Source organism: Scyliorhinus torazame, chromosome 9, assembly GCF_047496885.1.
Source record: "Scyliorhinus torazame isolate Kashiwa2021f chromosome 9, sScyTor2.1, whole genome shotgun sequence".
Lineage (NCBI taxonomy): Eukaryota > Metazoa > Chordata > Chondrichthyes > Carcharhiniformes > Scyliorhinidae > Scyliorhinus > Scyliorhinus torazame.
Window position 1 is genome coordinate 14474471 of NC_092715.1, and position 71878 is coordinate 14546348.

The following is a 71878-nucleotide window of genomic DNA, read 5'->3' on the forward strand; positions in this document are numbered from 1 at the left end:
TCACCACTAACTCGACATGCAGCTCACTCAACACATGCCGAGGTCGACCCTGGGACCCTGTGGGTTTTATGTACTGAACTCTCAGTGTTGACGATTTCTGAAGGCAACAACGGGCCTTTAAAAAAATCATCAAGGAAATCACACGCAAGCAAAAATAAAAGACAGAAATGTTGCTTTGGTGATAAGGGAAGAAAAGGGAGCAGAGAAGAATGGTGTTGACAAGGAGGTACACTTTGACCTTACTTTGCAGGATGTGCATCAATGGATGATAGGAAATGGTACTTGCTGACATTGCAGTCATGTGACCTCTCACAGGAAATGAAGCTGATTGGTCACCTGACTAGATTGGGTCAGAAGAGGATTTAGGGGCAATTTTGGGGGCGTGTAGGAATGTTCAGTTGAAGGAGGGTGTTCTTGGTTCTCTCTGGTAAGGGCGAAGTGTTTTTCATGGTGATCTGGGTGAGATGCAGGTTCTATGTTATTTTTATATTCAGTCTAATGAAAGTCCCCTTTCATGCTTAAGCTCCTACCTGTTGGAGAATAGTTTAAGCAAAATGGGTTAATATGGTGAGTATTTAAGCCTGTCTGAATTTGGTGCATACCTCCACTGGAAAGAGTTCACTATCCATTCTCTTCCAACCAACTAAAAGTTTTTCTGTTAACTTCAGGGCAGTGGTTCAAACTGAATGCTCTCTCTCTTATAGATCTACTTGCTACCTCTCTACTTTGTATCTGGTATTGTTGCTTGTACTTTGTCACTTCTAGAATCTTATCAAACTTGGTAGAGAGATAGAGGAAGCTCTTCAAGTATCTAATTCTAACTTCACTTTGGCCAGCTGAAGAATGGGTAGGTTTGTTAAATGCTCAACTACTTTGGTTTAAGGCTAGAGTTGGAAGTTCCATCTTGAGGCTTTGCTGTGTCTGCTGAGGTAATCTGGAAGCAAAACCTTACTACCCTAGTCAACAAATTGGTTGGATATTCATACAGGTCTTTAAAATTCAAATTGTGACTAACCTTGGTCCTAATTGTTTGCTGTGTCCAATGATGTTTCCTCATTCTTCAAACTGAGACATGAAAGAATGAGGAACAGAGTTAATTGACTGTCCCCGTGTTCTATTGAGTTACTAACTCTGTCTGGACATATCCAGCTTGGTAAGGGGTCTCTGTTTGTTTGAAGCTGTAATGTGTTGTCTGAGGTTTGGCAAAATGAGCCACTCATTGCTTCAGTATTCAATTAAAAAATTCCAGTCACTTTGCTCCTTTTTAATCTTGTTTGTGTTACTTCTAAACCAGCCTTTAATCTCTTTAAAGTGGTGGGGTATTTCTGTCTGATCAATGCTGGCTGTTTGATTAATGGTCTGTCTTGAACAAGCTGGTATTACTTTTAGTATCCCTTCATTTTTCCTCCCTCTCTATAATCCAGTTATCATCTAGTTCAAAATATTTTTCACCTGAGGCAGGTGTTTTTTGTGGGACTCCTATTTGTGTATTTTTAGACTTTGTTTCAATTCTTGCTTCAATACCTGCACTAATTTGTTTTTATTGAATGCAGCATGGGAATTCCTGTTACACTTTAGTAGTGAACTTGGAAAGGATTGAGTTTTTAAATGGGAGTTTTAAGTGTCTCCAAAGGACCTTGGACCAGTCTGTGTACAAAGGACCTTGGACCAGTCTGTATGTTTTATAGGGATCAGTGCTGGTCTTACTACACATCTGAGTTTTCAGCAGATTATTGGTAAATAGCAAGGAGGAAAACATTCACATTTCAGAATCTAGACCGGATGGTCAGGACAGTGAAATGGCATTTCACCCTAGAAATGTGGTGATGCATTTTGGAACAGCTGACGAGGAAATTAAAAATACAGGGTAGCTAAGGCTTATGGGCTACTTCTCCTTTATTAGCAAGGTATTGAGTTGAGAGCAGTTATGCTGGAGCTGTATAAAACACTGGTATTGTGTGCAGTTCTGGTCACCACACTATGTAGGACGAATGTGCTTGCACTGGAGAGAGTACAGGGGCGATTCACCAGGATGCTGCCTGGGCTGGAGCATTCCAGCTATGAAGTTAGGCTGGGATTTTCCAAGCAGGGGGAGGGAAGAACCTGATTGAAGTGAACAAAAATGGAGGGAACTGTAGTGGAGGTGTCACTAACCAGGGGGTGTCGATTTTAAGGTACGGGGCAGGGGGTTTGCCAACCTTTTGCACGGTGGGAATTGAACTCTCAGGCTGATAGAGGCAGGAACTCTCCACATTTGGTTGCGCACTTGACAACACCAGCGCGTACAAGACTACGGCCAAGTGCTGGAAAACTGGATTGGCATAGGTAGGTGCTTGATGGGTCCGCACAGACTCAATGGGCCAAAGGGTCTTTTCATGTCCATGATCACATGTAGTTTGAGCAGTGTTCCGGCTGTGAATCCTACAAGCTCGTGGAAAAATAGCAATCTAATTGGCCCATATGTCCCCCCCCCCCCACATCACCGGCTGACTATTCCCCAGAGTTCATTGTGAAGGGGAGGAAGGACTGGAGGAAGCGAATAGCATTTTAAGCAGTTCTGATGTGAGGGGGCTGTGAAACCAGCATTAACTGGTTGAGCTGTTTCTGTGCCCTGTATTAGGCTTGTGCCGAGCAGCAAGGCCACACACTATGCCATGATGAGCGGCTGATTGGAGGCTAAACATTGGTGAGGAGTCAGCGTTTCACAGGGTTCTGAAATTGGACATCTGCAAGGGGGGGGGGGGGGGCTCTGATTTAATATCTGTCGCTAAGGTCTTTGAGCTGGCCATGGTCTGAGGCTGCAGGGAAACTGGACAGCAGACTGCTGATGTGGAACTGGGGAGACTGATTTGTGATTGATGGCAGTATGGTCCCCCAGACCAGTCTGTATGATGGTTTGACCCCTTCCCTGAAGAGTTAGTGACTCTTTGGCAGCTTATGGCCACTATTTCCCAGTACTAAAATGTGTTCGGCCTTTTACAAATTCAATGATGCAACTTTTCCATGAAAGATTTGCCAGTATTATAAACTAGGCTGTCACTTCCTGGCTGGCTGCTTTCTAAAGCTCCTGAATGGGCAGCTTGTGTTGTGCTGATGCCCTGTAATTGGCAGACGGCACTGGCTGTGACTGTTTCAAAAAGGAGCACGTTCTAACGAGACATGCTCAGCTTATTTATACGTCAATTGTAATTTGCCACTTCAGAATCGCTCACGCAATATTTGAGGAATGTAGCATGAAATGTAAATTATTGAGGCTGAACTTTGACCACTTGATCAAGTGGATTGTGAATGGAGATGAAAAATAAAAACCTGAGTTAATAATTTGTGAATTTTGGTGCCCTCTTCCCCTCACAAATGAGGGATTGTGTCCAACTAGTGGAGGGGGGGGGGGGGGGGGGGAGAAAGAGAGAAGAGGTGGAGAGAGAGGGGTGGTGGTGTTGGTGGGGAACTTTTCTTGTAAACATCCTTTTTAAATTCCAGTACAGCTGACAGGAACTACCCATGGTGAATACTGCTGGATAATCACGGAGGCCAACTGCAGACTTTTCCTGTTTGTAAAATTAACTGTTAAAACTCTTGCAACTGAGGCCTATATATTGAACAGTGGGTTAGTGACCTTGGATTTGCTCCAGCTGTTATCTTCCAAGTTACTGGTGTCCTGTACACTTGTGTCAAGTTGTGTAGTTTTAAACAATTTTGGTGTAAATTCCCCTCCTTTGCCATTCAGCCCATCTTGTGCTAGCTCAATCCAATTGCTCCACTCCCTCTGGCCCTGGCTAACTTCAGTTTGTGCTTCTCTATCAGCATTTGCACAAATTATAGGTTGTGCTGATCAGACTGGCCTGTAGACAGTAACCTGTTAATTTAAATGGTTAAGGCAGCTGGGCTAAAATTTTGGGAATGCTCTGTCATTTCCTGGCCATTGGCCAGTTTTCCAGTGACAACTTAGCTGCTGCCTCTTTGTAGACTGAACCATTTATGTGTTGTGTGGGAGTCGGCATTACTGCCCAGTTTTATGGTTAGAAGACCTGTTCTTAAATGGGTCATTTCTAGCTGATTGGAGCATCCCATCCGTGGTCATCACCATCAGTCTCCAGATGGAATAAACAAGTGGCTTCAATTAGAAGTTGCAGACCAGCGGAAAGAGGATTGCTGCCTCTTCACCTCCATTTGGTAAGAGTTGGCCATGCCTAATTACCGACTTCAGCAACATCCTAGTACTCAAAAGGGTTAACATGGACCCAGAGCTTGTCACTTCATTCCAGGGAAGTCTGTAATTCGTAGTCAGGAATTTGGGGGGGTGGGGCTGTTTCCAATGCCATTCTCCCTTCCCCTCCTCGCTGGAGGTTTTAATATGTATCTAGGGCCAGACTTAAATTCCATCTAACTGGATAATGAGTTCCAGATGAGAAGTTTGGAGTTTTCATTGTCAGATATGTTACTGACTTGTTCAGATTGATGATGCAGTGTTGGTCACTGCGCGCACATCATGGCGTGCACTACAAGGCTCTCACTGTTTGCCTGTGGCTGCACTCCAGTTTCCTGTACCTATTCTGCAGGAACAGGATACAAAACCTCCTTTGTGAGGCAGCTGTTTCTGTAACTTGTCTGGGTTGCTGAAGCTGCCTATTTATGCCACAGTTTTTGTTCTGGGGGGAATCTAGGTGGCGGTTGAGGCAATCGGTTGAGGAGGTAAGTCATCTTGTGTTTATCCTGGCATTGGATTGAGGCAAGGCAACGAGTGCAGGTTAACAATCTTGACAGGCTTGCTCTGGAAGGGCAGAGTTCCTTGGGCTAGTGTGACACTTGCTTTGTGTATGTGGGAGGGAGACTTTTTTTCACCTGAAGAAGCAGGACAGAAATTGAGGGATAGACTTGTGACACAATGGAACACTTGGGGCCCATAAGAGGGATGATCCTGTATTGCTTGCCCAGTTGTGATTCTTTTCAACTCCTGTCTCCATCTTTGTGCTGCTGATTTTCCCCAGAGGATTTTGGACTTCATTACATGTACAGATTCCACTGGAATAATATTTGTGGAGATGGCTCGGTATGTTGACTGAGTACAGAATAAGGATTTGGTAGAACAAATAAAGTGAGTAGCAGCATTCTGGTGACAAGTGGCCCTTTCTAGCATTTCCTCCTGCCCCAGAGTGATCACGCAGTAATGTATCCAGAGTCTTGAACAATTGTTTAGCAAAATGAAGAGTTTGTGCCAAAACACTCCAGAAGCCTTAAACATGGCCATACATTGTTTTTCCTTGATGTATTGTCACTCGGCTGGAGTTAAATAAGTTTACATCTGTTCAACAAATTTACATGGGGAAGTAAATGGTTAATTGGCAAACTGGTTTCCATGGTGATGGCCCTACTTGCCCAACTCCTCTCGTAGGTAGTTGGCAATTTGCATTCTGCAATTGTCAATGATGCTGTGTTCAGGAGAGCAGCCCTCGTCACACAACACAATTCGGATGTTGGCTTTTGAGCTGTGGTTTTCAGAGTATCCATGGCAACTGCTGGGGGGGGGGGTCTGAAAGGAATCCCTGGGCATTCGGGTAACCTTTTTTAAAAATCTCCTCCCAAATTGGACAAGTAACAGACTCTAGATGTCCCCTTGAGTGGACATTTGTCATCTGTCCTCCACTCTTATTAAGAATTTAAAAATTGAAGTAACTTGGTATTGCAGCTGGATGTGTCAAGATGTCCCAATGGGATGTTTGAGGCACATTTGGCTTGTCTGTGCTGGCAGCATCTTGCTGTCCTGTATGGACAGGAGGTTAGCTCGTGGCTAGGACTGTAGCCCTGGTGACCTGTACCCTAGTGCTTGAGTCTTTGCCTCCATCTTGGATCTAGCTGACCTGCAAGAAAAACCTGCCGCCCCTCCTGAGGTGCACTAATCTCCAGTAATTGGTCACTTCACTCCAATGAAGGAAAGTGAGCAAGTTTTGTTTTGTACCTACCCTGCGCAACACAGCTGGTTTCTGCACCCTTCTGCCTTCTCAAAGCTGCAGTGATGGCCTTGGCCCATGAGTCTTGACCCAGCTGTGCTGAAGATTGACTATCTTCAGGTTCCAAGCTTTGGCTGCCATTTGGGAAGGGGCTTGCCATGCCCAGCTTTGGTGGTCTGGTTCCTTGGCCAGATCTGTACTACAAGCTGCTTTGCCCAAAGGACTTTTGAAACCCTTTCTGATCATGCATTTGTTATTGCAACCTGGCCTTGGGGGAAATCTGTAATTGCTACTCCTGCTCACTATCCTGCTCCGAAACGCTGATATTGGATTATGTCGAGTTTGTTGTGACTACAAGTGAACAAACTGTTCAGTCTTTATCATTGTCTCCTCCACAAACCCTACTGCACCCTATGGCATTGCCTCTTAATATCTGGGAGCAGACGACACCCCCCCCCCCCCCCCCCCCCAAGAAAAACCTTCCCTTGGCCAATTTTAAGATAAAACATTGGACAAGGAGGCTGAGTTGTAGCAAACTGCAACATGTGGAAGTGTTTCTAACGAAGTGGCTAATCAACTGGACACTGCCATTGCTACCATTTCCCAGCCATGTTAGTTGTGACCCCCCCCCCCTGTAAGTAGTTGCAGCTACCTCCTGAAAGATATGCATCACCCAAATAATTGGGATCCTTCTTCATCCACTCTGCCCTTCGTTTCCATCTTGAAGGTATTGCAAAACTCTTGCCTGATCTCTGCAAATGGTTCATCCCTGATGAGTGGAATCTTGTATATTTAACTACCCATCTATTCATGATGTGGCTGGGGGAAGAGTCTCATTCCAAAGATTTTCTGAACAGGGGTGCAACTTTGAGGGACCTAATGCTATGAATACATTGCAACAAGTGCCATAACGTTGTTATAGCTTTTTAACAGGAAATGGGTTTTTCTGGCTAGGCCAGAACCAAGGTGATGAGCTACCTTCCTAAGGCTGTGGCCCACATGGTGTAGGTATATCCACAGTGCTTGTGGCAGTTCTGGAATTGTTGACCCAGCGTGCAGTGAAGAAATGGCTTGGGTTGGTGAGTCACTTGCAGATGTTCCCCATGTGTCTGCCCTTGTCCTCGATGGTAGAGGTTATGGGTTTGTCAGTGGGAGAGGTGAATGTTGAGATGGTGAATGGGGTCGCAATGGGCTACAGACAGCAAGTGGGTGAATACTCCTGACTTTTGAAGGAGATTTCCTTCACCCATATTCTAGTTTCTTTCTGGAACTCTTATGATCCCATACTAATCCTGGCTAGATACTTCTCCATCCCAGGAGAAGTTCATTAGAATCCCTACAGTGCAAGAGGCCAGTCGGCCCATCCTGTTTGGTCACATAATGAGCACCCTTGGCTGGGACCTGGCATGTCAGGGGTGGGACATCTCTGACTGCTGGAAGGCCACCTGTGTTCAGTTCAATTCTGCCTATCTTTTTATTGTCTTGCTGAAATCCATGAACATTAATTCTGCATTACCTTCAGCTGTTCCTTCAAGAATTAGAAAAGGATTCCGCTGACTTTATTTGTGTAGCAGAAATGACCACCTGATGGTCGATATTGGTCTGTTGCAGTGTCGTGAGATGCTCTGATAAGGATCACATGGGACAAGGAGGATAGAGTTTGTGGCAGAGGTGACACCCTGGGGCCCATGTGATGTATGGGCCTAGATCCACCAATTGCACGTTCTGATCATAAATGAAGGGAGCTAAGACATTGATTTAAGGAATGGTTCAATATTTAACACCCATTGGTCCTTTGTGGGCTCCACACTGTTTAAATAACTTGCATCATTGCTCAGTGTGATTCCTATCCTTCTCTCCAGCAGGATCTTCCAGTTCCACAAAGGTCACCGGAAAATAGCACCGATCATTAACTTTGTAAACACAGGAATAATCCAGTAGGTTTTCTAATTGCATTGACTTGGAGAAAAACTACATTCAAAGATACGGGCTTTTAAGACTGTTGTGTGGCACTCATAGTCTGATGATCCAACTCCAAAGCCACATGGTGGAAGGGAAAACTAGTTCACTTCAATTAACTGCAGCAGTAGATGTGTCGAGGGGCAAGATGTGGCTTTCCTTATTGTGACTTAGTTGGTCTTTTTTACAAAACAGATCCTCCCTGTTTCTATATTCATGGGTAGACTCTATATTCATAGGTAGATGAGTGCGCAGGCTGCGAATTTCTGAATTGACCTAAGAATTGGTCCACTATCCCCTCCCCTGAGAATGTGATCTGACCCCCCCATGTTGTATGGGACCGAGCTGAGACCAATTCTCAAAGGGAGGTGCAACCTCCTGTCCTTGATGAAATGGAGACACTGGTTAATTGCGAAGTACACAAAGGGTTAATCCTGCAATGACAGCATGTTGAATGGGGGAGGCTGTTCCTGTTTCACATTGCAGCACATTCCACTGAAGCTTCCAGCTTGCCAGGATCTGATTGGAAACATCTCCGAGGCCACAGCAGTTCCCCCACCCCGGGGGTCAAACTGCAGCTAAACGTTGCACCAGCCTCCTGCGTTCGGGGTCTGCCTCAGTCCTGCCAGTTGTGGGGAAATGTGGACTAAACCAGGTGGTCCAGTCAAGCTGGTAAGTTTTCTGAACACTTGCCATATCTGGATATATCCCAGTTTTGGCTGTGATTTAATTGTTGGGAGGGATAGATCTCATTTGTGTGCACTGCCTGTCTGTCTGCTGTCACACCCCTGCAAACTCCTTCATACAGCTCCTGAAGTTGGTTGTGTGGATTGGGAGTGTTTACTGTAGTTAAGTGCATGTGAATGGAATGATTTCACTGACTTCTAATGTCGGGCAAGTCTGTTCTGGTGTGGGCTAAGTGGGCTAAACTGAGTGTCTAGCTGCAGCATCTGTAGTTTTGTTATTACGGAGTGGGATTCCACTTCCCATTGCCATCCAGTGTGTGGGGGGGGGGGGTCCTGTCTGCATGCATGGTGTGGCTTGTTGTGGTGGGGAGACTTATTCTGTGCTGGGTGGGGGCAGGGTCTAAACTTCCTAGCAGTTGCAGACTGATTAAGGGATTGATGCACTCTTCCTATGGAGAGTGAAACTGGCACTGCTGAGGAATGTTGATTGCTGGCTGTGTTATCACCTGGGTTAAGCATCCTGGTCTAGTGGCAGCAACTATCCTCTTTGAAAGAATTAGTCAATTGTACACCCCTGCCCTCTCTGTAATCCTCACTTCCTCCCTTCCAATCTTCAGCATTTATTAAATGTACCAAGGAAGATGGAGTTTGTGTTGTAGATCTGGTTTTCTGGCATTTTAATTAAAATTGATATCCAACTCTGACCATGAAACATTATTACCGGCAAATTGTTAAACTGCTGCCCTAGAACTTGTGTGCTTAATCTTCCCAGGTACTGCCACTTTCTAGTATCTGGTATTTTCCTCCGTGGAACTGCCTTGTGCTAAGCCGAGGGGAATTGGAAACATTGGTCTTGGTGTCATGTTTAGTGTGGAAGTATGGCTGGTGGACCCCCAGCACTGAACTGTAGCCGTCTCCTCCAATGGGAACAGAGCATCTGCCAGTGATGGAATATATCATGCCTTAATTCTCCTTGTGACAAAGGTTGCAGTATAATCTAACCTTCCCTATTCCAGGAGAGATGGTGTTGGGAACTCATTCTCAGTATTGCTTGAGGCCGGGCAATCCTGTGGTCATGGAGAAAGGACAATCCTTGAAGCATAAGCTGTCCTCAACTGGCCAGATCCCCAGGTGCTGGGATGGTGAATGCTTTTAATAAACACTTTTTTTATCGAGGTATTTTTGGGGGGCATTGTAACAGCAGCAATGTAGACAATGTACATGTGGTGAACCACTGTAATAGGAGATGTAAGGTAGGACCTGCACTACAGGCTCGCCGGTAGCTCCTGCTGGCTGGCTCCGCCCACGGAGAACTGTATAAATATGCATGACCTCCAGTGCCCTGCCATTTCGCCAGCTGCAGCAGGAGGCCACGCCTCTGACTGTAATAAAGCCACAGTTGTACCCAACTTTAGTCTTTGTACAATTGATCATGCATCAGTAAATAAATATAAACATGAACATAGTGCAAATAACAATTCCCGTACCAGCCTCCCCGAACAGGCACTGGAATGTGGTGACTAGGGGCTTTTCACAGTGACTTCATTTGAAGCCTACTTGTGACTAAGCGATTTTCATTTCCAATAGCATCTCCCTCCTCAGGTCCCACCATTAATTAACCCCCTAATTTATGCTAACCTAACCCCCTTGTGCTGCTGATTAAGTCTCTGCGAAGAAGTCGATGAATGGTTGCCACCTCTGGGCGAACCCACCTCTGGGCAAAACCCTAACAGTGGCCCCCTCGTGGCGAACTTAATTTTCTCCAGGCCAAGAAAGCCAGCCATGTCCGATAGCCAGATCTCCGACTTTGGGGAGCCTTGAGTCACTCCATGCTAGTAATATCTGCCTCCGGGATGGTGAATGCTTTGATGCAACAGTTACTGGCTTCACATTGTTGCATTTGAAGGGCATTAACGTTGTATTCTTAACAATAATTCCAGATTTAAATTCCAATTCGCCACGCTGGGATTTGAACCCTTACACTCCAGCCTCTATTTTGAAGCTGTGCAATAGAGGTGTTGACGTTCAAGGCACTTGTGTGGGTGGGCTGCCTGTTCCCAAAATGTACTAAGTATATCAAACCCCTTATTTTGTTTTCCTTCCTCCATGAGTTAGTCATGGACCAAAATAAAAGGGTTGTCATTTTAGATCTATTTTAAGGTAAGTCATTAGAACAAACTTTGTCCTGCCGCCTTGGCAGTTCTTCCTCGCCCCTGAACTTTTATTCACCCCCCCCCCCCCCCCCACTGCATAGATCTGTATCTGCACATGCAATGCTATTATACCCATTGCCCTGTGTAACTATATATGGTGAGCAGATTTTCGTCAATTCTTTCACATCAAGATGATGGTTTCACCAGTGTCATACCTCAAGTCCCCCTCCCACAAGCTCTAGATCTCAATCATCCTGGCCACTTCCCCCTCCTCCTTGCTGCTACAATTATGCCTGTAATTTCCTTTGAGCTATGCTGTCACCTATCCTATACCGTAGCATTGTGGATAGCACAATTGCTTCACAGCTCCAGGGTCCCAGGTTCGATTCCCGGCTTGGGTCACTGTCTGTGCGGAGTCTGCACATCCTCCCCGTGTGTGCGTGGGTTTCCTCCGGGTGCTCTGGTTTCCTCCTGCAGTCCAAAGATGTGCAGGTTAGGTGGATTGGCCATGATAAATTGCCCTTAGTGTCCAAAATTGCCCTTCGTGTTGTTTGGGGTTATTGGGATAGGGTGGGGGTGTTGGTCTTGGGTGGGGTGCTCTATCCAGGAGCTGGTGCAGACTTGATGGGCTGAGTGGCCTCCTTCTGCACTGTAAATTCTATGATACGATTCTAAGGTGCACTACATTGGTGATGTGAATGTGCTGGCAACCATTCCAGAAATGCAGATGAGCATGAATTGGCTCTTTCAATCCTACTCACTTTCCTGTACTACTGCCCCTGCCATCCAATCTCTCAATTACCCAAGTCTAGAATCTCAATCCATGGTCCAACTAGCCACTGTCCTTCCATGCTGCACTTCATAATAGTAGGCTTCAATGAAGTTACTGTGGAAAGCCCCTAGTGGCCACATTCCGGTGCCTGTTCAGGGAGGCTGGTACAGGAATTGAATCCATGCTGCTGGCCTTGTTCTGTGTCACAAGCCAGCTGTTTAGCCCACTGCTTAACCAGCCCCTTAACCGCTCGAGAGTGGTAGAAACAAGAACCCTCACAACAAATAAGCATTAGATGAGCACTTGAAACTAAATATCAGAAAATGGGGTTAAAATACTAAGAACAAAGAAAATTACAGCACAGGAACAGACCCTTCGGTCCTCCCCAGCCTATCCCGATCCTTTATCTAAACCTCTTCTCCAAGGATCTACTTCCCTCTGGTTCCCTGCCTGTTCATATCTGTCTTAGCTGTATCTTGAATGATATCATGCCCACCTCTACCACTGGCAAGGTGTTCCAGGCACCCACCACCCTGTGTAATTATATATTTTTTAAAAAACACTTTCCACGCACATCTCCCTTAAACTTTCCCCCTCTCCTTGAAATCATGACCCCTTGTAATTGACACCCCCACTCTTGGAAAAAGCTTGTTGCTATCCACCCTGTCCATACCTCATAATTTTGTAGACCTCGATCAGGTCCCCCCTCAACCTCCGCTTTTCCAACGAAAACAATCCTAATCTACTCAACCTTTCTTCATAGCTAGCACCCTCCATACCAGGCAACATCCTGGTGAACCTCCTCTGCACCCCCTCAAGCATCCACATCCTTCTGGTAATGTGACAACCAGGACTGCACGCGGTATTCCAAATGTGGCCTAACAAGTCCTATACAACTAACATGACCTGCCGACTCTTGTACTCCATACCCTGTCCGATGAAGGCAAGCATGCAGTATGGTCTTCTTGACCACTCTTATCGACCTGCGTTGCCACCTTCAGGGTACAATGGACCTGAACTCCCAGATTCCTCTGCACATCATTTTTCCCCAGGACTCTTCCATTGACCGTATAGTCCGCTCTTGAATTAGATCTTTCAAAATGCATCACCTTGCATTTGCCTGGATTGAACTCCATCTGCCATTTCTCTGCCCAACTCTCCAATCTATCTATATTTTTCTGTATTCTCTGACAGTCCTCCTCGCTATCTGCAACTCCACCAATCTTAGTATCATCTTCAAACTTGCTAATCAGACCACCTATACCTTCGTCCAGATCATTTATGTATATCACAAACAACAGTGGTCCGAGCACAGATCCCTGTGGAACACCACTCGTCACCTTTCTCCATTTTGAGACATCCCTTCCACCACTACTCTCTGTCTCCTGTTGTCCTGCCAGTTCTTTATCCATCTAGCTAGTACACCCTGAACCCCATACAACTTCACTTTTTCCATCAACCTGCCATGGGAAACTTTTATCAAATGCCTTTCTGAAGTCCATGTATGACATCTACAGCCCTTCCCTCATTGTCACTTCCTCAAAGAATTCTATTAGCTTTGTAAGGCATGACCTTCTCTGCACGAAACCATGCTGCCTATCACTGCGTCTATTTTCTTCCAAATATGAATAGATGCTATCCCTCCGTATGTTCCACAACAGTTTGCCTACCACTGACATCCAGCTCGCAGGTCTATAATTCGCTGGATTATCCCTGCTACCCTTCTTAAACCGAGGGACAACATTAGCAATTCTCCAGTCCTCCGGGACCTCGCGTGTGCTCAAGGATGCTGCAAAGATCTGTTAAGGCTCCAGTTATTTTGTCCCTTGCTTCCCTCAGTAACCTGAGATAGATCCCATCTGGGACTTGTCCACCTTATGCCTTTTAGAATACCCAAAACTTCCCCCTTCCTTATGCCAACTTGACCTAGAGTATTTAAACATCCATCCCTAGCCTCAATATCCGTCATGTCCCTCTCCCTCTCCTTGGTGAATACTGATGCAAAGTACTCATTAAGAATCTCACCCATTTCCTCTAACTCCACGCAATTCCCTCTTTTGTCTTTGAATGGGCCAATCTGTCTCTAGTTACCCTCTTGCTCCTTTTGTATATGAATAAAAGGCTTTGGGATTTTCGTTAACCCTGTTCGCCAAAGATATTTCATGACCCTTTTAGCCCTCTTTATTGTGCATTTGTGATTTGTCCTACTTTCCTGATATTCCTCCCAAGCTTCATCAGATTTAAGTCGCCTAGATCTTGTGTATGCTTTTTTTCATCTCAGCTAGTCTTACAATTCCACCTGTCATCCATCGTTCCCTAATTGCCATTTCTATCCCTCATTTTCACAGGGACATGTTTGTATCAACCTTTCCTTAAAAGACACTCTCATTTCAAATGTGGATTTACCCTTAAATAGCTGCTCCCTAACTCCTGCCAAATTGTTATACTTGGCCTTTCCCCAATTTAGCACTGCCTTTAGGACCACTCTCACCTTTGTCCATGAGGTATTCTAAAACTTACGGAATTGTGACTGCTATTCCCAAAGTAATCCCCGACTGAAACTTCAACCACCTGGCTGGGATCGTACCCCAATACCAGGTCCAGTATGGCCCCTTCCCAAGTTGGACTATTTACAGACTGCTCTAAAAAAGACTCTCCTGGATGCTCCTTCAAAATTCTGCTCCATCTACGCCTCCAACACTACGAGTCCCATTCAATGTTGGGGAAGTTAAAATCTCCCATCACGACCACCCTATTGCTCCTACATTTTTCTATAATCTGTCTACATATTTGTACCTCTACTTCACGCTCGCTTTTGGGAGGCCTGTAGTAAAGTCCCAACAATGTTACTGCACCCTTCCTATTTCTTAGCTCTACCCATATTTACTCAGTGCTCAAATCCTCCATCGTGCCCTCCTTAATCACAGCTGTGACATCATCTCTGACCAGTAATCCAACTCCTCCACCCCTTTTACCTCCCTCGCTAACCCTCCTGAAGCATCTGTATCCTGGGATATTTAGTTGCCAGTCTTGCCCTTCCCTCAACCAAGTCTCAGTAATACCAATAACATCATATTCCCAGGTACTAATCCAAGCCCCAAGTAGCCTTACCTGCTACACTTCTCGCATTGAAACAAATGCACCTCAGACCACCTGTCCCTTTGCGTTCATCATCTCTTCCCTGTCTACTCTTCCCCTTAGTCACATTGAGTTTATTATGTAGTACCTTACTGGCTTTAGTTGCTGCCTCTTTACTGACCTCTTTACTTCCTAATCTGGTTCCCATCCCCCTGCCACATCGTTTAAGACTGCCCCAACAGTGTTAGCCAAAGCACCCCCCCTAGGACATTGGTTCCAGTCCTGCCCAGGTGTAGACCATCTGATTTGTAAAGGTCCCACTGCCCTCTGAACCGGTTCCAATGTTCCCTCCCTCCTGCACCAACTCAAGCCACATTCATTCCTGTACCAGCCTCCCTGAACAGGTGTGGAATGTGGCAACTAGGGGCTTTTCACAGTAACTTCATTGAAGCCTACTTGTGACAATAAGCAATTTTCATTTCATTCTGATTCTTGAATTTCTACTGACTCTTGTGGCACTGGTAGCAATCCTGAGATTACTACTGAGGTTCTACTTTTAACTTCTACTTAACTTATCTGCTAACTCCCTAAATTCTGATTGTAGGACCTCATCCCATTTTTTGCCTATATGCACCATGACAACTGGCTGTTCACCCCCTCCCTTCAGTATGTCCTGCAGCTGATCTGAGACACCCCTGACCCATGTACCTGGGAGGCAACATGCCATTTGGGTGTTTTGAGGCCAGCACAGACATGGGCTGAAGGGTCTCTTCTCTGCTGTAAAACTGACCCAGATGGAGGGAATATTTCTACATCCACCACTTGATCATTCTCCCAGGATTATTGTTATGGGCAAGGCCTTTCAGAGCCCCAGTATCATGGCGTTCAACCAACCTCTCCCTTTAATGGATTTGTTGCTTTTCCGAGCACACGGCGTTTTCCCTAGGTGTGGGATTACAATTATGGACATGTGGGTTTTTAAAGAAAACAGTTTATTCCATAACTCCACTTCTTAAATAAACATTGGATCTCTTAACACCCCTTACTTCCAAGATAACTCAGAAAATATTGCAACAGTAATTAACTCTTTAAAATGTTCGTTCAAACTTCCAAGACACTTAAACACCTTTAAACAGTATCACATCAGGTTAAAGGATATATATTCTGTAGAATGGCAGAGATATATTAGCTTGGGTGACTTCAGCTCCAGCACCTTGCTTTCTTCATGCAGCTCTCTGGACACCGACACACCCAAGCTGCTTTCTCCCTTCAAGCAGCTCACAGCAAACCAGAACTTCTCAAGCTGCTGTCTCAAACTGGCTTTCTACTTTTAAACTGCTCACAGCAAAACAGCCAGGCCCTTTTTTTTTTTCCAAACTGCAAAATGGCTTGACTGAGCTGAGCTCCACCCACTCATGACATCGCTGTTTTCTTAAAGGTACATTGCTTAAACATCCAGTTCTTGAAGGCACTCATGACATTATCAATCTCTGTATTCCAGGAATCCGATTTGTGAAATATTGCAACTCATTCTGGGGCACATGTCCTCAAATGTTACACTTGTGGGCCTGGATGTGACCAGGGTACTTGTACAACGGTCACCTCAAGGCCCACTTGTACAACTTCTCTGGTTTGAGGAAAACTGAAATCATAATGCATCATCTTGGGATCTGATTTCCCAAATCTTGTAAAGTATATTTTGAAATTACTATGAAGCATCTACCATGGTGCACATACATCATCTCCATTCAAACCTTAGTGACTGAGCTTGCAATCAATCCTATCACTGCTGAGCTGTACATCACCTTGTCTATATATTGACTAATTTGCATTGAGTTAACCAAAGTTTCTCTTTGGGATAAGGGGGTGAGAAATGTTCTGAATTTCTGACATCGTTGACTCGAGTAGTCCCATTAAATCTGGACCCTCCAGCTCTGGTCATGCAAGACTAAGTTTGTGTAACATCAAATGACCTTCACACTTCAATCCAGTCACATACAACTGATGAGTCAGGATTATAGCTCCACTTGGCATTAGGTGTAGTTAATGCCTCACTCCGGTGGGTGCCCTGTGGAAAGATAAACACCCAAGAGAACACTTGACTTGTAGTATAATCAACACTGTAGGTCTAGCTGAGATTTTTGCTCTTGGTGCCAATTCCATGATGGTGATTAAATACTCCACTCTGTGAATTTAGGCCAAGATTACTGTTGTTGCATCCCAACCTGGCCCTGGAAATTAGTCCAGGAACTGCCCCTTATTGGTTTTAGCTCCAATCACTTAGCTTCAAAGTGGAAATTGTGAGTGGGACTTCTGTATTTTATTAGCACAATAATCCAACTAACTGTGCAGCTGTTTCTTTGGACTTTCTGTGGCTGATTGCTGTGACTGTGCTTCTTTCTGGAACTAAAACTTCAGAATCTGATCCTTTCAACGTGTATCCATCTGCCTGGAGATGAAGGTTTGGCTTGGGGGTTTACTCCACATCCTTCCCATCAGCTGATATTGTTCTTGGGACAGAATAAAGCACTCAACACTTTGGAAATAGCTGAGTGCATCTTGGTATGGTGTTTTTTCTTTCTAATCCGTGAATCTGCTGAGAATGTTGTGGCTCTGCCTCAAGAGCTGCTTTAATGGATATCCAATCGTGGAATGGACCAGAGGCTTGCAGGTTAATAAGGGATCTGGGGTTATGGGGAGAAGGCCGGAGAATGGGGATGAGAAAAATATCAGCCATGATTGAATGGCGGAGCAGACTCGATGGGCCGAGTGGCCTAATTCTGCTTCTGTCTTTTGGATTCACCTCCTGCAAAAAGCTGGATGGACCATCTAAGGGTGAGGAAAGGTTCTGTTTACACAGTGCATTCTCGCTGGTGTCAATGGCTAAGGCAGCATTTATTGTCCATCCCTAATTTTAAAGATAAAGGAGTAGGCCTTCTGCCCTGAGCATTCAACAGTTGGTTTATCCTTCATAACTATGCAATATGCTCCCACAAATTCTTAAATGCCTTGTGATTTGGCTTCCACTGCCTTCTGATCCACCGCTTCATCACCCTGAATGAAAATCTCCATCTGTCCTAAATGGCCTAGCTCTTGTTCGAGACACTCCCCAGCTGCAGGAAACCACTCCCCAGCTGCAGGAAACCACATCCTTGCATTGTTTCAATTAGACCCCCTCCATTCCAGTCAACATATAATGCTAGCTGGCACCATCTCTCCTTGTACAACCGTCCTGCCATCCCAGATCAACTGGTGAACCAACTCCCTCAATGGCAACTAAATCCTTTCTTGGGTAAGATCAAACCTACACATTAGCACACTGGTGACCTCATCAAGGCCCTGTACAGCTGCTGTAATAAATCCTTGCTCCTGTATTAGTGGTCTGCGTTATCCTGGATGTTGTTCAATCTCACCTGATTGCTAACTTGGGAAGAAGGTGAGTTACTCAGTCCTAGTGAGCCTCCTTCTCCAAGGAATTCTTGCAGTGATGGCAGGAGCTGTTGACCTTTAACCCCACCCTCCACACTGGCACACTGCCACCAGTGTTTGAAGCAAGTGTGTAGGTGCTGTGAGGGGAAAAAGAAATGGAGTTGCAGTGAAGATGGTAGGAGGTGGGGTAGAAACACGAGCGGGGACTAGTTGAGCCAAATGGCCCTCTTTTTTTAGCTTCTCTCTTTAGATTGCTTAAAGATTGACAGTGGCAGTGAAGGGATGGTGATAGTGCCCAAGTCATGGGAAGTGACTCTGAACACTTGCCTTCCTGTGTTGAGCGAGCCCTGGCAAGCTGCTGTAGGTGGTACAGGGTGATATCTTGTAATTGTAACTTGCTGGCTCTTGCATGAGAAATGCTTTGTTTTGTCTCCGTTACATGGTTACTCTTGGCTGCACTCCTTTTTTCCTTTCAGTGTCTGTCTCGATTTGGGGGGGGGGGGGGGGGAAGGGGGAAGGAAGGAAGAGAGAATAAGGTTGGCTGTTCTTGGGCAAGTTGATGAAATTGGGCCCTTCAAATACTAGCATTCTTTGCTCAAACTAATTTATACATCAACTAGCCTAGGGTTGTGTGTGGGGTGGCGGAGGGGGGGGGGGGTTATTGCAAAACTGACTGTGCCAGTTGTTTAAAATGACATTTCCTTGTAGTCTTCCTGCCTGGTCTCACCTGAATAATTGTGACCCGTGTGCCTGTCAACATGTTTGAATGAGCAAGCTTTTGTCTGAATAAAAGTATTGAACTGATGCGCTCACCACATTTTTCAGCTTGTGCTGTTGCCGGAGTCATTGTTCTTGTTTGCGTCAACACTGAACATCCAAGGCCCAGTGACCTCTGTCTTGGCATTGACCCCCCCCCCCCCCCCCCCCCCCCCCCCCACCAAATCAACATTCACGGATTATCTTTGTTGCATTCTTGAGAAATGTTTGACTCTCGGAGCTGATGGATCCATACCAGTCCATTCTTTCTTAAATCTGATTTTAAAAACTAAGCATTTGATTTGCTGTGTTTCACTTGGTTAGGACCCTTTCCTGCTCATGTCCACCACATCCTGGGACAATCTATCCAGGAGCTGGACACTGAAGTTGCCATAATCCCAGATGATCGTAGGTTGCTTTCCCTGACGGGGGGAGAGCAAGCCTCTAGGCAAGGTAAAGAAGGTGGGGCTTCATGAATAACCTCGGCCAGTACAGGACTTGAGCATGTGCTGCTGGTTCTGTATCATGAACCAGCTGTCCAAAAACTGACCCCCCCCCTCCATCTTTAACCAGGATTGCACCAAACCTCTTATGAAGAGCACAATGTCCTGTATCCAGAGCACAATGTCCTGTATCCAGCAATGTACTGATGCCCTGAGGCAGAATCTAAGACTAAGTGTTTATCTCATTGTATTACAGGAGGATAGGATCTTCAATGATCAATCTCCCAAAGATGAACAGTTTAATGTGCTCCTTCAGGTTTTCAGCAGCAATTTCAGGTGATTAGTGCAAAAGGGAGCCCCATTCAGTCCATTGTCTGCACCAGCTCACCAAACAACTGCTGCTTTTGCAATTCACTAGTAAATCCGTGCCCTCTTGTATAAGGAACAAGTGGGAACAGCTAGTCTACTCTGCAGCCTCCTTTTTGACCATCTGTCTGTCTCATGGTCTCCAAGGAGTCCCAACCTCTCCAATCTAACCTTGTATAACTGGAACCATTCTGGTAAACATTTTTACCTGTGTTCACACCATCCTTCTACATCTACAGTGTGGTGTCCAGAACTAATGAAATGAAAATCGCTTATTGTCACGAGTAGGCTTCAAATGAAGTTACTGTGACAAGCCCCTAGTCGCCACATTCCGGTGCCTGTTTGGGGAGGCTGGTATGGGAATTGAACCGCGCTGCTGGCCTACCTTGGTCTGCTTTCAAAGCCAACTGTTTAGCCCTGTGCTAAACAGCCCCTATGTACCATATTCCAGCAGGTTCAGCATAACTTCCACCCTCTCCACCTGCCCTGTTGCCTTCAACCTCTGCACAATTCTAAGCCACATTTATATTGTTTCCACCAAAATGCATGTTCTTTCTTGGCATATGAACCCTATCGACTAGTCTGCGCTGCCCTCAACTGTGCATCCAGCTTGCATACTTCCCAAATCCACACCTGGTGAACACAGTTCAAACCTTCCTCCTGCCCCCAAAAATATCCATTGGCTTCTAGTTTTTGTAACCACATGCTGTTGTCCCTTTGAACTTCAGTCCATTGTGGCATTGAATGCCTGCTGACCACATTAACATCACCCTTTAGCAACCCTCCCTGTTGCCTCAGTTAGCTGAACACTTGCCTTTGAAATCCATGGATTTGCCCAGCAGAGGTGCACACTGCCCATAACGTGGACTGAGCCGTATTCCCGTGTCCCCAAGTGTAGAGTTTATAATGTATAGATATGATTAAATGTATTTAACCTTTATTTATGGGTTATCACTGAATTAAGCCCCTTCCCAGGTGTAGTTTCCATGGTAATCAGCATTCTTTTCCTGATGCTTGAGATTCTGTAATACAAAATTTTCCCCACCCCAAGGTTTTCTCCCTCCCAGCTGGGCAGCAGACGCTGTGGGGAACCTCACAATTTCCCTCACAGACCTTTCACTTGGTGCCTCACTGTGACCTCTTCACTTGTGACCTGCCTAGATTCTGTTTTGATTTAATACTAGCTGACTCTAGAACGGTACAGTGTGCAGTCCAATGCTTTGCAAATCTAGAGGAGGAACTTTGGATGTTGGGATTGGCTTGACCATGTGGCTTCTCACCACGGGCTGCCAGGAGTTCCAGCATTTTGTATTTGACTCCAGATGCTGAGCAGCTTTGATAAACTTGTATTGAATGTTATGGACACCCAACTGGTCTGAGTAATTTGGTTTTGAGTGGGCCCGGGGCTCTTGCCTGAGATTTTATATTTGAGCCTACTCTGTTCAATGATTAGATCTCATCTTGTACATGCCCTCGTGGGATTGGAGAAGGTGGGCAGATTTCCACTTGCCAATGTAGAGGGTTCCATCTCTGCTACTCCACTACTGGGCCGATATCTGGGGTTTGAGTATCTGTGTCTCTCTCCAGCTGGCACTGAAACTTCAGAGGCCAGGGGATGCCGCACTGGGACACCTCCACGGAAGAGATCACTGAATCAAGCCTGCCGTTTATCCCTAACCGGAAGCCTGAGGCTTATATCACACAGATATCCAGACCCCCACCAATGCCCAGGTGATTCTCTCTCTTGCCGGTGGTGCAACACCCACCCGGTTCCTACTTCGCTGGAGTAGCTTTCCCAAGAGAGAGAATAGGACACTGCTGTTTATTACCTAACCAGCAGCCTGTCCTGAGTGAATCGTTCAAGATGACCCTAGATTCTCGAACCCGGAATTAAGGTGAGGAATATCTTAACAATGACTTGGTCAGAGATCGCTGGTGAGAGATTGAAGAATTTAAACGACTCCAATTATCAGCAAATCAAGGTTTATTGCAAAACCCAGGTCAAAATCATCAAACAGAAGAAATTATAATAAAATCTTAAACTCTAACACAAACTAAGTCTATTCAGAAAGTACTATAACGGACACAACGTAAAATCTTATTGTTACACAGTTTTAGCAATGACACAGAACACAAATCAAGTCCCCTTCCCCAAAGCCTCAACCACTATCAAGGTCAAGGGAGTTTCGCAAGCTGCTGCAGGGTACTTACGGTCACAGGCTGCAGGAGGTCAAGTCGAAGGTGGAGAGGTCAAGCCAAGAGGCCCTCAATCGAAACACAGCCCCTTTTTATATCCGTTTTACCTGGCTTTTTCCTGTGTTCAGCCAGCCCCTTTTGCATTTAATCCATAAGGTTTAAAGTTCCCGCTGGTCCTGCCCCCTTTGAGCCGGTCAGACCTGTCAAGATAGGAGTACCTCCCCTAGGTCCGCCTCCAGTCTGCTTTTTGAGATAACGAGGTTGAGCTCCCTTGTGAAGATTTTCAAAGTCTTCCATCTGCTCTGGAGATCGCTGCTATGTTGATGGGGTGTTGATTGGATTCTGCTCTGGTGGAGGCAAAGTCATTTACATCTGCATGGGGCTATGACCATCCCATTGTCCTGCTTGCAGACAGGCCCCTTACAGCATTACCATTCCCCTTTGTCTCTGTTTTTAATCTTATCTAGTTGTCTGGCTCCTTCTTCCTTGTAGCTCCTGGGGGGGGGGGTTTGTAAATACCTATGCCCCTACTCAGCTCAGCGGAGCAAGCCTGCTGGGAAATTTGGTTACGTTCCTTTGGCTGAAAAGTGTCCAGTTTAGTCTCTGGGTTTTATTCTTGGGCAGTCCAAAAAGGGCCGAATTGCCCGAAAACCTTACACCAAGGAGATTTGAACATTATTTGAAGGGAGTGGATGTGGGAGGAATATGCTTGTCCTGGTTTATTTTAAATGAGTGAGAAAAAGGGATGGGTTTGAAGCTGGGGAGGCTCCTGAAACAAGCGAGCTAAGATTCCAGTACAGCCTTTTAATATCACCATGACTGGATTGTCATCAGGTCTGGCACCAAAAGAGCTATTTAAAATGGACTTTAATTGTTCTAAACTGTCCAATAAGATTGTGGGCTTGATGCAAGTATGCAGACTATCCTCTGGACATCATTCTCTAGGAATAGTTTCCAAAAATTACTGATGCTATTTAAGATTTTAAGCAACTGGGCTCTTGGTGTCAATTACCTAGATCCATTAGTGCAGACTGCAGTGTCTGCCAATTGATGTAATGGGGACATCAAAGGACCACTTGAAATGAAATGAAAATCACATTGTCACAAGTAGGCTTCAAATGAAGTTACTGTGAAAAGCCCCTAGTCGCCACATTCTGGCACCTGTTTGGGTAGGCTGGTACGGGAATCGAACCATGCTGCTTGCCTGCCCTGGTTTGCTTTAAAAGCCAGCGATTTAGCCCAGTGTGCTAAACCAGCCCTTAACTGGGCACCCTGTATAATGATGCTACTCTGGATGCCATGTCTTGGATGAAGAGAATGTGGGTGTCACTGAGCCCAACATTTATTGCCCTTGGTGGTGAGCTGCTATAGTCCTGATGATCTGGGCAGACTGCATGGAGGCATAATGGTTAGCACTGCTGCCCAGTTTCAATCCCAGCTCCAAGTCACTGTCCATGTGGAGTTTCTACTTTCTCCACTTTCTCCATGTCTGTGTGGGTTTAACCCCCACAACCCAAGATGTGCAGGGTAGGTTAGGCCATGCTAAATTGCCCCTTAATTGGAAATGTGATATTTGGACTTGGCAGGGGAATGTCCTAACTCTGGTACATGGGACTTGTGTCCATCTCTAGTTTACTTGGTCCACACAAATAGGGACTGGGTGTGTAGATGTATGTATTTGTATTCTCAGGAGCTGCTGAGGTCTCAAACCAGGGAAGTTGACAAACTCTTACACCCAATTTATTAATCTCTCCCTGCTGGCGACGTAGTGGTATTGTCACTGAATGTGACCTCGCGTAATGGTCTGGGCATCCAGGTTCAAATCCTGCCACTGCAGATGGTAATTTGAATTCAATAAGATCCTTCAGGGAACAACTGTCACCCTTACTTGTCCGGCCTATATGAGTCCAGACCCACAGCAATGTGACTCATTGCCCCCTCCAGGGCAATGGCAGCCTGTGACGCCCATGGCCTGGATGGGTCTCCGGGCAAGTCCAATCCCTGGAGCTGAGAATCAGGATTGCAACTGCTCCTGCTGCACACTGACCACAGTAACTGCATTCCACATCTATTCAATCCACTCTCCTAATTGGTAGCCATATGACACCAAGCTGCTAACGAGTAAATTGCCCATTGCCATTTGATGGGTGCCCACCTGGATACAGTTCCTGTAAATAAAATATTAATCCAGGAGTTAAATCAAATTGCCTAAACACACTTAACAATCCTTCAGTGACCTTGACTTGGAACTAGAGTTACTGCATTTTGTGGCCCAGTACAGCCACCATGACTCTTACAATAGAATCCCTACAGGTCACTGAAAGGGGCAACATGGGTGGAGAAGGTAGTCAAGAAGGCATACAGCGTGCTTGCCTTTGGCCAGGGCATTGAGTATAAGAATTGGCAAGTCATGTTGCAGCTGTATAGAATAGTTAGGCCACACTTGGAGTACGGTATTCAATTCTGGTTGCCCCACAATGAAATGAAATCGCTTATTGTCACAAGTAGGCTTCAATGAAGTTACTGTGAAAAGCCCCTAGTCGCCACATTCCACTACCTGTTCGGGGAGGCTGGTACAGGAATTTAACCGTGCTGTTGGCCTGCTTTAAAAGCCAGCTATTTAGCCCAGCGAGCTAAACCATCTCGCTCTGTCTGGTAGCTAAACCAGCTACCAGAAGGATGTGGAGGCTTTAGAGGGTGCAGAAGAGATTTACCAGAATGTTGCCTGGTATGGAGGGCATTAGCTATGAGGAGCGGTTGCATAAACTCGGTTTGTTCTCACTGGAACGAAGGAGGTTGAGGGAGACCTTGTAGAGGTATACAAAATTGAGGGGCATAGACAGTGGATAGTCAGAGGCTTTTCCCCAGGGTAGAGGGGTTAATTACTAGGGGGCATAGGTTTAAGGGGTAAGGTTTAGAGGAGATGTGCGAGGCAATTTTTTTTTTTAATATACACCAGGTAGTGGGTGCCTGGAACTCTCTACCGGAGAAGGTGGTGGAAGCAGGGACGATAGTGACATTTAAGGGGCATCTTGACAAATACATGAATAGGATGGGAAGAGAGGGATACGGACCCAGGAAGTGTAGAAGATTGTAGTTTAGTCGGGCAGCATGGTCTGCACGGGCTTGGAGGGCCGAAGGGCCTGTTCCTGTGCTGTACATTTCTTCTTTGTAATACAGGAGGGAAGCTATTCAGCCCATAGTCTGCACAAACTCTCCAGATCCCTCACCCCCTCACAATCTTTGGATACAGGGGGTAATTTAGCATGGCCAATCCACTCCTCCCAGATGGACTGCTGCAGTTCAAGGTGGCTTACCACCTGCAGAGTAATTATAGAATGGGCAATTGGCCTAATCAGATGTTTACATTCTTGGTGGCTGTGTCTCTGCCAGGGACCCCAGTCACATTGGGCAGCAGTGCTGTCTCTGTGCCAGGGACCCCAGTCACATTGGGCAGGGCAGTGCTGTCTGTGCCAGGGACCCCAGTCACATTGGGCAGTGCTGTCTGTGCCAGGGACCCCAGTCACATTGGGCAGTGCTGTCTGTGCCAGGGACCCCAGTCACATTGGGCAGTGCTGTCTGTGCCAGGGACCCCAGTCACATTGGGCAGTGCTGTCTGTGCCAGGGACCCCAGTCACATTGGGCAGTGCTGTCTGTGCCAGGGACCCCAGTCACATTGGGCAGTGCTGTCTGTGCCAGGGACCCCAGTCACATTGGGCAGGGCAGTGCTGTCTGTGCCAGGGACCCCAGTCACATTGGGCAGCAGTGCTGTCTCTGTGCCAGGGACCCCAGTCACATTGGGCAGGGCAGTGCTGTCTCTGTGTCAGGGACCCCAGTCACATTGGGCAGCAATGCTGTCTCTGTGCCAGGAACCCCAGTCTCTTTGGGCAGGGCAGTGCTGTCTGTGCCAGGGACCCCCGTCACATTGGGCAGCAGTGCTGTCTCTGTGCCAGGGACCCCAGTCACATTGGGCAGCAGTGCTGTCTCTGTGCCAGGGACCACAGTCACATTGGGCAGCAGTGCTGTCTCTGTGCCAGGGACCCCAGTCACATTGGGCAGGGCAGTGCTGTCTGTGCCAGGGACCCCAGTCACATTGGGCAGCAGTGCTGTCTCTGTGCCAGGAACCCCAGTCACTTTGGGCAGGGCAGTGCTGTCTGTGCCAGGGACCCCAGTCGGATTGGGCAGCAGTACTGTCTCTGTGCCAGGGACCCAAGTTCAATTCCAGTCTTTGGTAGCTGGCTACGTGGGTGTTTGCACTTCGTGTCTGCATGGGGGTTCCACCAGGTGCTCTGGTTTCCTCCCATGTCCAAAGATGTGGTGATTGGGTGGATTGGCCATGATCAATTGCCCCTTGGTTTCCAACAGTTGGGTAGGGATGTGAGGGGGTGGACCTAGGGTTGGTGCAGTAATAACTTGTCCTTCCACTCGGGTGGTGAGCAAATGCTGCCTTCTGGAGGGGAGTTGGGAGGCTCTGCACCATCTGAGGGGGAGAAGTGGATGGTGTGTAACTTCTAGCTTCTGGCTCTTGTCCTGAACGTCTTAAGCGTTATGTTGCAAACCAACAGTTGGTCTAGTCTTATTATCACTGCCCTGCAGTAACATCTGTGTTGATCAGAAAGATGCAATAAATCAATGGCTTGGATGCAATGAAGGTAACCGGTTGGTTGGGCTGCACTGGCCCATTTAGCACCATGTGAGTGACACCTCGAACAGAACAATAGGACCACCTCCAGCTGCATCGGGTCGAGGTCTTCCTAATGTTTCTCAAAGGAGACCATTCAGCACCTTGGCTCAGCCATTCGAATGATAATTGTGGCTGATCCAATGGTGAACGTGCTCCATATCCCATTATCCATGGGTTGACTTCCAGTCTATCTTGTAGTAATGAACAACTAGCAGAAATGTTGTGGGTTTTTACCCTATGCCAGGAAGCCATTCTTCCATATTGGATGCACCACCAAGGACAGTCTGGTTTTTAATTCATTCATGGAATGTGGGGGTTCTTGTCTGTCCCATTATTACCCTTGAGTGGCAGTGAACCACTGCAGTCCCTGACTCTGTCGGTCCACCCCCACTGCTGTTGGGGAGTTCTAGGATTTTGACGCAGTGACAGTGAAGGAATGGCAATTCCAGTTGTCATCAGGATGGTTAGTGACTTGAGGGAATGTTCAGGTGTTGCATGTTTCTGCTGTCCCCAACCCTTCTCCTCTGTGCTTTACCTTTTTTGTTTTATTGGCAGCCCTTTCTGATCAGCTGATTTGAATGCTGTCATATTCTTCACTATAGACACTACTTCAACACCTGTCAGTGCAATTCCCTGGTGTCTCTTCTCCCCCACCCCCAGTGCAGTATAGTGATTTGCTAATCTTAAAGCACACACAATAATACTGGACTTTTGGTTGTAGAGTGCACGCTATTCTGAATTTGGGGGAGGGACTAACTGCAAATACTTGGGCTCCATGCTGTATTTATCCAGTCTGCCTGGAACAAGGTGGATTTTTCGTTCACAGTTAATATATAACCAATGTTACTGGGGTAACTGAGTTGCTGTGGACTTGACCCTCTGGTCTGGTGCTTTTTAGGATCAGTCTGTTCAAACCTGTCCAACCAGAGGTTTCTAAATAAAGAACCAGTGTCACTGTTAGAAATAGAATTGTTCTTTGGTGTCAGCATCCCTAGAAATGCCCAACTTCTCCCACAATTCGCTGGATGTTGCCTGGTATGGAGGGTGCTAGCTATGAAGAAAGGTTGAGTAGATTAGGATTGTTTTTGTTGGAAAGGCGGAGGTTGAGGGGGGGACCTGATTGAGGTCTACAAAATTGAGGTATGAACAGGGTGGTTAGCAACAAGCTCGTTCCAAGAGTGGGGGTGTCAATTACAACGTCACAATTTCAAGGTGAGAGGGGGACAGTTTTTAAGGGAGATGTGCGTAGAAAGGTTTTTGTGCAGAGGGTGGTTGGGTGCCTGGAATGATTTGCCAGCAGAGGTGGGCACGATAGCAGCATTTAAGATGCATCTAGGCAGATATATGAATGGGTGGGGAACAGGGGGAAGTAGATCCTTGGAAAATAGAAGACCAGTTTAGATAAAGGATCTGGATCGGTGCAGGCTGGGAGGGCCGAAGGGCCTGTTCCTGTGCTGTAATGTTCTTTGTTCTAACCCCTGATCAATCTACTTTGCTCAATAGCTTAAATGGACCGGCCCTAACTATCTTTTCCAATCCTCGGCCTCATCAATGACCTTCCTTCAGGTCAGAAGTGTCCAAATGCAGCAAGTCTAGGACCATATCCAGGCTTGGGCTGATGTGACACAACAAATGACTCCCTAAGAGAATTTAACCTTGCCCCAATGATATTAAAATTACTGCCACATACATGCCTGGGTCCAGGTCAAAGCAGCCTTCTTGATAGCTATTCCTTCCACAGAACATTCTCCTCCACCACTGCACAGTAACAGCCATGTGTACTTGGGGGTTCCTTGAGCAGCACTCTAAACCTGTGACTACCATCTAAAGGATGCACAGCATTGACATGGAAATATATTGCTGGGCCAATCCCTCCCTAACTCCAAAGTGGGTATACCTACAGTGGTTCAAGAAGGCAACTCTGAAATGGGCAATAAATGCTGACCTAACCAGAAATGCCTGCACCCATAAGTCCTGGTGGTTTAACATGCAGCCAACTTCTGCAGTTCACAAGATGGGCTAGTATCCTGGGTCATGCTTCCCAGTTTCCAGTCCAGGGGCTGGTTTAGCACACTGGGCTAAAGAGCTGGCTTTTAAAGCAGGCCAGCAGCACGGTTCAATTCCTGTATCGGCCTCCCCGAACAGGCGGTGGAATGTGGCGACTAGGGGCTTTTCACAGTGACTTCATTGAAGCCCACTTGTGACAATAAGCGATTTTCATTTCAGTTTAGGGCCACTGGTGCCTAGCAACACTTGATGCTGTCTGTGCACTTTTTTTTTTTTTCTGCATCTAGTAACCTGTACATGTACATAACTAATGGATATCCTGAGTAATGTTTTTTTTACTTGGGAGCTAATCTTGGTTTAACCTTTGAACACAGACCAATCTCTCTCTGCCTGTTGCCCTGGTCTGTAACAGATTCTGGACAGCAGACGCAGGAGCACTACCAGTGTGAAGGGCTCCACTTTTTTTGAAGTGAATTCAGGTGAGGTTTGGTTTTCTTTTTTTGCTACCAGCCCTCCTGCCTGAGGCCCCAGTGACCAGGTTGTCTGCTGTGGAGAGTAGCTCGATTCTGTAGCAGGGCTGCCAGCCATGACCTCTAGTGCATTCCCTAGATCAATATCCTGGGCAGACTTGCAACAGTTAAGCAGCCCCAATATGTACAGTTGTGTTGGGTTTAAATAACTTCAATCTGGCAAATGTAAACTAGGCTGGACTAGAAACATTTTGGTTCAGACAATTGCTCAACTTGTGAAATTGTTTTTCATTCTCTGAGCATTATTTCCAAGGTCCGAATTTGCTGCTCCAGCCACCTAGTGGTGTACACGCCACCCTGCCAGAATTTTGACCCAGTTGACCACACAGCCTGGTTGAAATATCCAAGACTCTGAACTGCCCTTGAAGGGACTCTAGCTGCGGGTAGCGCAAGCGGATAGCACTGTGGCTTCACAGCACCAGGGTCCCAGGTTCGATTCTTTGCTGGGTCACTGTCTGTGCAGAGTCTGCGTGGGTTTCCTCCGGGTGCTCCGGTTTTCTTCCACAGTCCAAAGATGTGCAGGTTGGGTGGATTGGCTGTGATAAATTGCCCGTGTCCAAAAAAGGTTAGGACAGGTCATTGGGTTATGGAGATAGGGTGGAAGTGAGTGCTTGAGTGGGTTGGTGCAGACTTGATGGGCCGAATGGCTTCCTCCTGGTTCTATGTGCTTGATTTTTTTAATAATTCCGCTAGATGTCAGCGCTCGCTTTCTGGACCAATATGGATCTTTGTCACCTTACTAAACTGCAGCACTCCTGTTCCGAAATTCATCATGGCTATGGATTGAGGGGCAGCAGAATGATGACTTTGATGGGTTCAGGGGCTGGTTTAGCACAGTGGGCTAAAAAGCTTGCTTGTCATGCAGAACGATGCCAGCAGCACGGGTTCATTTTCCGTACCGACCTCCCTGAACAGGTGCTGGAATGTGGCGACTAGGGGCTTTTCACAAACTTCATTGAAGCCTACTTGTGACAATAAGCAGTTATTATTATTCAGTGGCTGGCCAGTTGACAAAGGGAGCTAGCCATGGAAGATGGGCACTGCCTGGAACGAAACGCTGCTGATTGAGGCTAGTTCATGGATCCAAATTGGGTTTCTTAACATAGATACCTTGATCTCTGACCCCAATGGCAACAGGTTTAACATGTGACCTTCAGGTGGAGTGTGGGAACATTCCTGTAAATGTGGTGACCCATGTATCTAGTGGTGGATAATGGTCAGGGCTCCATCTCTAGTGGGGTCCACATTCTATTTGAGACTTGTCCTGCACTTGTGCCTTACAAACCATTAGCTGCAACTTGGATTGGATTTGCTTATTGTCACGTGTACCGAGGTACAATGAAAAGTATTTTTCTGCGAGCAGCTCAACAGATCATTAAGTACATGGGAAGAAAAGGGAAGAAAAGAAAATACATAATAGGGCAACACAACAATGTAACTACATAAGCACTGGCATCGGATGAAGTATACCGGGTGTAGTGTTAATGAGGTCAGTCCACAAGAGGGTCATTTAGGCGTCTGGTAACCGTGGGGAAGAAGCTGTTTTTGAGTCTGTTCGTGCGTGTTCTCAGACTTCTGTATCTCCTGCCCGATGGAAGAAGTTGGAAGAGAGAGTAAGCCGGGTGGGAGGGGTCCTTGATTATACTGCCCGCTTTCCCCAGGCAGCGGGAGGTGTAGATGGAGTCAATGGATGGGAGGCAGGTTGGTGTGATGGACTGGGCGGTGTTCACGACTCTCTGAAGTTTCTTGCGGTCCTGGGCCGAGCAGTTGCCATACCAGGCTGTGATGCAGCCTGATAGGATGCTTTCTATGGTGCATCTGTGAAAGTTGGTAATAGTCAATGTGGACATGGTGAATTTCCTTACTTTCCTGAGACAGTATAGGCGCTGTTGTGCTTTCTTGGTGGTAGCGTCGACGTGGGTGGACCAGGGACAGATTTTTGGAGATGTGCACCCCTAGGAATTTGAAGCTGCTAACCATCTCCACCTCGGCCCCGTTGATGCTGACAGGGGTGTGTACAGTACTTTGCTTCCTGAAGTCAATTACCAGCTCTTTAGTTTTGCTGGGATTGAAGGAGAAATTGTTGTCACTACACCACTCCACTAGGTTCTCTATCTCCCGCCTGTATTCTGACTCATTGTTATTCGAGATCCAGCCCACTATGGTCGTATCGTCAGCAAACTTGTAGATGGAGTTGGAACCAACTTTAACACTCTACCCCTGCAACTTTAACACTCTACCCCCTGGGTATTAGAGGTACAGGTCAGCCATTATTTAACTAAATGGCTTAACTGGTTCGCAAAGTTTCCGAAATCCTTCTTTCTGGTGTCTTGTGGCTTTCACTACACTGGGGAAAAATCCACTAAACTAGCTTGAGACCAGGTCTGTTAACTCTGCTGGTGCTACACGACTGCAGACTCAAACTCCAGCACGAGTTGGACTATGACCTCCCTCATAGCTTATGTCTGTAAACAAAAGTCTGAACGCAATGCCCTTTTTTAAAATGCTGTTATTGCTAGGCACTTGACATGGAACAGAAGGACCTCTGCCAGGTGCAGTCATGCACCTAACTAGGAATCTTGGGGCACAAAGCCAATTAACATATTAGAAACTTTCACTTCCTTTCTCCTGTCTTGTCCTTGAACACTCCAGTATTTGTCAGTGAGTGTAGGGGATAAAGGGAAATGGAATTTTCATTCTTATCCATGTTTTTTGCCTCCAGCTGCAATCTCCGTTGCGCAAGCCTTGGGCATCATCACTCTGGCCTCTTGGTGCATTCCCAGTCATTTGGTAGCTGTTCTTCCAACCCTGGAATGAGCTCTATACCTCTTGGCACCTGACAATACCTCAGGTGCTTGGCTAATTCCTGGAACAAGGTGGCATGGAAGCAGTGGTTAGCACTGTTGCTTCACGGCTCCAGGGCCCCTGGTTTGGGTCGTCTGTGGGTTTCCTCTGGTGTGCTGGTTTCCTCCCACAAGTCCTGCAAGACGGGCTGTTGGGTGAATTGGACAGTCCGAATTCTCCTTCAGTGAACCTGAACAGGTGCTGGATTGTGGAGACTAGGAGATTTTCAGGGTTAATGTAAGCCTACTTGTGACAAAATTGAGGGCACTATGGCAGAGTATGCTTGGGCTGAATGGCCTAACTTAGTTGTTAGGCTGCTATAGAGCACCTTGATCTATTACATCCAACATTATATAGATGGATCAATTTGATCTCTAATTTCAAACTTGGATGGACAAGGCCCTGTTGATGCCAGTGAAAATGGCATGTCTAACATTGTAGTACTCCTTCAGTAGTGCTGGCTTGTTTGCTGAATGAAATGAATCGTTTAAGTCGGCTTCAAATGAAGTTGCTGTGACAAGCCCCTAGTCGCCACATTAGGGCACCTGTTCAGGGAGGCTGGTATGGGAATTGAACCATGCTACTGGCCTGCTTTCAAAGTCAGCGATTTAGCCCTGTGCTAAACCAGCCCCTGTTTGAGCTGTTTGAAACCATATCTCCTGACTTGGGGCTAACTTTATCATCTTTCCACAGGTCAGATTGACATGTCTTGATTGACTCTGTGCACACCGTATTTGAGGGTGAAGGAACTTGTGATTGAGTACCGATGGCAACCATGTCTGAACCACCTGTTGAGGTCAACAGTCCCAGTCCCAGCCAATCGGAGACTTCACCTACAAAGTCATCCAAGAAGGACAAAAAGCGAGGTAAGAAATGGAAGGGTGGTGTCGCTAGCACAGAGCATTTGGCCTCCAGCTCCATGTTGGTCCTTTTTTTTACCCTCTGCTCCAGTATGCAATCTTTTAAATTGTTCATTGCCATTATTATTGTCTCCCCCTTGCAGCAGGTCACCATTTGCTGTGTGGTTATTGATTTTCCTGCATCTGTCCCTAAATCATTGGAGGGATTTCCTGGTCTGGCTTGCACAAGCCCATTCATACATGAGTAAGGAAACTGGAGAGAATTAATTTCCACTTGGAAAGGCATAGGTCAGCATGGCTTTGTCAGAGGGAGGTCGTGCCTAACCGAATTGTTTTGATAGTTTGTGCAGTTTATATGAATTTAGCCAAGCCTTTGACAAGGTCCCACATGGGAGACGGGTTGAAGTGTATGGAATTCCCAAACTTGGAGGTTATCCACCTGGGACTAGAGAGGCTGGAATTCTAGGGCAAAAATGGCTGAGGGGGAAAATGATTGAATTGAGGGGCTTGGACCGGGTAAAAAGTGTTATGTAATTTGGAATAACACAAGCTGCCACTTGATGCAGTTTTGAGTAAAAGATGCTCCAGACTTTGAAGTGAGTTCAATGTGTTTTATTGAACTATTAGCACAGTTCTCAATGAGTTCGACTCGCTGCTAATCTAAATGTAGTAACTCAGTCTGACTGAACCAGCCTTGCTCTAAGCCACGTGCTGGGGTGTGATGCTGAGGATACACCCTGCCTCACTCTGTAGATGTTGGTCTGTGGAAAGAGGTGGGGTGAGTGCCTCATCCCTTTTTATAGTGAGATACCACCCCTGAGTGTCCTGACTGCTCATTGGTTGTGTCCTATTGTGTTCATTAGCTGCATGTTTGCATATCTTGACATTTCTCTTTTTTATATTTTGTTGGTGTATGTGACTGTATTTACATGTGGACGACAGCTGGGACAGACCACCCACCATCTGGTATCTGGATCCTGACTGTCTGCTGGGGGTAGCACAGCCAGATCGGTGGCATGGGCATCGTAGCCCTGCTTTTGATGGTCTCTGAGCTGCTGCATCTTCTGCAGCACCGGGAGGTGATCCAGGTTGGGCAGGTGTATGGCTGGAAGTGTCATCCGCAGGTCCCTGTTCTATGAGTTGAGCTGGCAACATGCCAGTGGACAATGGAGTCACCCTGTACACTAGCAGTATGTCGGAAGTGGAGTCTGCGGCCTTGCAGATGAACTGTTTCACAATGTGCACCCCTTTCTCGACTTCTGCTGGACTGTGGACTGGAGGTGACATGCTGGACTGCAGGTAGTGCGGACTGGAGGTGACCATTGTATGACCTGGCAAACATGGACCATTCTCAACTGCTAAAGCTCAGGCTGTTGTCACTCTGACTGATTGGGGCGCACGCCTTGAACGTCTCCTCCTTGCAGGCTTTGGTGACGGCCCATCGGGTGAGGTCCCAGAGCTTCAGCAAAGCTGGATAATTCGAGAAATAGTCTATCAATAAGTCATCCTGCGACCTCATCCTGCGACCATTCGCATGAGGTTGGTGCCAACCTTGGACCACGGAGAGGTCACTATGACATGCTGTTGGAGCGTCCCCTTGCTCTACACTGGCTGGTACCGCTGACGGGTAACACAGTTCAGGACCATGTTCGTGATGCCCTGGCTGATGCTGGGCCAGTAGGCAGCTTGCCAGGGTCTGTCTGCACTTGACGCCCAGGTGTCCCTCTATGAATCTGACACAGCATCAAGCTCTGGAGACTTGAGTGGACAGAATTGTCATTCCAGCTTGAGGAGGATACAATCAATCACCATCGGATCATCCTTCACATTGTACAATTGTGGGCACTGCCCTTTCTGCCAGCCATTGTGAGGTTGTGGATGACTTACTGCAAGAGGGGATCTTTGGCTGTCTCATCATGGATGAGAACTACCTTCTCATCTGTTGCCAGGAGAGTGCTAGCACAGCTGGATGTTCTCCAGTGGCTCACGGTGAGGTGACAGAGCAGGACAATGAGCTCCTTGCCAGGTGTGTGCACCAAGTTGAAGTCATACCTCCAGTTTAAGCAGGATTCTCTGCAACAGAGGCGCCGTGTCATTCAGGTCCTTGTATGATGTGGACCGAGGCCTATGATCCCCCTCGACAGTGAATGTTGGCAGGCTGTAGACATCATGAAATTTGAGGATGCCAGTGAGAAAACCCAAGCACTCCTTCTCAAACTGCATATCTGGTTTCAGTGGGTGTCATTGCCCTCTATGCGTAGGCTACTGGTGCCCAGGATGATGTGTCATCTCATTGAAGCAACACCGCACCGATGCCATCCTGACTCTCAATCTGGGTCGAAGAATGCCAGGACTGGTGCAGTGGTGAGCTTGGCTTTCAGCTCCAGCCACTCTGGTGTGCTGCCTTCCACTCGAAGGCAGGTGACTGCCTTTTTGTCCTCTGGGACCTTCATTGCCTCGATGGCCTTGGCCTTGACTTTGTTGGTGTCCAGGCACGCCATGCTGTGAGACCTGGTTGTCTTAGAACTTTAGCGTCGATGTGCCAAAAACAACATTTGGACCTGTTTAACTTTAGGCTGTTGGCACGAACATGACAGAATACCTTCTGGAGATGGGACAGGTGTTCTTCAGGGGTCGTGGACCCCTTCAATGCCTTCCATCTGCTCCATGATGCAATGGAATAGCTCCCATGCTGAGATGATGCCAAATGGCATGCGATTGTAGCAATATCTGCCAAAAGGCGTCTTGAAGGTGCAGAGCCTTCTGCTGAACTCTTTCCAGCTCGATTTGCCAAAATTCCTGTGCATTGGTGAAGAAGCACGCACGTGCCGTCTCACTCATGCATTCCTCCTGCTTCGGGATGGGGTAGTATTCCAGCATGATTTTCTTGTGATCCTTGGGATCCATGCAGATGCGCAGGTACCCCCGAAGGCTCCTTTATGCACACCGGAGTTGACCCATCAGTCGATTCAGTGACCTTGGATATGATGCCTTTTTACTGAAGATCCTTGAGCTGTGCGCTCAGTGTAGCAGGGACTCGTCATGGTGCGTGGACCACTGGCTTGACATCCGGTCGTAGCAGAATCTTGTATCGAATAAGGCCGCATGGCCATCCCATTGAACACCTCTGGATACTGGGCAAGGATGTCATCTATGCCAGCCTGAAGAACCACATGGAAGGGTGTTGTGGTGTAAACCCTTTGGCAGGGATGCCCTGGCCAGCTTCACAATTTCAAAGTGTAACCGTGCTTGTGTTTTGGTTGGATACATGCAGATGGCAGGATTCCAGTGCCGTGGTGGCATTCCTGTTGTAAACTAGGAGCTTGCAGGCAGCTGGAAGGACTGGGGGGGCTTCTTAATGTGTCTGAAGTCTGCCTGAGGTTGGCAGAGGCACCTGTGTCCAACTTGAATTGGGTGGGGCAGTGGTTGTCCTTCATCACTGCTTGCCATTCGTCCTCTGAATTGTTACAGGCGAGGCGTTTTCAGAACCCCAAAATGGATCATGGAGTTCAACCAACCTCCCTTTAATGTCCTATTGTGTTCATTAGCTGCATGTTTGCATATCACTAAGAAGCAGTTCTTGCCTCCCTCCTGAAGGGTTAATCACAAGGGGGGCATAGTTTTGTGAGGGGCAGGGGGTGAGAATTTTTCACCCGTGGGTGGTGCGGATCTGTATGGCAGTGGAGGCTGGAAAGCACTTGGATGAGCAAGATTGGGGGTAGGTTGCCTGGGCTCACTCGATGGGCCGAAGGGCCTTCCTGCACTGCATGCCCAGGCCCTATCCATCTACTGTACCCTTGTGCGCCCAGCTGTTTAAATGTTTCCTGCACTCCACGTAACACAACCCTGGCTGAGCTTTCCCCCCTCCCAGTGTATCTGGATCTTAAGACTGCAGCGATTCAAGGCAGCTCACCATCAGTCACTCTTGGATGGCCTAACATTGTCCAGACCATGAAGCCATGATGGGGAGATGCCGGCATTGGACTGGGGTGGAAGCCTTAACACCAGGTTAAAGTCCAACAGATTTGTTTTGTTTCAAACACTAGCTTTCGGAGCACTGCTCCTTCCTCTGGTGAATGAATAAGGTGGTGAAGCTATAATTTCCCTGAGGAACGAGCCGTACTCTGAAAGCTAAGTGTTTGAAACCAACCTGTTGGACTGTAACCTGGTGTTGTAAGACTTCTTACTATCATTATGAAGGAGTGGGGGTTGATGGTTAATTTACCACTTGTCTATAAACACCGGCTTGACTTCTTTTGAGGTGTATTTCCCAACCCTTAGTTTTGGTGCATCCAATTGCAATTGATACCCGCGTAGCAAATTACTGAGCCTGCCCACCCAGCAAATTACTGAGCCTGCCCACCCAATGTGGGAGGGGGCTTCCCACACCTTCCCCTGTTCTGAAAGCACAGGAACTAATGGGACCCATCCGGCTGATTCCCAATGCTGCTGTGTAATTCTTAAAGTCCTGAGTTGGAGTTCACGAGGAAATGGGCAATGCAGAAATTTGTCTTGTTGGTGATGGTGCAGATGTTCCAGTAAACTGTGGATGATGGTGTGAGTTCAGTCCAGCAAGGCTGTATAACCAGCTCCGCCATAACTCCATAAGAAATATGCTGTTTGTCCCTGAGCCATTTTCCTATCCATAATCTTTTGATTCCCTTGCTGATCAAGAATATGTATCTTGGACTTTGCTCCTTTTCCCCCACCCCACAGCTCTGAAGTTTTACAACACCAGGTTAAAGTCCCAACAGGTTTGTTTCGATTGTCACTAGCTTTCGGAGCGCTGCTCCTTCCTCCGGTGAACCTTCCACAGCTCTGGCAAGGAATTCCAAACCTCTAGAAATTCCTTGCACCATCCCAGGGTGGGGTAAACATTCCCTCTGCATTAAAAAGCCCCTTTAGAGAATGCTATGTTTCAATGAGATCACCCCTCGTTCTTCTAAATTCCAATGCATGAGTAGAGTCCCAACCTGTTTAACACTTATAAGACCCCCCTCCCCCTCCGAACTGGTGAACCTTCCCTGAACTGCCCCCAAAGACACAAGGACAAAATCTGCTTGCTAGTTGTGGTCTCATCATAGAATTTTCCAGTGCAGAAAGGCCACTCTGCCCAGAGTCTATTCTGGCCCCTGAAAAGTGCCCAGACCTCCACTCCATCCCTGTAACACCATCTGAAGGGCAATTTAGCATGACCAATCCACTTGACAATTGGATTTGTTTATTATCACATGTACTGAGGTACAGTTTTTGCAAACTGATCATTTTGTACATGAAAAGAGAAAATACAAAATGGGGGTAATAAAATGTCCATGTAAATACATACACTGGCATTGGGTGAAGCATAACAGTGTAGTAATCACATCCTTGGACCAGTACCTGTGAACAGTTGCAGCAAGACTTCCCTACTCTTGGACTCCAGCCCTCTTGTGAAATGAGGATAAACATTCCATTAGCCTTCCTGATTACAGACTCCCCAAGTCCCTGTGCTGTGGCTTTTCTCCAATTAAGTCATCTGTTCTCATTCACCCTTTCCAAAATTAACATCTTCCCACTTATGCCTTTTTCTTTTCTCTAACTCCCTGCAGATTGTGGAACATTTCCACCAGCTGACCTGTTGCATAGTCCGGTGTCCTGACTTTACCAAACGCAGATAGCCCTTTGTACTGCCATCCCGAGCGTGGGGGACAATTATCCCGAGTTTCGTAAACTGCTGTGTTCAAGGGTCATGAGCATTGCTTCAGCCACAAGTCGGTGTGGTCCATTTCTAAAATTAACCTGGAAGATATTTTCTAAATATCCACTCTTGGCCCCTGACCAATTGATATTTTGTGACTTCAATCCAATCTGAAGGGGCAGCACAGTGGTTAGCACGGTTGCTTCACAGCTCCAGGGTCCCAGGTTCAATTCCGGCTTGGGTCACTGTCTGTGCGGAGTCTGCACATCCTCCCCATGTGTGCGTGGGTTTCCTCCGGGTGCTCCGGTTTCCTCCCACAGTCCAAAGATGTGCAGGTTAGGTGGATTGGCCATGATAAATTGCCCGTAGTGTCCAAAATTGCCCTTCGTGTTGGGTGGGGTTACTGGGTTATGGGGATAGGGTGGAGGTGTGGCGCTTGGATAGGGTGCTCTTTCCAAGAGCTGGTGCAGACCCGATGGGCCGAATGGCCTCCTCCTGCACTGTAAATTCTATGAAACCGTCCTATTTTTCATCAATTTGTGATACTCCTGTACAGTTTTGCTTTGGTTTCTGGGACTGAAGGTGCATGAAGTTGAATTGTCAACTACATAGAACTAGGGGCACTGATTGATTAATAAATACTGGAATGAGATTTCAGTGTCATTTGGCAAGGTGGATATATTTGGGGGGGGGGGGGGGAAATCATGCAGATTTTGGTTTAGTTCAGAATTTCCATATTTATCTAAAAGGGCGATGAGATTAATTGTACATGTCCCTTTGGTTAGGGGATGTGATTAGCCTCCTCCACTCGCGACTTCTGCGTCATCCTGGGGCTCCTCTGACTTTGGGGGATAAGCTTTTGGTTTCTTGGCCCATCTTCTCTTTTCTCTTTCTCTCTCTTTCCCCCCCCCCCCCCCCCCTCCTCCCCAGGATTAATGAAAATGTAACCTTTAATTCTGGGGTGTAGGATTAGCCCCAGACAACAGGAATGATATTATTCCAATTAATGGGTTAATTTTTCAAATTTGAATCAAATGAAACTAAAAGGGCCACATCTGTCAGGTGATCATGGCCACCCAGTGGATGATGGGAGAACTGCAGTTATTTCTCTCCCAACATAGTTATAATGTGCAATGGTTTTTTTTTTGTACAATAACCTTGGATCAACTTCTCGGTTGTGGTGGGACTATAGTATCATCGTAAATGTAAGAACAGCAAAGGTTAATTAATGTCAAGTAGCCACTAGAGAGCTACAGTAGTGTGTATAAGGCATTGATGCTAAGCCTGGGGGTGGGAGGGGGAGGAGAAGACTGCTGGAGAGTCAAATACAGTGAGTAACAACAGATCGTAGTCAGTACAGGGTAGCACAGTGGTTAGCACAATTGCTTCACGGCTCCAGGGTCCCAGGTTCGATTCCTGGCTTGAGTCACTGTCTGTGTGGAGTCTGCACATCCTTCCTGTGTGCGTGGGTTTCCTCCGGGTGCTCCAGTTTCCTCCCACAGTCCAAAGATGTGCAGGTTAGGTGGATTGGCCGTGATAAATTGCCCTTCGTGTTGGGTGGGGTTATGGGGATAGGGTGGAGGTGTGGACCTTGGGTAGGGTGCTCCTTTCCAAGAGCCGGTGCAGACTCGATGGGCCGAATGGCCTCCTTCTGCACTGTAAATTCTATGATTCTAAAAGATTAGTCAAGGATGAGTAGTTCATGTTAATAATCAACAGAGTATTAAGTGTTGTCCAATCAAGTCAGAAGTACAGTGAGTAAGAGCTGATCATAGTCAGTATAAAGATTAGTCTTGGAGAAGTAGTTTACAAGTCAAATCCTAATAATATCGCTTATTGTCACAAGTAGGCTTCAATGAAGTTACTGAAGCCCCTAGTCGCCACATTCCAGTGCCTGTTCAGGGAATTTAACCCATGCCACTGGCATTGTTTTGCATTGCAAGCCAGCTATTTAGCTGAGTAATTACTAGTGTTAATAAATTTATACTTTTGTTCAAGCTATTTTGTGGTCTTTGTGAACATAATGCCAGCACAGTGGGAAATCCTGTTTGGTTCGTATAGTGGCGTTGGGAATATCAAATATTTGGTTTGACTATGTAGCTACCTGGAGAAATAACTTTAATCATAGAATTGTACAGTGCAGGAGGCCATTCAGCCCTTTGAGTCTGCACTGGCCCTTGGAAAGAGCACCCTACCTATCCCCACACCTCCATCCTGTCCCTGTAGCCTGACCTAACATTTTTTGGACACTTGGGGCAATTTGGCATGGCCAATCCACCTAACATCTTTGGTCTGTGCTGCCAATAGTGGAACTGGTGCACTCTCCATCCTGACTAACATTGGTTACTTGGCCACCACTGGGGTCGGACATTAGCAAGTATTTGGCCATCTTGAATTTCCCCAAAGGTGTCTCCTACCTTGAACTGCTGCGGTCCATGTGTTGGGCTTGGATCCAGGAGAGTTAACTTTCCCCATGTACCTGCTGCCCTTGTCCCTCTTGGGGGTGGGGGGGGGGGTTGGGAGTAGTTGCTGCCCCTGTCCTAGGGGTTGTAGGTATTGGGCATATGCAGGGTGCCCTCTTGATGGGTCAGTGTAGACTTAATGGAATGGGCCAAATGCCTGCAGTGCTGCAGGAATTCACCGTCCACCTTGGTGAGAGGAGTGAGAACGAGCTGGTTGCTTTGATTGTTGGAGCTGCCCTTATCCAGAAAAGGTGGGGCGTATTCCATCGCACTCCTGATTGGTGCAGATGGTGGACAGGCTTTGGAGTAGTGTTTTCTCTTAAATCTTCAGATATTCACAATTTTTTTTATTCTTTAGGACCAACTTTTGCTGACAACTTCCCACCTCTTCCCCCCCCCCCCCCCCCCCCCCCCCAAATGCTGCTGAGCTGGGGTTTAATGACTTTGTTTGTTTTTAGGATCAGAAAAAACTGAAGAATCTTTATTGGCAAGATTTAAAGGTGATGGAGTTCGCTACAAAGCCAAGATCATTGGCATTGATGATGTGGCAGAAGCCAGAGGAGATAAAATGTGCCAGGATTCAATGATGAAACTTAAGGTAAATGTTTTCACGTCCTGTTGATGGGATATAATTGCTCAGCATCCAGAAGGCGAGTGACTGTCCAAATCATCGAGGGGAAATTGCAATGGCTAATCAATTCTGGGCTCCTTTTGACTTTGAGTTCAAAGATTTAATTCTAGTATAAACATCCCAAACTTGATTAGATCACTCCATTAGTACAGGAACCTTTTCCCCATATGTCCAAATTGCTTCAGTGATATGGCCACAGGATATTGTGATGAGGGGCATGAGAGATTTGGGAGAATTTCTGGTGTTGGTGGTGGAGGACCATGTGTGGGGTAGGAGGAGAGGTGGGCTGCATAGTTGAAGGCTGCCAATAAAGATAGAACTAAATTAAACTTGTTTCTTCCCACTCCTGCACTCATCCCACTCCTGCACCCATCCGCAGTTGATGTGGTGTATATGGATTTCAGTAAAGTGTTTTGAGGTTCCCCACGGTAGGCTACTGTAGAAAATACGGAGCCATGGGATTTGGGGAGATTTAGCAGTTTGGATCAGAATTTGGCTAGCTGGAAGAAGACAAAGGGTGGTGGTTGATGGGAAATGTTCAGACTGGAGTCCAGTTACTAGTGGTGTACCACAAGGATCTGTTTGGGGCCACTGCTGTTTGTCATTTTTATAAATGACCTGGAGGAGGGCGTAGAAGGATGGATGAGTAAATTTGCAGATGACACTAAAGTCGGTGGAGTTGTGGGCAGTGCAGAAGGATGTTACAAGTTACAGAGGGACATGGATAAGCTGCAGCGCTGGGCTGAGAGGTGGCAAATGGAGTTTAATGCAGAAAAGTGAGGTGATTCATTTTGGAAGGAATAACAGGAAGACCGAGTACTGGGCTAATGCCAAGACTCTGGGCAGTGTGGATGAGCAGAGATCTCGTCCATGTACATAGATCCCTGAAAGTTGCCACCCAGGTTGAGAGGGTTGTTAAGGTGTATGGTGTTAGCTTTTATTGGTAGAGGGATTGAGTTTTGGAGCCATGAGGTCATGTTGCAGCTGTACAAAACTCTGGTGCGGCCGCATTTGGAGTATTGCGTGCAATTCTGGTCACTGCATTACAGGAAGGATGTGGAAACATTGGAAAGGGTGCAGAGGAGATTTACCAGAATGTTGCCTGGTATGGAGGGAAGATCTTATGAGGAAAGGCTGAGGGACTTGAGGCAGTTTTCATTGGAGAGAAGAAGGTTAAGAGGTGACTTAATTGAGGCATACAAGATGATCAAAGGATTAGATAGGGTGGACAGTGAAAGCCTTTTTCCTCGGATGGTGATGTCTAGCATGAGGGGACATAGCTTTAAATTGAGGGGAGATAGATATAGGACAGATGTCAGAGGTAGTAAGGGTGTGGAATGCCCTGCCTGCAACAGTAGTGGACTCGCCAACACTAAAGACATTCAAATGGTTATTGGATAGGCATATGGACAATAAGGGAATAGTGTAGATGGGCTTTTAAGTGGTTTGACAGGTTGGTGCAACATCGAGGGCTGAAGGGCCTGTACTGTGCTGTAATGTTCTGTTCATCCCACTCCTGCTCCCATAGTTCTGGTCACATTCCAACAGCATCCACCTTAGTGCAGCTTTCTCTAGGTCTTGCGATTACAATCACTTTCCTCCAGAACATGTAGCCAGTTGTAACACAGTATTACAATGAATGCTAAGATCTTCCTTGAGTACAGAGGGTCTAGGGCAGCATGCCTGTATTATGCATATTGTATATCTGATCTGTGGATTGCTCTTGTAACCTCTGTAGGGCATAGCAATAGCTGCTCGAGCACAAGGACAACATAAGCAGAGGATTTGGGTCACCATCTCTCTCTCTGGAATCAAGCTAATTGATGAGAAGACTGGAGTAAGTACCTTGCTAGAGCTTGTTTCTCAATCCTTCAGATTTAATTTTTTTTTTTTTTTTTTTGTTGGTGTTGGCTGGTATGGGGCACATGTGTTGAGTCACCAGATATTTTGCCCAGGTTGAGGTGAGAGCTGTCAGCCACACTTGGCTATCACTGAAACTTCTTTGTCAATTGTCATTTTTCAATCTATGCTATACAGCTGAATTTACACTAGTGGGACAAAGTTGTTTAGTGCCATGAAGCCCCTTGTATTTCCAAACAGGTGGCTCTGTCAATAAATACCTGTAGCTCAATCAGCACTTGCCTATGGGGCTTGAACCATGAGTGAGTTGAAGCTATTAGTTTGGGCAACCTCTTGTACCACATCTGTTGGTCTTCATTAAACCTTGTTTTACATTTCAGGTGATTGAGTATGAGCATACAGTCAACAGAATCTCCTTCATTGCTAGGGATGTCACAGATAACCGTGCATTTGGTTATGTCTGTGGTTCAGAAGGTCAACATCAGTTCTTTGCCATCAAGACTGCCCAGCAGGTAATAGGCCTGTAGTTTAATAGTGGCTGTGTACCATGTTGATGTAATATCCAGTCTTCACGAATGTACAACTTGTTGGATTTGGATTTTGTTTATTGTCACGGTGTACCAGGGTACAGTGAAAAGTATTTCTGCACCAAACAGCTCAACAGATCATTTAGTACATGCAAAGAAAAGGAAATACATAGGGCAACATGTAAATACATGGACACTGGCATCGGGTGAAGCATACAGGGGTGTAGTGTTTATTGTTTTGGTGAGCTTGAGCTTTCTGCACTTGACTGTAAAACTGAGGCCACACCTGGAGTATTGAGGCCAATTTTGGTGTCCTTATCTGAGGAAGGATGTTCTTGCTATGGAGGGAGCAGCGAAGGTTTACCCGGCTCATTCCTGGGATGGTGGGACCAAGTTGGCTAGGAATGTATTCATTGGAATTTGGAGGGATTGCAAACTGGCAGGATCACCCTTCTGCAAATGAGGGGTAAACCATTTTAGGGATGGGGGGAGATTTCTTTCACCCAGAGTGATGAATTTGTGGAAAACGCTACCTCAGTAGTTGAAACCAAAACATTGTGCTCTTTCAGGAAGGCATTAGATGGTCTTGGGGTGAAAAGGAGATGGGGCAGGGTCTTAATCGTGATCATAATGAATGGCCTTTTCCAGTCTCTGTTCACCTTTTTGTAAAAATAAATGGAGCATTTAATTTGTTTTTGTCATTTTTCAGGCTGAGGCACTAGTTGTGGATCTGAAGGATCTTTTTCAATTGATATACAACTTGAAGAAAAAAGAGGATGCTGAGCATCAGCCAAAAGTAAGGAAACACCAGAGGCACGGTAGCACAGTTGCTTCACGGGTCCCAGGTTCAATTCCTGGCTTGGGTCACTGTCTGGAGTCTGAATTCTCCCCGTGTGTGCGTGGGTTTCCTCCGGGTGCTCTGGTTTCCTCCCACAGTCCAAAGATGTGCAGGTTAGGTGGATTGGCCATAATCAATTGCCCTTGGGTTGGTGGGGTTACGGAGATATGGTGGAGCTGTGGGCTAAGTTCTCTTCCCAAGGGCCAGAGCAGACTCTGAGCTGAATGGCCTCCTTCTGCCTCCGATGTATGTGACTAGGCTGTCCTGAACACGCGAGCATGAGAAGAACACAAGGGCACAGGGCGACATAGTAGTGGCTAAGGTTTCATAGGTGAGGGTTTTCATAGAATTTACAGTGCAGAAGGAGGCCATTCGGCCCATCGAGTCTGCACCGGCTCTTGGAAAGAGTACCCAAACCAAGGTCAACACCTCCACCCTATCCCCATAACCCAGTAACCCCACCCAACTAAGGTGTCCAAAGAGGTCCCTAAATAACCTGTTGAGCAATTAATCCTGACTGATCCACTGGATCATCGATTTGAAATAAAGGGCATAATGTGTTGTCATCAATCTTGCCCAGATTCCAAATTGTGAATAATTATAAAGTCCAATTCCTGCATGTTTGGGACACTTGTTTTTGGTCTTTCAGAATCCAGTTTGTCTTAAAATCCAGTTTCTTCCCCAACCTCTTGGTTTCGGTCTGGGGAGGTTTCTGGTCTGAGGGGGAAGTTTCCTCACTTGAAGGCGATTGGATCCAAGTTCTGACTTGGGCTAATTCCGCTTTTTGATCTTGTGCAGCCATTCAATTGGTATTTGCCTCCCTTGCAAAATCTTAGTGCTCCTCAAACTGACTAGATTGTCCCGTTTCCCTGCCAGGAAAATTAAAACATTCGGGTGTACAAATAAATGTGACTATTGTTAACTAGGTTTTAATACAGTCTGTCCGCACTAACTGAACTCTTTCTGCCTTTCGCAGGGTGATGGTGAACCCACTGAGGTGAGATCACTGCACTATTATCTGGTTGGTTGAATTTTGGATAAAAATTTCTGCAGAGTTGAAGCAGCAGATTTGGGCTTCTAGAGGGAGTGGGGATAGTCTTAATCATCTCCCATCTAACTCACCCTTGTATCTACCTCCATATTGTGCTCTCAGGTTTGACTATCAGAGGGGCGGTCCATGATTAATTTCTGATCCCATGGGAGAATCAATTAGTCCCTAAAACACACATTGTCTGTGGAAGGTTGTACCTAATTGTTAATTGTACCTAAATATCTGTTTATTTTACTCCTCAGAATGGTAGTCCATTGCTGAATTTTGATGACCAGGTATCTCAAATTAAAAATGTAAGTGAACATCTTGATGTTGACACTCTGCACAATGCTTGGGTGGATTCACCATTAGAGTCTGTTGGTCAATTGGTTAAACTACAGCATACAAATGTACCAGGATGGTAAGGGGAGCTAGATGGGCTATTCTCTGACATCTATGTGGGGGGAGAAGAAGAGGGGCAGATGGACCAGGAAAATGACCTTGAGTGACACTGAACCTCTGACAATGTAGTGCTCCTAGTGGGATTCTGAATTTGTGATATAGTCTCCGGATTGTTATGGGGTAGGGATTATGGGCAATGTGATGGGCCTTGCATTGGCAATTTCTACCCTGCTCCTGAAACCAGCTTTATCTTTTGATTGTTCTTAAACAGGGTATTGACCAGATGCAGCTGTTTGGCGATATGTCTACACCACCCGATATCCATAGCCCAGCGGTAAGCATTACAACCTGTGTATTGATTGGTCTGGCAGAAATCTTCTATAGTTGGACCTAGTTTTGAGAATGATCACTGACCATGGTCAATTGACATTTGACGCTGGGCATGTCTATTTGATGCCAGTGAATTTGGGACTCTACCTAACCTAAATGGAAAATATTGACAGTGGAAATGGGAATTTTAGTAGAACTTTTCCAAGGGAAAACATACCAGCAATCGAATTCCTCCAGCTGGACACTTGCACAGTTCACTGTATTGCAGGATCACATTATCAGTCAAACTTGAGACCTGGAGTTCTCAACATGAACCCTGGCCCCCATGTGTTTCATGGCATCAAGGAAACCTCCTGCTACTGACCCAGCTATCTGTTCCTAAAGAACTAGGCTGGCTCTAAAGTAGAAGGGAAGAACCAACTAGATTGGGTGGAAAACAATTGATCTCTTCCTGGCCGACCTGCCTGCTGCAGGTGCATCTGGTCCAGGACATCCCTGCAGAGTTCGGAGGGTTTTCACCCAAACTGCTCAACAATGACCTTCCCCCTGCCATGCTGTTATGGTTGCTATTTTTAAATGATCAGGACCATTTGCAGCTGATACTCTGTACACATGCGGCCTGTATGTGGTAAGTAACGTTCAGGCCAGCTCCAATGAGAATCTATACCCCTTGACATCAATCGGCATTATCATTGCCTAAATCCTTCACCCATGAACATCCTGGGGGTTATCATTGACCAGAAACCACCATGAGTAACCACCATCATCAGGGGTGTGATGGAATACTTGCCACTTGCCTGGATAAGTGCCGTTCCAGATAAAATGAGAAGGTTCACCAAGCAGGCTGCTTGTTTAACACCTATCCAATTCCTCCACCACTGATTGTGCCAATTAGGGTGGCACAGTGGTTGGCATTGTTGCTTTACAGCTCCAGGGTTCCAGGTTCGATTCCCAGCTTGGGTCATTCTGTGCGCCTACACTTCCTCCGGGTGCTCCGGTTTCCTCCCAAGTCCTGAAAGACGTGCTGTTGGGTGAATTGGACATTCTGAATTGGTGTACCCAAGCAGGTGCTGCTGTGGTGACTAGGGGATTTTCACAGTAACTTCTTTGCAATGTAAGCCTTATTATTAGATGCACTACTAAAACAGTGACCTTTTACCATTATAGAAGGACAAATGCAGGGAACTCTATCCCTGCAAGCCCCACTCTATCCCTGTATCCCATCCCTGAATCGCCATCCTTTCTGTCACTGGGTAAAAATCCTGGAGCTCCTTCAACTGCACTTGGTGCATCTACACTGCTGCAATGGTTCAAGAAGTGGTCTCTCCCTTTGGGGATGGGCAATAAAAAGGCTGGCCTAGCTAGTGACAACCACGTCCCATTTATATAATTGGCCACCACAGGTGTGCAGAATTTGTTGCTGGCATTGGGTTGAATTATAATTGGCACCCATTACTTAGGTTTTGAAAATGCCAAGATTGTGCAGCCAAGGTAAACGTGGTGTGGTTGATGGTCAGCCAGACCTGTAATTAGGTGCATGTGCTGGGTTCCTGACAGTTCTTTAGGTGAATATTGCTAATTGACCTGCAACCAATTACACTTCTGTAACAACATGTAACTGTTGAAACTTATCCACAGCCCCAGGTTATTCTCTATTCAAAATAGCTGAAGCCCATGTTCATGGGACAAGCTGACTTTTCTTTTCTCCAAATTAATAGCATTCCAGATCAATGCACTACAGAAGCGACTAGTTCTAAGGAATTGGTTCCACCCTGGGCAGGACTGGGGGCTGGTGTTGGTGTGGAATGTTGTGTCCAAGTTCATTTTGGGAAAGAGCAAAAGAGCACTAATGTAGGAAAGCTGCAACAAAGGGTCTGGGAGTGCAGCAGGTAATCGGGAAGGTTAAAATCCTCCTGCTGCAACTGTCGTGGTGAGACCACATCTGGGGGTCTGCACTCTGGTGGCGAAGGCTCACTAGGAGGTTTGGGGGGGGGGGGGGGGGGGGGCGTGCGCATCTTGAGTACAACCGGTTGGGACTCCATTGGAATTTAGAAGGAGAGGTAATCTTGCACATATAGGATTCTTCAGGGATGTTTCCCTCTCGTGGGATGGTCTCTGACCAAGAGTAGAGTGGCTAGTCTGCTAGACAGGACTCCACAGATCTCTTCCCACAGCTGTTTGTAGCCATGGGGGTTAAAGATCCATGTATGATTTCCATTCATTGCAAAAATAGAAGACCTCGGTGCTGTTGAGGGGAATAGTTAAAAGCCTAACTTACTAGGCCACAAGTTGCACCATTCCAGTTGTAGGTAGATGTACCTAACTGGCCACATTCAGTCACTATCTTGAAAGGGCTTTGCCCTTCACCCAGAATCCAAGTGTGACAAACTTGGTATAAGTCTAGAATTGAGGGGGAACTTGGATCTTGAACGGTAAGTACTCTTGAGGCAATTGGAATTGTGACTTGCAGGACATTACCTGGAACCATCTCCTCGGCCTTTATACCTCTCTACCTCTGATCTTGTGCTGCGCCATACACTAGGGTCTGCAGCCCCTCAAGCAGTTGAACCATTCCAACTTTTCCCAATCCTCCCTATTCCCTGTCCAAGTCATTCCAAGATTCACAACCTGTGGAATTCTAGATCCATTTTAAAATGGTCTGACAAAATTACTTCACTAACTAATCCAGAAGAATTCAAATGGCTGAGGATAAATTAGTTTCTGTACCTAAAAGCCTCTGCTTAAATGTTGCCTGTTTAGGAATTGGTTGTGGCTATTTATGTTGTGCTACCGTTGATTTTTGCATCCTGATATTGGTTCTTTGATTAAATTTTGACTTTTTTTTTCTATCAAATGATTAGGCAAATAATGGCGATTACTTGCTGGATCTCTCCTCTCCTGAAATGGACCCCTTGAACACCTGTGCAAAACGCAAACCATTTCCTGAAGAGACCAATGCTTCCTCCCTCAACTTCTTTCCTGAACCTGATCCCAATCCTTTCCAGAATGATCCTTTTTCTGAACTTGACCAATCAGCACCTTCTCAATCAGTTGATTCTGTAAAACCTTCCAATCAGAGAGATGGAGCTCTTCTAGGTGACCAGTCGGCCAATGGTACCCAGAGTGGAGATCACCTTGACCAACTTTCTAGTCAGGTTGTCGCCAGCTCAAAAGTTGACTCTAATTCCTGGTCATTGAATGGATTACTAGGCCAGGAGACAACTGATTCTGTTGGCCAACCAGCACCTGTCCCTTTTGCTGAAATCACTGGTGTTGCACCACCAGCACCCAATGGGTTAAAACTAGACGTTCAAAGTGCTGCCAACAAGCAAATGGATTCTCTCCTGATGCAGACCCTTGACTCTGTTTTATTGTCCCCTCCACCACAAAGCACAAAAGGCGGACGAGGCAGGCGCAACCTTCAGGTGAAGAAAAATAATCTAATGTCTAACCGTTTTAAATTACTAACCTTTAACTCTGAACCCTGCCTCAGAAGTCTAGACCCTGGGAGGGAATTAAATTATAGCAAATGTAATCTAGTTAAAACACTCTAGCACCCCCATATCTGTGAGGGTCTTGCCCCCCCCCCCCCCCCCAAAAAAAAAACAACCCAAAGATATGCTGGGTAGGTGGATTGGCCATGCTAACTTGCCCCTTAATTGGGGGAATACATTACAAAATACTGGAGTGCACCTATTCTGACTTTGTATGCAATGAATGTTTGGCTTTGGTTAACCCAAACCTTCCCCAAGATCATCATTGAATTTTCTGGTTTTGGTGATGCTCTAGGTTTGGGGCAGATCTATTCCAAGTCTGTTGAGGGACACTGAATTTGGGTCCCCTGCTCCCTATATAAATATATTTGGGTCCCCTGAAGGTGAATCTGGCTACTTGGGAAGAAAGGGTCCAAATCCAGACACCACTGGTGTCACTCCCTGATATTTGAGCAATTGGTTTTGTGCATGATACCAGGTAGTTTGAACTTTCAATGTAATTTGTTCCTATGTTCCCTTAGTTGGCAAGTGATAACTTTGGATCCAGTCCACTTGTTTCAGCAACAACTCTGCCTCCAGCCCAAGCTGCTCATGGCTATCCTCTTGATCTATTCAATGCACCATCTACACGGGTCAGCCCAGGTAGGACTCTGTAACGATCTTAACCATTTTATAGTGTTGGTGCTGCTTTTATAGACCTGGGACATCTTTGGCCTTACTGCAGTATATGCCTTCTCGAGTAGCTATTGCCCCCTCTACCTGCAGATATGCTTTCTTTTCTTCACATGAGATGCTTGTTACCCACAGTAGGAGCTCTGACTTCCTGAGCTAGATTCTTGCTCCATGGCTTCCCTGACTTTAATTGTCCCTTTGGCAGCAAGTGAATATATTATCATGTGTCCAATTGTATTGAAAGGATGTCTTGCATTGTTTCAACTCATTCCCTGATGGGCCATGGTTGCCCAGTTTTTGGGCAGCCATGTTGGTCTCGGTGTGGGTGAAATTCCCCCTAAAATCAGGGGTTCTCCCATTTTTGACATGTTTGGTTAGCTATCATTCTTTATTGAATTGAAGTACAAATTTTTCAGTCCTTTCTTATCTTCTAGGTTTATCTGCACCTTCGCAGGCTACACCATGGGGACCAGCTCCAGTACTCTCTCAACCTGGCTCCATGCCTCCAAGGCTAATACTTGGCCCACAACCTAATGTCTTTGGTCAGCCAGCTGCAGTCTGGAGCCAACCAGCACCATTTGGAGCCACATCCGCACCCTCTGCTTGGGGGCAACCAACTTTGGCACCGCCCAGCGTCTGGGGTCAGCCAGTTCCTCAGGTCAACCCTTTTGGATCCAATCCATTTGCACCATCCCTTCCTATTGGTCTGACCTTAGCTGGGACCTCGCTGTCCCCACCTCAACCACCGCCACGACCTACACCTCAGGAGGCAGCCAAGCCACAAAGCAATGCCTTTACCGCCCTGGACCCACTGGGAGACAAAGACAAGAAGAGTGTCAAGGAGCTGTTCAAAGACTTCCAGATTGCCAAGCCCCCAGCTATTCCTGCTCGGAAGGGTGAGCAATCTGCAGTCCCTGGGGCCTCCGGAGCTTTTGGCCAGTATTTCACTAGTAAAGTGGGTGTTGCCCAGGACACTGCTGATCATGATGACTTTGACATCAATCAAATCTCCTCTGTAGTGACGAATGGTAATCTTTTATTGAGGCTTATCTAGGGTGCACTAATTGCTTGCCCTGAGCTTTTATGCACTTCAGTGGGGTCTTTAACTCCTCCCCAGCCACACTCTCCAGATTCACTAATGTTTCATTGACACCTTGTCATTACAGAGTAAGTAAATATGGGCTTAACCGAATGTTGCGCTCCTAGTTGGGTCCCAGGAAATGCTGGTAACACTGGCCCACTTGCTACAGAGGCATTGAGCTGTTGAAGGGGTAAACGTGTGGTGGTGAGATTTCCTTGAATAGGAAGGAGCAGCATCCAGGGAGCATGTGATGCAGGTTGGGATATATATAGCCAAGCAATGGTGTTGGGAGGAATTGGGATATATAGCCAAGCAACTGTTTGGGAGGAATTGGGATATATAGCCACGCAACGGTGTTCGGGAGGAATTTGGGTTGTGGAGGTTTCTGCATTTCGTCTTTAAAAAGGTGGGAGTGAAACTTCTCAATGGAATTGTGGGAAGAGGTTGGTGCAGGATCCAATGTCATGCTCCACTTGACATTTGAGTATCTACAATTTGAGCCGACTCCGGTGTCTTTTTTTTTTCTGTAGATGCTCCAACAGCAGCACCTCGACAGAGTGCAGGTGCATCAACACCGAATCCATTTGACACTATGGGCGATCCATTTATCGTTCCCCCAGCACCAGTGAGTATAAACTGTTTTGTTGGCTTGTGGACGGTGTGATTAGTTAGTAATGCTTCAGTACAGAGTTTAATGTCTGCAGAGACATGGTAACTTTTTCTCCCATGGCCAACCATGTCAAATTTGAAACCACAATTAATGCTCTGGGGACCTGGGTTCCAAGCCCCCCACAGCAGATGGTGAAATTTGGGGGGGACAAAAGAATATAAAAATGAAACCATTATTGATCTGTTTAGTTCACTAAGTTCCTTTTTTTTAGGGCAGGAAGTCTACCCTCACTTAGTGCACAGGGCTAAATCGCTGGCTTTTAAAGCAGGCCAGCAGCACAGTTCAATTCCCGTACCAGCCTCCCCGAACAGGCGCCGGAATGTGGCGACTAGGGGCTTTTCACCATAACTTCATTTGAAGCCGACTTGTGACAATAAGCGATTTTCATTTCAGACCCACAACAAATGTGGTTGACTCTTCATTTGAACTGTTACTGTTATCAATGTGAATCTAGCTATAAATGTGTCAGCAATGTCTCTGGTATCCAACTCTATACCAGCAGCCGTGTTTGGTTTTTGAGTGGTCTACAGATGACTGCAAAATGTTGTTTCTTTTAGGCTGTTCCTGCTCAACAACCACCATCAGATCCTTTTGGCGATCCCTTCGGCAACCCATTTGCGTAACGTTCTCTACATGGTAAGTATAGCTGCTCCTGTGATTTGTAACATCAAAGATGGGCTGTTTCTTTTAAAACGGGGGTGGACTTCACTGGCTAGGTCAGTGTGAAACATGGGTCATAAGTTAGGAACACCTGGGTCATGTTTCCATTGCAGTGATACTATTTACACCGGGTACCGTCATAACTGGTCCAAGTGCATCCTCCGAAGTAACCACCTCTCAAATCAAACTAGTGGCTGAGGAGCTGAACAGGTTTTTTGGATCGGTCTTCACAGTGGAAGACACAAATAACATGCCAGTGACTGATGGAAATAAGGATATGATAGGTGAGGACCTTGATGATTAATCACTGGAGGCAGTATTGGGCGAGCTAATGGGGCTAAAGGTAGACCAGTCTCCTGGCCCTGATGGAATGCATCCCAGAGTGCTAAAAGAGATGGCTAGGGAAATTGCAAATGCACTAGTGAGAATTTACCAAAATTCACTGGACTCTGGGGTGGTCCCAGCGGATTGGAAATTAGCAAACGTGACACCACTGTTTAAAAAAGGAGGTTGGCAGAAAGTGGGTAATTATAGGCCGGCAAGCTTAACTTCGGTAGTAGGGAAAATGCTGGAATTATCATTAAGGAGGAAATAGCGGGGCACCTGGAGGGAAATTGTCCCATTGGGCAGACGCAGCATGGGTTCACAAAGGGTAGGTCGTGTCTGACTAGTTTGGTAGAATTGAGGCTGTTACCAGTGCCGTAGATAACGGGGAGCCAATGGATATGGTAGATGTGGATTTCCAGAAAGCTTTTGACAAGGTGCCACACAAGGTTGCTGCATAAACTAAAGATGCATGGTATTGAGGGTAAAGTGGTAGCATGGGTAGAGGATTGGTTAACTAACAAAGCAAAGAGTGGGGATAAATGGGTGTTTCTCTGGTTGGCAACATGTAACTAGTGGGGTCCCTCAAGGATCAGTGTTGGGCCTGCAGTTGTTCACAATTTACATAGACGATTTGGAGTTGGGGACCAAGTGCAATGTGGCAAAGCTTGCAGACTACACTAAGGAGTGGTAAAGCAAAAAGTGCAGAGGATACCGGAAGTCTGCAGAAGGATTTGGATAGGTTGGGTGAATGGGCTAGGGTCTGGCAGATGGAATTCAATGTTGCCAAGTGTGAGGCTATCCATTTTGGGAGGAATAACAGCAGAATGGATTATTATTTAAATAGTAAGATGTTAAAACATGCTGCTGTGCAGAGGGACCTGGGTGTGCTGGTGTAAGAGTTGCAAAAAGTTGGTGTGCAGGTGATTAAGAAGGCTAATCGAGTTTTGTCTTTCATTGCTAGAGGGATGGAGTTTAAGACTAGGGAGGTTATGCTGCAATTGTATAGGGTGTTGGTGAGGCTGCATCTGGAGTATTGTGTTCAGTTTTGGTCTCCTTAAGAAAAAGATAGATACCTTTCTAAAGAATAAAGGAATTTGGGGATATGGTGTACGGGCCGGAGAGTGGAGCTGAGTCCACAAAGATCAGCCATGACCTCATTAAATGGCAGAGCAGGCTAGATGGCGTACTCCTGTTCCTAGTTCTTATGTTAAGTTAGGTTCTGCAACTGCTGCCTGAAACTAATGGTTAGAAAGTTGGGTTTTCTGAAAGGCAGGAATGAATTGGCCATTGAAACTTCATTACCTGGCATCCATTTGGGAATGCCAATAACTGGTCCTAATTGGCAAATCTGAAACTTGGTGCCCTCTTAACAAGAGGATGTGGTTATGCATGAAATTCACCAATCTTCATCTTGAGTAGTCAAACGTCCCAAGTGGCAAGGTGAGACCTGTGCAAAAGGTCTCGACTAGAACATTGTTGAATCTTCCCACAACCTAATGTCTTTGGTCAGCCTGCTGCAGTCTGGAGCCAGCCAGCACCGTTTGGAGGCACACCTGCACCCTCTGCTTGGGGGCAACCAACTTTGGCACCACCCAGCATCTGGGGTCGGCCAGTTCCAAGGATGGGAGATGACTATTTTGCAACAACTGGTGAAGTTTTAATTCCTTCTGAGATGGTTAACTATTATTTTTGTCTCTGCAGGCAGCCCAAATTTGATCTTCTGGATTTGACCACCAAGGCAGCAGGCAGCATTGAAGGGTTGATGAGTGAAACCATCATGGGTATTGACTAAATTCAGCTCACTAGTGACTAGGATGATCTATGCAGCCAAGTAACCATCTTATTTCCGCTCACCAAACCCTCTTTTTGCTTTTGAGAATCAAAGCCAACTCCAAGTGGCTGGACGATAAGGGGTTTTATTTAATTCTGTTGCCAGACTTGCTGTTGTAATAGAATGACCTGGTATTTTGACCTCCCTTTTTTGAGTTTGTGAACCTGCCCTCTGGCATTTGTGTGAGAAAGGATGAGCCTGATGGTGGTAGTCATTCACTTCTGTGCCTTAACTGAACACAATCCACTGCCCAAGAGGTCCTGCATGTAACTGGGTAAAAAATCATTAATTGTAAATGTTGGGAGTTAATCCTGATGGGATGCATGTGGTGGATATTTAGTTTGTGCATTGCATTTTCTAGGATGACAGCACTTTGAGCAATTGCAAATGTTTGTTTTTAGGGAGAGCCTATTGAAACCAAGAAATGCTATTTTGCACATTTTTTATATTTTAAACCAGTCTACCTTAAGATTTGGCAAAAATGAGGTAACAATGCCAAATGAACTCTTCCTAGACTAAAATGCTTGACTTTATCGATCCTTACTCCCATCACGTGGGTTTATCGATCCTTACTCCCATCACATGGGTTAAGACTTTTAGCACTTCTATCTCATCTCTACCATAGACTTTACTTGTGGGAGCAATGTGGCTGTGCTAGTTAAATATCCTTTCCATACACGAGCACTGCACAATCGGCCACCTAATGAGTGCACTAAATGTTTTTAATGTCTTTTGTATAGTTCACATCAGAACATGGCACCAATACTTTGGCTTTGCAGTCTCCTACAATGATTGTCTAATCCTGTCCTTGTGACCTTAGCTACACATCACCCTGGCCTAAACATTCACCCAAAAATTGTAGGTAGCACCACAGACATCAGTGTATCAAAAGTTAATTATTCTACCTCCATGAACATGGGCATCTCTATTCCAGTGGTTGTGGGTTTTTTTAAAAGTGCAGATTTTCAGGGTTACTGATTTCCAGGATCACTAATTGCTTGAGGCTACCCCCCCCTTGTCCATGCAGTCACGAGTAAAACATTCTGGCAGCTGCTGCAGGCTTTTTATCTGATCCTTGGCGTCCATCCAGACTCTTCTCAAACTGGAAATGTAGAACATTTGTTTATATATAACTGCTACAAATGTAACATGTACTGTACTGTTCCTTTTATTAAACGTATCAATGCATCATTCCAAATTGTCGTCATTCAATCCCAACTACCTGAACATTTTCCATTGCACTCTGCACCTGGGTGGGAATGCGAACACTTGAGGGGTGAAAACTGCCACCTGAGAAGCTGCACTCTATTCCGAGGTTCAGCCGTACTCTGAAGATGCGAATTTTAAAATTTTGATCAAAGTTTCTATGTTGGAAGCTGAGAAATATTGTGCTCTGCATTTGAGAAATGGTTAACTCTTTAAATCCGAAAAGAGGACCGAATTGGGGAATAGATTTGAGACCTTGAAGATAAAAGTCGAAGGGTTGGACAAATGGGTGAGTAGCTGAGCTCTGCAATTGCCTCTTGCTGATCGGAACTGCACAGCCCTCCAGATTCTCCTCTTTGCAAATGTGGAGGTCTTGGTGGGAACAAGAGGGGTGGTCAACAGGGGAGGCTTTGCATAATCAATAAACCACTCGACTAAATTCAACCAATATCACTTTCACCAGATTAAATTAATGAGTGGTGAAATGATACTGCCTTTTGTAAAAGCTTTCTGTAGCTCATTGGAAGTGAGCTTTTTAAACCTCATTCCTAGAACAGCAAGCCTTAAAACCAAATGGGTAGTCAAAAGATGAATACAAGAAATGATTTGGGAATGAGGAAATGACCCAGCCATTCAACAAATTTGTCTACGATCATCTTAATTGCCTCCCTTTTCTAGGCCAGCAAATAACATCTTGTGGCCTATAATCCAACAACAGGCCAAAGTCTGCACTGACCATGTTGCCAGTCTAACCTAAAACCTCCCACAATAGGGTCTGTTCTGGGGTCCATATCCCTCCATTCCCATCCTAGTCATGGTATTTGTCAAGACAACCCTTCAAGTGTCACTATCGTAGCTATTTCCACCTCCTCCAGCAGCAAGTTCCAGGCACCCACTACCTTCTGTGTACAGCCCCCCTACAGCCATTGGCAAATGGGGTTAAGGAAAATCCCAATGCTTTTTACATGTACATAAAAAGCAAGAGGGTAGCCAGGGAAAGGGTTGGCCCACTGAAGGATAGGCAAGGGAATCTGTGGAGCCAGAGGAAATGGGCGAGGTACTAAATGAATACTTTCCATCAGTATTCACCAAAGAGAAGGAATTGGTGGACGAGGAGTCTGGCAAACGGTGTGTAGATAGCCTGGGTCACATTGTGATCCAAAAAGTCCAAGGTGTTGGGCATCTTGAAAAATATTCAGGTGGAGATGTCCCCAGGGTCTGATGGGATCTACCCCAGAATACTGAAGGAGGCTAGAGGAAATTGCTGAGGCCTTGACAAATCTTTGGAGCCTCAGTCTTCAGGTGATGTCCCGGAGGACTGGTGAATAGCCAATGTTTCTTTGTTTCAGGGTAACCAGGGTACTCAGGCCGGTGAGCCTTGCGTCAGTGGTAGGGAAATTACTGGAGAGAGTGCTTTGAAACGGGATCTACTCATTTGGAAGCAAGTGGATGTATTGGTGAGAGGCAGCATATTTTTGTGAAGGAGGTCGTGTCTCACTAACTTGATAAGTTTTTCGAGGAGGTCACAAAGATGATTGTAGGGCAGTGGATGTTGTCTATATGGTCTTCAGTAAGGCCTTTGACAAGGCCCCTCATGGTAGACTGGTACAAAAGGTGAAGTCACACTGGATCAGAGGTGAGCTGGCAAGGTGGATACAGAACTGGCTAGGTCATAGAAGGCAGAGAGTAGCAATGGAAGGGTGCTTTTCTGATTGGAGGGCTGTGGCTAGTGTTCCGCAGGGATCGCTGGGACCTTTGTTCATAGTGTGTGTATATATAAATGATTTGGAGGAAAATGTGTATATAATGATTTGGAGGAAAATGTGTATATATAAATGATTTGGAGGAAAATGTAACTGCTCTGATAAGCTTGCGGATGACACGTTGGTGGAATTGCGGATAGCGATGAGGACGGTCAGAGGATACAGCAGGATTTAGATCGTTTGGAGACTTGGCGGAGAGATGGCAGATGGAGTTTAATCCGGACAAATGTGAGGTAATGCATTTTGGGAGGTCCAATACAGGTAGGGAATATACAGTGAATGGTAGAACCCTCAAGAGTATTGAAAGTCAGAGATCTAGGAGTACAGGTCCACAGGTCACTGAAAGGGGCAACACAGGTGGAGAAGGTAGTCAAGAAGGCATACGGCATGCTTGCCTTCATTGGCCGGGGCATTGAGTATAAGAATTGGCCAGTAATGTTGCAGCTGTATAGAACCTTAAGTTAGGCCACACTTGAGTAGTTCAATTCTGGTTGCTGTCATGATATCCACATTAACATATCATGGTGCAATCACACACACTGATGGACAGGTAGTTGGACCAACCCCCCCCACACACACACCCCATCGCAGCCAATCACCAGTGAGAGCACACGCACTATAAAACAGGGGACACCACAGTTCCTGCTCATTCTACCAGGAGATAGCTCAGAGCACAGAGCTCACAGCGCGCCACTCAGACATACACCATGTGCTAAGTGCCTCTCTAAGATAGTGCTAGGGCTGGGTCCACAGGTCAGCTGGTGAAGTACGAACCAGAGCCAGAAGTTAATAGTTATTATACAGAATAATAAAACAGTTGGACCATCTACAACCGTGTTGGTTCGTTTGTGTATCGGAACACCCAATACGACAGTCGCCACACTACCAGAAGGATGTGGAGGCTTTAGAGGATGCAGAAGAGATTTACCAGGATGTTGCCTGGTATGGAGGGCATTGGCTATGAGGAGCGGTTGAATAAACTTGGGTTGTTCTCACTAGAATGAGGGAGGTTGAGGGGCGACCTGATAGAGGTCTTCAAAATTATGAGGGGCATAGAGTGGATAGTGGCTTTTCCCCAGGGTAGAGGGGTCAATTACTAGGGGCATAGGTTTAAGGGACAAGGTTTAGGGGAGATGTATGAGGCTTTTCTTTTTTTGCAACTTGCTGCCGGAGGTGGTGGTGGAAGCAGGAACGATAGTGACATTTAAGGGGCATCTTGACATATACATGACTAGGATGGGAATAGAGGATATGGACCCAGATTTGGGCAGCATAGTTGGCGCAGGCTTGGAGGGCCAAAGGACCTGTTCTGGTGCTGTACTGTTCTTTGTACCACCACTGCCCCTAATAATTGACCTGGGGAAAAGCTTCTGATCCACTCTGTCCATGTCCCTTTTTGTAGACTTCTAACAGGCTGCCCCCGCCCCCCTCATGTCGTTCCAGTGAGAGCAAACCATTTATCCAACCTCCTCATGGCTAATACCTGCAATACCAGGCAACATCCTGGTGAACCTCTTCTGTACCCTTTCCAAAGGTAGTGTGGCGACCAGGATTACAACACTATATTCCAAGTGTGGCCTAAGGTTCTACACAGCTGCAGCATAACTTCACAATTTTGATACTCTGTGCACCAACCAAAAGCAAGTATGCTGTCTTGACTACCTTCTCACCTGCTTGCTGCTTTCGGGGACCTGTACACCCAGATTCCTCTGCCTGCCAATGGTCTTTTGGTTCTACCATTTAATGTGTAGATCTTCCAAAATGCATTACCTCACAACTCTCCACCCAAGCCTCCAACCAATCTGTATCCTCATTCCTTTCGCTATCTGCATTTCCCCAACTTTCAGAACCGAGTTTCCTCCATATATACTACAAACAGCAAAGGTCCCTGTGCTGTTGGGTGAGTTGGATATTCTGAATTCTCCCTCTCTGTACCTGAACAGGTGTTAACTTCATTGCAGTGCAAGCCTTTGTGACGATAAATATTATTAATGCAAAGTACCCGTTCTGTACACCTCCATTTATTTTGGCTCCACGCATAGATTCCCTTGAGTGGGCCAACCCTTTCCCTGGCTATCCTCTTTCTCTTTATATGCATGTAAAAAGCATTGGGATTTTTTTGTGACTCCTTTTTAGCCCTCCTGACTCCTTGCTTCTGTTCCTTCCCACTTTATTTTTCACAGACTTTTGTCTGTTCCCAGCCTTCTAGACCTTATGAATGCTTCCTTTTTTCCCCTTTTGGACTAGGGTCACCATATCCCTTGTTGCCCAAGCTTCATGAAACTTTCCATACTTCCATGCCAGTCCTGCATTCCTATCAACTGTCCAGTCTCTCTCTAATGGCAATGTCCTAGTTCCAAGTATTAAACCAAGCTCGTCTGCCTTGCCTCCAGTGTAAAATGCTAATTACAGTAATCTCTTTCCTCTGGTTTAGATAATTAAGTTTAACTGATTTCCATATGTATCCCTACCAATCGGGTCTTTCCCCAAGGTCAGTTACTCCATTTACTGCCCTCTGACTCTGCTCCCTTCTCACCTACACTGTGTAAACTCCTCTCCTGCTCTGAGGAAAGAAAGAGCTCCTGCCTTACTGAACTGTCACAACTCTCACTTTAGCACTGGCAGCCTGAAGTCGGTACGAGGGTCTAAATCAGTACTAGATCTCGGGTTCAGAACTATAATCCTAGGCTTCCAAAATCCCCTGGGTTCTGAAATGGGGAACTACAGGTGAGCTTGACATTGCTTGTGATTAGGCTTTGACACATCAGAGGGCCTAACGCGTCGGGGATGAGGGAGGGGGAGACCCAGGTGTAACTGGTAGGGGACGAGTGAGGGAGGCGCGGTGCATGTAGCGCACTTTAGTTTCCAGGAGCCACTAGGGGAGTTAGATTGGTATTAGTGAAGGAATTGGTTAATGGACAAGAAGCCGCACATGGATAAATAGAGGATTTAAGGTTGGCTGACTGACTAGGGATTACGGCAAGGATTGGTGCTGGGACCTCAGATGAGCAGCCTCGGTCAGTCGCTGCTTAATGGTGGATCTCTGTCAGTAAGTCGCAAGTTTGAATTTGGTCTTGTTTACGAGGACCCGGGGAGCGCACGGATCTGTGTGCAGTTAGCGCACCTCCCTGCCCCGCTCTTAAATCACTTACTGGGAGGAATCCGTGGAATGTGGCAACACATGGCAGCAGTCAACAAAATGTCTTGTGGGCCACACTGGACCCAGGCGGGCTGCCCACCAGATGTGAGATTGATAAGAGCTAGGTGGGAATGAAGCTTGTATGGGAAGGTTCTTCACTTGGCTGTAAAAGCAGAGCTGTATGTTCTGGGGGACTTTGGGGGTTGCTTGCATCTAGGTCCAGCAAGCAGTTGAGGCAAATGGTATCTTTTTAAATTTAGAGTAATTCTCTTTTTCCAATTAGGGAGCAATTTAGTGTCCAATCCACCTACCCTGCACATCTTTTTGGGTTGTGGGGTTGAGGCCCCCACGTGCGGTGAGAATGTGCAAACTCCAGATAGGTAGTGACCTGGGGCCAGGATCGAACCCGGACCCTTGGTGCCATGAGGCAGCAGTGCTAACCACAACCACCGTACTGCTTGGCATGTTGGCCTTCAAATGGGTTTGCTGTACTATTTGGCAAGGCCATTCTTGTATGATGGCACAGGAACAGGCCCTTCGGTCCTCCAAGCGTGCCCTAACTTAAAAACTAAACCTTCTGCCCTTACTCAGTCCATATCCCTCTCTTTCCTCCCTATTCATGGGCCCATCCAGATGCCTCTTAAATGTTGCTAATGTGCCCCCTTCCACCACATCCTCTGGCAGCGCATCCCAGGCACCCACCACTGTGGAAAAACTTACCCCGCACATCTCCCTTAAACTTTCCCCCTCTCCTTGAACCTGTGCCCCCTGTAATTGACACTTCCACATTTGGAAAAAGCCTCTGACTATCCACCCTGTCTGTACCTCATTATTTTGCAGACCTCTATCAGGTCTCCTTGGCCTCTTGTCTCAGTGTAAACAATCCTAGTTTATTCACCCTCCCCTCATAGCCAACACCCTCAAGACCAGACAGCATCCTGGTGAACCTTCTTTGCACCCTCTCCAGCTTCCATATCCAAGTACCACTTGAATACTGCAGTTGTTCTGGAAGGGTTTACTGAGGAAGTGAAATGGGTCTAAAATTCTAGTTTAGATTGTGGTGACCTCATTCAAACTAGGGGGCTTGATGGGGTAGACTGTCCTCATGGGTCAGGGAATCTCCAAGCCAGGCCCCATTACAGGGAAAAGGCTCATTTTGGGTTGGGGTTGTGCATGCTGTATCTAGTGGCTGAGATACAGATTTTTGCGCTCTGGCAATTGAGGAACATGGGCCGGGATTCTCCGATTCCGCGGCCAAGTTCTAACAGCGGCGTCAAAAGTGGCACGAGCCACTCGGGCGTCAACGGGCCTCCGTGACCAAGTATTCACCCCTTCCCAGGGGGCTAGCATGGGAGTGGTGTCCGCTGCTCCAGCCGGCACGGGTCCGCACATGCGTGTGGGTTCACGTCTCCGTGCTGGGCAATACGGCGGGGCCCCCGCGCGGAGGAACATGGGTCCCCCACGGAAATAGCCCACCCGCTGATCGGTAGGCCACCGCGGAGGCTCCCCCTGGAGTCAGATCTCTTTCTTCTCCCCCCCCCCCCCCCCTCCAAAACCAGGATGTTCCCCAGAACCGGAGCTCAAAGGTCCCACCGGGTAGGACCATATGTAACCTACACTGGAGGGCACTTGGCCCGTCGAGGCGCGGAGAATCGATCGGGGGGGGGTGGGGGGCTGCGTTCAATGGCCCCCGACCGGTGTGGCGACGATCCCGCGGGAGCCGAAGAATCGGCGGGCCAGCATCTGAGTGGCGTGGCGCAGTTCCTGCCCCGCACGCCCGCCCATTCTCCGACCTGGCGGGGGATCGGAGAGTCCCAGCCATGGTGTCTGAAAAATTTAATTCTGTTGTTTGGCAGCACGGGGCCTGGGCATGTCTAATCCTGCTTCTATTTAGTTTGGAAAGGTTTACTCTGGAGGGATGTCGGGTCAGTGGCCAGGGGCACAAATCACAGGACTGGTTGAGTTTTATTTCGGAAAAAGCCTTGTGGGATCTTGGCAGGAACATGACAACCTGCAAATGTCTTTCCAATGGAATCCGAGGGGGAACCTGCCTTGCAGACAGTGTTGTGCCTAAACAGGTAGGCACCCCCCACCCCCTCCTCCACCACCGCCGCCCTGAGCAAGATGTCGCAATCTGGATTCCGCGCACTATGGAAGGGATCCAGTCTGGCCGTCTGCTGACCTACCTCAGCCTTTGCCAGATTCAAAGCCCACTCTTACACCCGTAACCTTTTTGAAGCTGCAAAGGTGGCCACTGACCCCGGCAGCCGAGAATTTCAGTCGCCCATTTGGGAAATGAACGAAAGCACGCCCAGGTTACAGGTCAAAGTCTTACAAAACATCCTCCCTCTTTCCACTTTTTCTTTTCTTTTTCTTCCCCTCCAAAAGCCCTACTTGATCATTCCCGCAATGAACACCTTCCAGGCACACCTTTCAACCATCGGTACAGTAAACACAAGGCGAGCTGTGGTCACTGTGTTAAAGATCAACTGCACAAACTTCCACTCTGCTCTCGAAGCTCAACTTCAGAAACAAAACCTCATGTTGCACCTCCTCCCAGCGCAAAGTTGTTCCGAGGCGCTCATCCTCACATGCCTCAGCTCAACATCTTTCCTAAGGATTCTTTTTTCATCTTTGATTCCATTGTCGTTGGCAGCCCTTTGATCTCACTTCCCCATTAGCCCTCCCAAGTTTAATTACTGTTATACCGTCAATTCACTGTCAGACCATGAGAACGAGAGAATACATAGAACATAGAAATATACAGCACAGAACAGGCCCTTCGCCCACGATGTTGTGCCGAACCTTTGTCCTAGATTAATCATAGATTATCATTGAATTTACAGTGCAGAAGGAGGCCATTCGGCCCATTGAGTCTACACCGGTTCTTGGAAAGGGCACCCCACCCAAACCCAACACCTCCACCCAACACCAAGGGCAATTTTGGACACTAAGGGCAATTTATCATGGCCAATCCACCTAACCTGCACATCTTTGGACTATGGGAGGAAACCGGAGCACCCGGAGGAAACCCACGCAGAAACGGGGAGGACGTGCAGACTCCGCACAGTGACCCAAGCCGGAATCGAACCTGGGACCCTGGAGCTGTGAAGCAATTGTGCTATCCACAATGCTACCGTGCTGCCCTTAAGAACAAATAAATCTACACTATATCATTTTACCGTAATCCATGTACCTATCCAATAGCTGCTTGAAGGTCCCGAATGTTTCCGACTCAACTACTTCCACTGGCAGTGCATTCCATGCCCCCACTACTCTCTGGGTAAAGAACCTACCTCTGATATCCCTCCTATATCTTCCACCTTTCACCTTAAATTTATGTCCCCTTGTAATGGTTTGTTCCACCCGGGGAAAAAGTCTCTGACTGTCTACTCTATCTATTCCCCTGATCATCTTATAAACCTCTATCAAGTCGCCCCTCATCCTTCTCCGTTCTAATGAGAAAAGGCCTAGCACCCTCAACCTTTCCTCGTAAGACCTACTCTCCATTCCAGGCAACATCCTGGTAAATCTCCTTTGCACCTTTTCCAAAGCTTCCACATCCTTCCTAAAATGAGGCGACCAGAACTGTACACAGTACTCCAAATGTGGCCTTACCAAAGTTTTGTACAGCTGCAGCATCACCTCACGGCTCTTAAATTCAATCCCTCTGTTAATGAATGCGAGCACACCATAGGCCTTCTTCACAGCTCTATCCACTTGAGTGGCAACTTTCAAAGATGTATGAACATAGACCCCAAGATCTCTCTGCTCCTCCACATTGCCAAGAACTCTACCGTTAACCCTGTATTCCGCATTCATATTTGTCCTTCCAAAATGGACAATCTCACACTTTTCAGGGTTAAACTCCATCAGCCCAGCTTTCAGCCCAGCTCTGCATCCTATCTATGTCTCTTTGCAGCCGACAACAGCCCTCCTCACTATCCACAACTCCACCAATCTTCGTATCGTCTGCAAATTTACTGACCCACCCTTCAACTCCCTCATCCAAGTCATTAATGAAAATCACAAACAGCAGAGGACCCAGAACTGATCCCTGCGGTACGCCACTGGTAACTGGGATCCAGGCTGAATATTTGCCATCCACCACCACTCTCCGACTTCTATCGGTTAGCCAGTTCGTTATCCAACTGGCCAAATTTCCCACTATCCTATGCCTCCTTACTTTCTGCAGGGGCTGTTTAGCACAGGGCTAACTCGCTGGCTTTGAAAGCAGACCAAGGCAGGCCAGCAGCACGGTTCAATTCCCGTACCAGCCTCCCCGAACAGGCGCCGGAATGTGGTGACGAGGGGCTTTTCACAGTAACTTCATTTGAAGCCTACTTGTGACAATAAGCGATTTTCATTTCATAAGCCTACCATGGGGAACCTCATCAAATGCCTTACTAAAATCCATTTACACTACATCCACTGCTTTACCTTCATCCACATGCTTGGTGACCTCCTCAAAGAATTCAATAAGACTTGTAAGGCAAGACCTACCCCTCACAAATCCGTGCTGACTATCCCTAATCAAGTAGTGTCTTTCCAGATGGTCAGAAATCCTATCCTTCAGTACCCTTTCCATGACTTCACCTGCCACCGAAGTAAGACTAACTAGCCTGTAATTCCCAGGGTTATCCCTGTTCCCTTTTTTGTACAGGGGCACGACATTCCCCACTCTCCAATCCCCTGGTACCACCCCTGTTGACAGTGAGGACGAAAAGATCATTGCTAACGGCTCTGCAATTTCATCTCTTGCTTCCCATAGAATCCTTGGATATATCCCGTCAGGCCCGGGGGACCTGTCTATCCTCAAGTTTTTCAAAATGCCCAACACATCTTCCTTCCTAACAAGTATTTCCTCGAGCTTACCAATCTGTTTCACACTGTCCTCTCCAACAATATGGCCCCTCTCATTTGTAAATACAGAAGAAAAGTACTTGTTCAAGACCTCTCCTATCTCTTCAGACTCAATACACAATCTCCCGCTACTGTCCTTGATCGGACCTACCCTCGCTCTAGTCATTCTCATATTTCTCACAAACGTGTAAAAGGCCTTGGGGTTTTCCTTGATCCTACCCGCCAAAGATTGTTCATGCCCTCTCTTAGCTCTCCTAATCCCTTTCTTCAGTTCCCTCCTGGCTATCTTGTATCCCTCCAACGCCCTGTCTGAACCTTGTTTCCTCAGCCTTACATAAGTCTCCTTTTTCCTCTGAACAAGACATTCAACCTCTCTTGTCAACCATGGTTCCCTCACTCGACCATCTCTTCCCTGCCTGACAGGGACATACATATCAAGGACACGTAGTACCTGTTCCTTGAACAAGTTCCACATTTCACTTGTGTCCTTTCTTGACAGCCTATGTTCCCAACTTATGCACTTCAATTCTTGTCTGACAACATCGTATTTACCCTTCCCCCAATTGTAAACCTTGCCCTGTTGCACGCACCTACCCCTCTCCATTACTAAAGTGAAAGTCACAGAATTGTGGTCACTATCTCCAAAATGCTCCCCCACTAACAAATCTATCACTTGCCCTGGTTCATTACCAAGTACTAAATCCAATATTGCCCCTCCCCTGGTCGGACAATCTACATACTGTGTTAGAAAAGCTTCCTGGACACACTGCACAAACACCACCCCATCCAAACTATTTGATCTAAAGAGTTTCCTCTCAATGTTTGGGAAGTTAAAGTCACCCATGACCAATACCCTGTGACTTCTGCACCTTTCCAAAATCTGTTTCCCAATCTGTTCCTCCACATCTCTGCTACTATTGGGGGGCCTATAGAAAACGCCTAACAAGGTGACTGCTCCTTTCCTATTTCTGACTTCAACCCATACTACCTCAATAGGGTGATACTCCTCGAACTGCCTTTCTGCAGCTGTTATACTATCTCTAATTAACAATGCCACCCCCCCACCTCTTTTACCACCCTCCCTAATCTTATTGAAACATCTATAACCAGGGACCTCCAACAACCATTTCTGCCCCTCTTCTATCCAAGTTTCCGTGATGGCCACCACATCGTAGTCCCAAGTACCGATCCATGCCTTAAGTTCACCCACATTATTCCTGATGCTTCTTGCGTTGAAGTATACACACTTCAACCCATCTCCGTGCCTGCAAGTACTCTCCTTTGTCAGTGTTCCCTTCCACACTGCCTCATTACACGCTTTGGCGTCCTGAATATCGGCTACCTTAGTTGCTGGACTACAAATCCGGTTCCCATTCCCCTGCCAAATAACTTCCAGCCTAACTCCCTAAACTCATTTATTACCTCCATACCCCTTTTCCTACCTATGTCGTTGGTTCCAATGTGCACCACGACTTCTGGCTGCTCCCCCTCCCCCTTAAGGATCCTGAAGACTCGATCCAAGACATCCCTGGCCTTGGCACCCGGGAGGCAACATACCTTCTGGGAGTCTCGCTCGCGACCACAGAATCCCCCATCTATTCCCCTAACCATTGAATCTCCTACAACTATTGCTTTTCTATTCTCCCCCCTTCCCTTCTGAGCCCCAGAGCCTGACTCAGTGCCAGAGACCTGGCCGCTAGGGCCTTCCCCCGGTTGGTCATCCCCCCAACAGCATCCAAAACGGTATACTTGTTTTGAAGGGGAACGGCCACGAGGGATCCCTGCACTGTCTGCCTGTTTGTTTTTTTCCCTTGGCTGTAACCCAGCTATTCTTGTCCTGTACCTTGGGTGTGGTCACCTCCCTGTAACTCTTCTCAATCACCCCCTCTGCCTCCCGGATGATCCGAAGTTCATCCAGCTTCAGCTCCAGTTCCCTAACACGGTCTTTGAGGAGCTGGAGTTGGGTGCACTTCCCGCAGGTATAGTCAGCGGGGAAACCGGTGGTATCCCTCACCACCCACATCCAACAGGAGGAGCATGCAACTGGCCTAGCCTCCATCCCCTCTTACCTTACAGAATGTAGCTGCCCTGTGGACCAACTGGATCTCCGCCCTCCGACTCTGCTCCCAGTCAGCTGCACTCTCTGTAAACTCCTGGCTCTCTTCTCACTCTTTGCGGAAATGGAGGAAACAAAATGAAAGGAGCACCTTACTCCCTCCTCCCCTAACTCCCTCAGTCACCAAACTCTCACTATAGCACTCAAATGCACCAAATTCAGCATTCCCTCAGTCACCAAACTCTCACTATAGCACTCAAATGCACCAAATTCAGCACTCAGTGCAAAACCTCAGTGCAAATACTAGGCTTTATTATCCGTGAATTCGCCTGCCAGTGTCGGCTGTACAAATGAGTGCCACCCACAGGTGGCCGGTCTATATATTGCCCCGGTGAGGGCAGAGCCAGAGGCGGAGCCCACCGGGGTTCCAGTAGTGTACCTGGAAGTAGACCGTATCATCATTTCCAGGTCATGGGTCACAGCACTATACAGACAGTTCATGCTAAGGTGAATACATTCACCACAATTACATTTGCACAGACTGCTTCCTCTACAGAATAACCATAATATTCCCCCAAAATATATGACAGCAAGGAAATTGTGAACCTTGAGATCAGGCTGAATCGGTGGTTAATTCAGGCGTCAGCTTCAGGTCAGATGTTTTTAGAGGGTGCATAAAAGTTCAAACCTCATTTGTGTTCACCTTCAACTTGAAACTCATGTGAGCTGCAGATTAGATGGGGAGAAACTTCCATTGGTCAGGGGGTTGTGAACGAGGGGACTTGTAATATTGGCAAAAGAATTATGAAGCGCTAATCTATTCACAACGCAAGTGGTTAGGATCAGGAATGCACTGCCCCGGAGTGGTGGGTGTTATGTTCTGGAGCTTGGCCGGTGGGAATAAATGCACTAAAAGACGTCTAGTTCTTAGACTAGTTAAAGTTTTATTATTTAACAATTGCGTGGTTAAGGTAACTATAAGAATAATATCAAAAACTACTAACTATAATAAATTAACTACGAGCTACTGATTGTGACTATTCACTATGAAGACCCTCTGCCAACTCCCTGAGGTAAAGGGCAGCACGGTGGCGCAGTGGTTAGCACTGCTGCCTCACGGCGCCGAGGTCCCAGGTTCGATCCCAGCCCTGGGTCACTGTCCGTGGGGAGTTTGCACATTCTCCCCGTGTTTGAATGGTGAAGAGAGCTACCATGCGGGTTTAGTGAAGTCTTGCGACACTAAAAACCAGTAGAAATTTGAGTTAAACTTCTCGGATGTAAACAAGAATCTTTTATTGCCTCTATTTGATTGCAATTGAGAGAAACTTAAATCTATTCTCAATAAAGTCCGGCTAGCAAAAGGGCTTAAAGAGGAGTAACTTATACACAATTTAACTTTCAAAATAATACAGAAATGATTTCTTGCTTACGGCAAAACAGCTTGCATTTACTTCAAGAGTTAGAGTGGAAAAGTGAAAATATGAAAATAGAGATAGCGAGTAGTTAGATCAAAGTACAGAATGATCCTGGATCAAGATGGCCGTACGCACCATCATGTTTAAGGAGAATCTTATCAGTCTAGAGCCATCTGTCACCTTAATTGGTTTGGGTTAGAATTAAATACATTTGATTCGATGGTTAACTGTCAATCCTTAATGTGCAACATAAGTTCTGAATGTTTCATGTTTGAATGTTTGTGTATGTTATGGAATGCGATTCTGTGCTATTATCAAGACTGGTTTCTACTGGATTTCTGCTGACTTTACTTTAGAACAAAGAAAAATTACAGCACAGGAACAGGCCCTTCGGCCCTCCCAGCCTGCGCCGATCCAGATCCTTTATCTAAACCTGTCTTCTATTTTCCAAGGATCTACTTCCCTCTGTTCCCCTCCCGTTCATATATCTCTCTAGGTGCATCTTAAATGGTTTAGCACACTGGGCTAAATCACTGGCTTTTAAAGCAGACCAAGGCAGGCTAGCAGCACGGTTCGATTCCTGTACCGGCCTCCCCGAACAGGCGCCGGAATGTGGCGACTAGGGGCTTTTCACAGTAACTTCATTTGAAGCCTACTTGTGACAATAAGCGATTTTCATTTCATTTCATTTAAATGATGCTATTGTGCCCGCCTCTACCACCTCTGTTGGCAAAGCGTTCCAGGCACCCACCACCCTCTGCGTAAAAACCTTTCCACGCACATCTCCCTTAAACTTTCCCCCTCTCACCTTGAAATCGTGGCCCCTTGTAATTTTGTAATTGACACCCCCACTCTTGGAAAAAGCTTGTTGCTATCCACCCTGTCCATACCTCTCATAGTTTTGTAGACCTCAATCAGGTCCCCCCTCAACCTCCGCCTTTCCAACGAAAACAATCCTAATCTACTCAACCTTTCTTCATAGCTAGCACCCTCCATACCAGGCAACATCCTGGTGAACCTCCTCTGCACCCTCTCTAAAGCATCCACATCCTTCTGGTAATGTGGCGACCAGAACTGCTCGCAGTATTCCAAATGTGGCCTAACCAAAGTCCTATACAACTGTAACATGACCTGCCGACTCTTGTACACATTATGAACAATGGTGCCTTCATGTTGCTATGGTGCTTACTTCGACCTTGATCTAGATTACTGCTACAGCTCATTTCTTAATGTCAAACTGACTTTGAAAATATGTTCATCAGAACAATAGCTTTTTCATCTTGCTTAGTGAAGATGTTGTTTTTATCTCCAATGAGTTTATGCATGTGTCAGGCTTTTTGTGTCTCTGTTGAAGCTATGTGTTTTGTCATGACCTGAGGTTATGAGTGCTGAAATCCTCATTTTAAACTGGGTATTAAAACTGGGTCTTAATATTTACATTAAAATAGCCTTTTTACCTATCGGATCTATCAGGAAATAGTTGATTACTATCACGCGGGTTTCGTCCCCACAACCCAAAAATGTGCAGGGTAGGTGGATTGGCCACGCTAAATTGCCCCTTAATTGGAAAAAAATTAATTGGGTACTCTAAATTTATTTTTAAAAACCCCCTGAGGTAACAGTGTCACGTGGTTGTTCTCTACTGCCACCAGCTGGTTGGAAGTCTTGCCTATCACTATATACATGACTGTTATGCATATCATCACATCCCCTTTCCTTTGGAAATGTAAAGTTTTACATTATCTCAATTCACGATACAATATACATGATATGCATAACGTGTTCATTATTTACATATTTACAGTTCATCACAAGTTGAATTTGTCTGGTTTTCTTCTGTGTTTTGTTGACCTTCTGAGCATTGGTTGAACCTGTGAATTTGCTTGATTTTCACTTGTTGTCAAAGGTGATTCTTGCAGTTTTTCTTGACTTTGTACATCTTCATCTTGTTGTGGTTCTGTATGGTGAGATTTCTCTTGTTTTGTTTATATATATATACATATATATTTACCGTTATTCGTCCTACTGTTATCCACCACTGTTTATATGTTCACTGTTGTTCTTATTCACTTACTGACTGTTGTTATGTTGATGCTTCTGTTGGCTCAGCCTGTGGCTCCGCCCCTCGGGGGAGGTATATAATTGACAGACCTGTGGCCAGCTCTCAGTGCGGGAGCAGCAGCAGGCTGGCATACTTCTTAGCTTATTAAAACCACTGTTCTCTTCTACAACT

At 46.5% G+C, this 71878-nt stretch overlaps 1 protein-coding gene across 5 annotated transcripts; it reads left to right on the top strand.

Annotated features, from left to right (window-relative positions):
* The first annotated feature begins 4548 nt into the window (after positions 1 to 4548).
* On the top strand, positions 4549 to 56394 carry dab2 (DAB adaptor protein 2). Of its 5 annotated transcripts, none has more exons than XM_072515611.1 (15): positions 4549 to 4692; positions 32545 to 32717; positions 41309 to 41448; positions 43220 to 43318; positions 43722 to 43853; positions 44578 to 44664; positions 45683 to 45703; positions 46000 to 46050; positions 46410 to 46472; positions 49330 to 49893; positions 50484 to 50604; positions 51069 to 51662; positions 52246 to 52340; positions 52943 to 53021; positions 55074 to 56394. In XM_072515611.1, the coding sequence occupies exons 2-14, from the start codon at positions 32618 to 32620 to the stop codon at positions 53006 to 53008; spliced, it is 2133 nt and encodes a 710-aa protein (XP_072371712.1). In that variant the 5' UTR covers positions 4549 to 4692; positions 32545 to 32617; the 3' UTR covers positions 53009 to 53021; positions 55074 to 56394. The 5 variants fall into 5 exon arrangements, with proteins under 5 accessions (XP_072371712.1, XP_072371711.1, XP_072371710.1 ...); XM_072515610.1 differs by lacking the exon at positions 4549 to 4692 and adding an exon at positions 8408 to 8579; XM_072515609.1 differs by lacking the exon at positions 4549 to 4692 and adding an exon at positions 28829 to 28956.
* Positions 56395 to 71878: the final 15484 nt, after the last annotated feature.

What these genes read in the sequence shown, in the direction of transcription:
- dab2 (XM_072515611.1), top strand. Translation starts at nt 32,618, where the DNA reads ATGGCAACCATGTCTGAACCACCTGTTGAGGTCAACAGTCCCAGTCCC. An exon ending in TAATTGATGAGAAGACTGGA is followed by an intron (nt 43,319 to 43,721) that starts GTAAGTACCTTG and finishes TTTACATTTCAG; the next exon opens with GTGATTGAGTATGAGCATAC. An exon ending in ATCTACACGGGTCAGCCCAG is followed by an intron (nt 50,605 to 51,068) that starts GTAGGACTCTGT and finishes CTTATCTTCTAG; the next exon opens with GTTTATCTGCACCTTCGCAG.